Here is a 72,089-nt window from a genome sequence, read left to right on the forward strand (position 1 = left end):
AAAATTAAACCAAGGGAAAGAAAACAGGTGGCTGAAATCACCAATAGCCTATCAGGACCATAGCTGCACAGTACCAAATAAAGCAGTGGAAAGATGAAAAAGGAATGAAAACTATTCCCCCTCCAAAATAATTTAATACAGGATTCAGAGGGAAATGAAGAAAATGGGTGCCCAGTTCCAGATTCTATAACACAAAGATAAAAGACACCAAGGAACCCAAGATGCCCACAAGAGCAATCTCAAAGAAGAAATCCTGTAAGTAATCACTGAGAATTTCATGGAGATGTTACTAGACATGGTCAACCAAAACACACAAGAGGCATTCAAGAAATTCCAAGACACCAAAAATAAAGAATATGAGAAGACACAGAAACAAATAAATGAACTAATAGGATCCCTAAATAAACACCAAAATGAAAGAGAGAACACTATAAATAGAGAGATAAATGAATTAAAGACAAAAATTGACAATATTAAAGAGTAGGTGACCCATGATATGGAAAACCTTACAGAGCCAGGCAACAGTGGTTCACGGCTGTAATTCTAGCTACTCAGGAAGCAGAGATCAGGAGGATCATGGTTTGAAGCCAGCCTGGGCAAATAGTTCCATGAGACCCTATCTCAAAAAAACCCTCACAATAATGGGCTGGTAGTGGTTCAAGGTTTAGGACCTAATTTCAAGCCCCAGTACCACAAAAAAAAAAGGCTTACAGAAAAAGGACAAAGAAGCTCTTCAACCTCTTTTGAAAGAGAGGACACAGCAACATAGAAATATCTTGAAAACAGATTTTGCTAGACACAAAATTTGTTACTGACTGAGGTTGGACTTCTACTCTAAAGAACTATAAGTATTGAGATTCATCTGCATATAAGTTACACAGTTTAAGGTATTTTTGCTGGAAGAAATGGACTAAGAGAGTCACTAAAACATTTTTACATTGCCACCAGTAAAGTATGAGTGATTCACTTCCATAACATCTTCTGTAACATTTGTCTTTATAGTCTTTGATATTAACCATTCTAACATACATAGGAGTATCTTGTTATGATTGAATTTGCATTTTACTAATGGTATGGAGTTTTTGTGTACATACTTGCTAAATATGTATATCTTCTTGAGTGAAATTCCTGTACATGTCTTATGTCCAAAATTTGAGTGATTTATAAATACATATTTTATAATATTCCTTTGACACTAATGTGATTTGCAAACATGGTCTTCCACTTTGTAGCTTCTGTTTTCTTTTTCTTTTATTTTTTAATTAAATGAAAAGTGTTGCAGTGTTTACACATATAATAAATTTGGAATGATCGAGAGATTAGCATGTTGTCTTAGCAAGGATGGCATGGAAATTCCTAAGGCATTCCATATTTTTACACACAACAAAAACAGAGAACTAGGATGTCAGGTTACAGAACAATAGGTTAATATTCATAAGGATGTACTGGGCAGTGTGCTCATTTCAAAGGAAGTTCTCAGAGAAGGAGTACTTCAAGGTACTGGGGAAGAGGAGAAGTCAGAAGACATTTTAACACTGTGCAACTTCTATACTAGAAACGAATTTTGAGCATAAGATCCTACCAGATAGTTATCATCATCATTTTTATACAAATGTGAAAAGTGATACCTAAAATGTTAAGTAACTTATAAAAGTTCATACAACCAGAAAATGACCCACATTTATTGACTCATGGCTAAATCACTTCAATCTCTGCTCCCATCTTCACAACCCTCTCCTCTTGCATGCTTCTTTATTTCCTTATCTTCTCTGAGAGATATGACTTTACTGATTCCCTGTTCTAAGGACCCTGGTAATTACATTGGACCTACCTGTATAATGCAGGAAAAATCTCTTCATTTCAAGATTGTTCCTCATATCTTCCAAATCACTATTGCCAAGCAAGGTAATGTAATCACAGGCACTGGGATCCAAAGTGTGGACATCCTTGGGAGCCATTATTCAGTCTACCACAATTTGCATTTTCTATTTCTCAAAACTCTGTTTGTCATATTTGTATGGACTCTCTTTGAGTAGTCTATTATGTCTTTATCTTTTATTTGTCAGTACCACTTCTCGATTATGTGAGACCTGATATTAGATAGCCCCTTCCTACTTTTCCAAAATATCTTAACTATCCTTGTTCCTTTGAATTTCCAAATAAATTTTAGAATTGCCTTGTCTGTACATATTTGAAAGATCATGATGGATGTTTTGACTTGGTAAGAATTGCATTAAACCTTCATATCAAACATATACACAAAACAAACATGAACACATACAATGTTATATGTAGAATAAGTTCATAATGGTAGAATTACTATGGTATTCAGGGAAGGAGGCAATGGAAATGAGAATGAAAGAGCATCAACAATATCATACTTCATAACATATGTGAGGATAGAGAATACAACAATATGTACTGAAATCTGTTAAAAATGGGGGATTGGAAAGAAGGGTAAGAAAGAGTAATGGAAGAGATTGAATAACCAAAGCAGACTGTAAGATGAGTACAGTTCTTGGTGGGACGGATCCTTGTGAGTGGGGGGAAAGTAAACGAAAAAGATTGTGGTGAACGAATATAGTTTGTGGACTTCTTATGCTTGTACCAAATAGAACAATGAAAACTCTTGCAATTTTTTTAAATAAGGAGGTAAGTGGTTGAGGAGGACAAATGGTAAGGGTGATCTAACCAATATACAATATAAGCCTATTAGGAACTGTCACAATGAAAATTCCCTCCATACAGTAAATATATCCTAATAAAAAATTCCTGCATATCAATTAAAGATGATATTCCACATTTTTTGTTGAGTGTTCCAAGACATGAACACAGTACGTGCATCCTGAACATATATGCTCAGTTCACACCTGAGAATTTCAGGTTTTTGATCAGTGTTACAATATGTTCATAATTTTCCCAGTTTTATTGAAGTATAATTTTAAGTCTATGGATTTAATATCATCAAACTGTGAAATCAGCCTAGGTGCCCAACAACCATTGAATGGACAGAAAAACTGTGCTGTATATTCACCATGTAGTATTATTAAGCCATAAAGAAAGAGAAATTATCTCATCTGTAAGAAAATGGATGAAACTGGAGATAAACACGTTAAGTCAGGTAAGTCAAGCTCAGGAAAAAATATGGCATGTTTTCACTCATTCATGGAGGCTACACCTAAATTGCTGATGGTGATGATGTTAGTGGTGGTGGTGGTGGTGGTGATGATGATAATGTGTCATAAGTGTTAAAGGGGGAATGGTCTTGGGTGGAGATCAGTAGAGCAGAAAACAATTGTTTTATTAGATAAAAAGGGAAGGAGATGTATATGCTATGCTATCATTAACTGAAAGAAACGGGGAGTTCTGAGTAAGGGGGGAAGATACAGATTGGATACATCCGCAATTTACTGTGACTCCATGAATCTGAAACAAAGCATGAGGTCAGATATATTGCTGCAGTGAGAGCTGGCAGGCATGGAAAGGCAACAGAAGGCAACAGCAAACAGTAGCTAGTCATAGACTAGATGATATCTAGAAATATTGAACTATTTCATTTAAAAATGAAATATCATAACCTAACAGAAATTGCTAAGAAAAGTTGTACAAAAGGGGGAGAATCCCCTCCCAATTGAAGCTTCAAGCAAAAGAGAATAGGAAAGTATCAGGGAGCTTAATAGATGCTCAAGCTGGCAGTATGCAAAAATAAAGTTTAAAGCAGGAGATTTGTTTACCATGTAGGAAGCAGACACTGGAAAAGGAGCCCCCTGACCTTCTTAGTTTGCTCACTTATGCCTTGGGCGTTCATACATAGAAACCTCTTGACTGGGGAGGTCAGGAGAGCAAACGCTTTCTGTAACTCAAACCCCAAAAGCCTCCCCCTGTTACCAGCTAAGAGAACAACCACCCCAAGGATCAGTTCAGCCTCAAGGAAGCAGGCTGTGACTTACATTCTGATTCTGATTCACGGACACAGATCTATTTGGGTCAGAAGTGAAAGCCATGCCACAAAGGAAAGCAGAGGGTGAACACACCTACAGAGCTACAAACCAAATGTGGGACCCTGAACTCTGGTAATAGGAAAGCGAACATGCATGAGGTGCTAATACAGAGAACTTCAAAGCCATAGCACACAGAAGAAAGAGAACCTTGTGATTTGCCCTGCCAGCACAGATGACTTTGGGTTGACTGTTTTATATTATTTCAGAGATCCAGAGAGATTATTGAAAATCAGATGCTGCTTGGGAACTCCCCATGCCAAACCCCTCATAGGCAGAACACCTCTGATTTGAAGAGACAACACACTGGAAAGAGTCTCATAGAGATGAATCAATTCAGGTTGTAATATACTTGTGTGTGAAAGCAATGTTAGGAATCTCTCTGTATAGCTATCCTAATCTCAACTAGCAAAAATGCTACGTCTTTCTTATAATTGCTTATGTGTACTCTTCAACAAAATTGGAAGAAAGGGCAGAACAGGTCTGAGTGGAAGTAAGGGGGGGTGGGGGGAGAAGAAGGGGAGGGAGGGAGGGAGGGGGGAGAAATGTCCCAAACAATATATGCACATATGAATAAATGAATAAAAAAAAAACTGGAAGGAGGTCCTCAAGCTCAGCTGCTGTGAGCCATCTGAGGGTGGCTTCTGCATAGGAATTCAACTCAGTAGGAAACACAGGACAAGGCTAGGTCTGAAAACAGCCAAGACAATGCTGGGGGTGGGGAGTGGGGGAGAGAAGCTAATCTATCCTCTTTTCCTCAGCAAGGAAGAAATATAGACTGGTGCCTTTTTTCTTTGTTTCTTCTAAATTGTTTTCTCTTTAACTATACAGACTTTATTGTATTCTCCCCTACTATTATTTCTTATAACTGATCATAAAGAGATCTCATATATTTTTTCTCTCTTTCCTATCTTACTTTTTCTTTTTCCCTTGTCCCTATTTTCCTTCTTTTTACTATTTAATTAACCTTGTCTTTAGATTTAACAATTTTAAACTCCTACTTTATCCCATAAGTATCCAAGATTCTTTCTTTTCTAACCATAGTGTGTATGTGCTTGTTTCTAATTGTTTTTCACTACATATCAATATCACGTTTTCTTTATAATTGTTTTGTTACTTCTGCCTTCTTTGTCTCTTTTGAGTGCTAGTGGTGACCATAACCCAAAGAGAAGGCTGCCTCTAAGAATACATCCATAAGATCAAAACAAAACTGAAAGAGATATCTATCTCAACAATTATTTAAATTTTAATGTAGAAACATACATATATGAAAAACCACGGCAATATGACTTTCCCCAGAGCACATAGCTCCTCCATAAGTGAATCCAAAGATACTGACTTGCAAAGAATTCAAAAGTCTATTTTTATAAATAATGATCGATGCTCTCCAGGAGGATTCAAACAAACAGACAAATGAAATAAGAATGTCAATTCAAAAGCTGGATGAGAAAGTCAGCAACATGGATAAGAAACTTCATAAGGAAATCAAAATTTTTAAAAATGGAAATATTATAATTAAAAAACTCAACAAGGTGAACATGATGATGAAGAATAGAAGGAGGAAGAGGAGGAAAAATAGAGAGGAAGAAGTAGTGAAAGAGATTGAAGAACTCAAAATAACCAACACAGAAGATCAAGCAGAAGAATGATTATCAAGATTTGATGAAAATGCTGGGAAAATATTATATTCAGAGAGCAATATCAAAGATAATAGAATCAAGCAGTAAAACAACTTTCAAAAACTCTGGAACATGATGAAAAGACAAAACATAAAAATCCATGGTGTAGAAAAAGGAGTAGCCAAATAAACTAAAGACATACAAAAACTATTCAAAATTTATAACAGAAAAACTTTAAAATCTAAGGAAGATGTAGACATCTAAGTACAGTAGGCATTTACAATTGAAATAAACATCAACAGAAAAGAACCTCTCCATATCACATTACACATTATTTTTTAAATGCCAAGAATTCACAACAAAGAAAAAATATTGAATGCTGTCAGAGGAAATCAAACAAGTTGCTTAAAAAATGATTCCCATTAGAAATACATCAGACCTCTCAGCAGAAACACCAAAGCCAATAAAGCATGGAATGATTGTTTTTCATGCAGTAACTGTATGTGACTGCCAAAACAGGCAATTCAGAGGCTGCAATAGAATTTCCTGAGGAGGAAAGTACTCAGGTAACACAAAGGCTTTCTCTGCTCTGCTCACAGCAGTTACCAAAAACAAAACTGTCAAGGCTTAAAAGAGACAGAGGTCCTAACATAGTGCAAAGGTTGTATGACTGCTGATTTGGGGCCAAGCTATGTGGATTGTGTGTGACTTAAATAGCTAACAAGACTGAGTGAACCACAATCTCTTCTAACAAAACTGCACTTTGTATTTGAAGAAAGAGAGGCTATACTTTCACATGGGGCAGGCACGTCACTGTTCCCCTAGACATCACCCCCAAATCCCCAATTTCAAAACCCTGACCCATTTTCCTATGGAGGGTACCTGCCTCAGATGCCTTCTGAAAACAAACTCCAATGGAAAGTTTTCATCCTCTGAGCACTGTAAGTATGTGTCAACTAGAATAAGAAATGACACTTTAAAGAAGTCAGGAAGGAAAGAGATTCGCACATCCCTCTTCTGCAAACAGCAAGTAGCACAGCATGAAGTAGAGGCTATTCATTTAGGGACAGAAAAGGGAATTAGACCAGATACCAGACTTGAGCCCTACTTTCAGGCCCGACATAGTGAAACTAAGTGCCAGACATAGCCTCCATGATCCTTGCTCCAATAATCCCTGCAGGGAGAGCAGGTAGATCCTCCTTAACAGATTGTCCAAGTCACTGGCTCCACCACCCATGACAAGCTTAGAGAGCCGACTGAGGAGGAAGGGTCCAGCAGCTAGAGAACAGGGCAGGAAGGTAAGCACAGAACTTTTTGGGAACTCAGTGTTGGAATGGTAAAACCAAACACTGATTAATTTCTAATGGTATCTGTACTCAGATTGATGCTCACTGATAACAGACTGAGTAGCCTAAGGAAATTTCTCCAAAATAGATAATATTCTATGACATAAAGAATGTTAACAAACAGAGGAGACCGTAAGCATTTTTCCATATTTTATGAGACCACAATGGAGTAAAACTGAAATAAATAAGAAGAGAAACAGCAGAAAATATTTGAAGAGTGTTTAGAAACTAAAAATTTCAGTTTCGAATGATCAGTGAGTCACTGAAGAACCAAGAGGGGAAATAAAAAAATCCCCAGAAACAACTGAAAATGAAAACACAACTTACCAGAACTTGTGGGCCACAGGAAAGGCAGTACTAAGAGTAAACTTAATAGCTATCACCTATATTCAAAATTAGAGGTATCTCAAATAAATATATAACATAATAGGCCTATATGGATCTTAGGTGAAAGCCAAGAGCAATAGATGGAAAGAAGTAACAATGATCAGGGTAGACATCAATGACATAGAGAATAAAAGAACAATACAAAGAATCAATGAAACAAAAAGCTGGTTCTTTGAAGCAATAAAAAGATGGACAGATGATTATCTAAACTAACAAAAGAAAGCAGAAGACCCAAGCTATTAAAAATAGAGGTGAAAAAGTGGACATCACTACAAATACCAATAAAATTCAGATGCCTACTAGAGACTATTTTTAAAACATTCTAATACACTGGAAAGATCTAGTTGAAGTGGATAAATATCTAGATGTAGATGAGCTACCAGATTGACCCAAGGGGATGTAAATCATCTGAAAGCTATAAAATGAGCAATGAAACTGGATCAGAAATAAGAGTCTCCCAACAAATAAATGCCCACAACCATATGTATTCTTTTCTGAATCCTAACAGACCTACAAAGACTAACGCCAATGTTCCTTATACTATTCCATAAAATAGAAAAGGAGAGAATGGTATAAAACATGTTCTACAAAGCCAGTATTATCCTGATAGCACAACTCAAAAAGAAAAAAAAAAAGAGAAAATTATAGACCAATTTCCTGAAAGAACATTGCTGCAGATATTCTCAGAACATTTGCAAACTGAATTTGGCATCATATTAAAAACATCACATGCCATAATCAGTAAAAATGAATCTTAAAATTTATATGGAAATGTAAAATGCCCCGAATAGCCAAAGTAATCCTGAACAAAAAGAACAATGCTAGAGTTATCAGAATGAATAGCTTCAAATTATACTATGCAGCCATAGTAACAGAAACAGCATGGTACTCCACAAAAACAGACCTCTGGGCAAGTGAAAAAGAAAAGAATATCCGGAAATAATGCAACACAGTTACAGCCATCTGACTTTTTACAAAACTGTATTATACAGCCTTTTGAAAAAGGACAGTCTCTTCAACAAGTGATAATGGGAAACCTGGGATTCTACATGTGGAAGACTATCTCAGCCTGTACAAAACTTCATTTAGAGATCTAAATGAAGACCTCAAAGTTTGAAACTGCTTGAGGAAAACATAGGGAAGTCCCTTGAAAATATAGTTATAGATAACATCATTCAGACTAGGACTCTAAGTTCTCCGAAGAATTGGAAAATGGCATTGAATCAAATTAAAATGTTTCTACACAGGGAAGAAAAAAATTACCAGAATAAAAGAGGCACCCCACAGAGTAGGAGAAAGGCTTTGCGTGCTGTTCATCAGATCAAGGATTTCTATCCATGAGACATAGGCCCCAAAAATTAAACACCAAAAGATCAAAGAATTCAATCAACAAATGGTCAAGTTAGATGAACAGACAGATTTTAAAACCGTCATTTGCTTTTTGTTCTTTCTCTTTTCTCATTGCTCTGGCTAGCCATTTACTCATTAGGTTGATTAAGAGTGGAGAAAGTGAACACCCTTTTCTGAATTCCTTTCTTGTATATAGCCTTTATTATTTTGAGGCCCATATATTCTATTACTAGTTTCTTCAGGACTTTTATGATTGAGGGATACTGAATTTGGTCAAAGCCTTTTTCATGTTTATTGAGATGATCCTGTGATTTTTTTCTTTTATATTCTTTATGTGCAGTATTACATTTATGGATTTTTGTATGTTGAATCATTCTTACATGCCTAGAATGAAACCAACTTGATTATAGTATATGATTTTTGAATGTATTTTAACATTTTGTTTGAAAATATTTTAATCAGAATTTTTGCATCTGTTCATCAAGGAAATTGAACTATAATTTTATTGGCATCCTTATCCAGTTTGGCTATCAGGGTGAGACTGGCTTCATAGAATAATTGTGATAGCTTTCCTTCCCTTTCAATCTTATGTTATAGTTTGAGGAGCACTGCTGATAGTTCTTTAAAAATCTGGTGGAATTCACTCAGTGTTCTGCTTTTCTTTATTGCAAGATTATTACTGCCCCAATCTCAATACCACTTACAAATTTAATTGGTTTTTATTTTCTTGGATCAATTTAGGTAGGTTAAATGTGTCTGAAGTTAATCTAGTTCTTTCATGTTTTTGAATTTATTAGAATATAATTTTTGATTTATTTCCTAAGAATTATCCTAATTTCATTGGTATTTCTTGTGCTATTTCTGTTTTATACTCACATTTTTATTAATATGCCTATTCTTTTTCTTGTGGTTAGTTTGATGAGGGTTTGTCAATGTTGTTTATCCTTTCAAAGAACCAACTATTTGTTTAATTCTTTGATTGCATTGTTGAGATCATTTACAGTTATGGTTGTTTTTGAGGAATATTTGCTTATTCCTATACATTTCTTGGATTGTTTTCCTTGTTCATTTCAGAACTGTTTCTTCCTTTCTTTTTCCTTTATTTCTCCTAGGATTTTTCTGATAATTGAGACAAACAAGATTGATTATTTCCTAATTGTCATGGATTCATCTTTTTCTCCAATGAAATTCATTTCTTGCTATGCTTTAAGCTCTATGTTTGGCTGTCTTTCTTCCTGATCTCTGTGAAGGAGTTCTTTAACTATATTCTACGATGATGATTTAGTGTTCGTGAATTGCTTTAGTTTATCCTTAACTTGAATGGTCTTTCTTTCTCCATCAACATTAAAGGATAAGTTTTTGGATATAGCGATAATGATATACATTTCATTATTATTAGGGGTAGAATTATTTCATTTAAGGCTTTCTTGGCATATATGGTTTCTTCTGAAAGGTCTGAAGTAATTCTGATAATTTTGAATTTTGAAGTAAGTTTGAGTTCTCTTGCAGCTTTCAACATCCTTCTTTGTTATGCAGTCTGGGCATTTTGATATAATGTGGGGTGGAGGTGTACCTTTATGGTAATATCTATCTGGGGTTCTGTTACTTGCATGTTCACATTTTCTCTAGATTTGTACAGTTTTCTGATATAACGTCATTAAATAGGTTTTCTATGCCTTTATTGTTTGTTTCAATTCCTTCTTCTACCCTACAGATTCTCAGGTTTGTTCTCTTGATGATATCCCAGAGTTGTTAAAATTGTGATGTGACTATACTTAGTTGTATCTTCCTGTAGTACTGTCTGAGTGCAACATTTCTTCAAAATTGTCTTAAACCCTGATATTCTTTCTTCTGTTTCTTCTAGTCCATTGGTGATGCTTTTTACTGTGTTTTCTATTTGATATATTGAGAGTCATTTCCAAAATTTCTAGGTATTTTTTCAGATTCCAGTTTTCTTAATTAACTTCTCATGCACATTACTGACTCTCACATCCAGGTCTTGAATTGATTTCTTTATTTCATTCATCTGTTCATTTTAACACTTTTTGTGATCACAGATCATTTTTAAGGCTAGACTTTTGAATACTTTTTATGTTATTTTAGTCATTTCAGTATCTTTGCATTCAGTTACTGAAGAGTTATAGGCTATTGCAGGAATCATATACTGCCTGTATTTCCATATTTTTATTACAATTTATGCATCTGTTGTTATTGATAACTCCTTTACTACCACTCAGAAGAGAGATTTCAGGCATAAGTGACACAATCAGTAATTCTAAAATAATGACATACTTAAAAGTAGGAAAAGCAAGCAATTGGGTGCTTCAACTCTATCTCCAATAAGGTTAGAAGTAAAAACACACAGAATACTCAGAATAAATTAGGAATATATAAATCTTTAGTGGTGTAAGTATTATTCATTAAGTAATAAAAAGAAAGGCTTATGGGGAAAGGAGGAATGTTGGAATAAAGACTGTGATGAAATAAGAAATAATAGTGAGAAAGACAATAATAAAATGATTATAGAGAAATCAAAAGAGCAAGTAAAGGGCTGGCAGAGTGGCTCAAGCAGTAAGAACACCTTTCTGGCAAGCATGAGGCCCTAAGTTCAAATCCAATGACCACAAAAAAGCAAGTAAAATGAAAACACAACAATAAACAAAACACAAAAAGAATCTTTAAAATTATGACCTTATAGATAATTTGTACCACTTCCATTGAACAGTGTCTGATTCATTTCTTTGCCCATTTATTTATTAGATTACTTGCATTTTGTTGTTCAATTTTTTAGCTCTTTATGTACTTGGATATTAATCTCCTCTCAGATGAATATGTGGCACAGATTTTCTATTACTAATCTGTAGGTTATCTCATTAATATGTTGATTATGTCCTTCGCTATGCCAAAGCCTTTTAATTTGATGCAATCCAATTGCCTGATTCTTGTTCTTATTTCCCAAGTGGTAGGAGTACAACTCTGCTATTAATTACCTGTGATAATATAATGAAATGTTTCCCTTATGCTTCTTCTAGGTTTGATTAGTAGTTTCAAAGTTTTAGATGTTTCATTAAGGTCTTTCACACATTAAGGTCTTTGGTTTCATTTTAGTACAGCAAAAATCTTTCATATATACATCAGACTTTGATATATTGATAAACTCTTTGCGAGTATCACTTTTTAAAGAGGCTTCCTTTTTTCCAATGTGTGTTTTAGTGTATTTTTCAAGAATCAGATGAAAGTACCTGGTTGACTTAATTAAGGATCTTGTCTTCATTCCATTATTCTATGTATTTTATTTGTTCAAGCACCATGCTGTTTTGGTGCAATGGCTTGGTAGTATATATACCCAAGAGAATCAAAGTTAGCTTACTACAGAAATAACTATATACCTATGTTTGTCACATGACATTACACAGTAGTCAAATTATCAAATCAGCCTAGTCGTTCACCAAGAAAAATATGATAAATAATATTTGTATATATACACAAAAGAATTTTCATTGTCCATAAAGAATGATGTTATCTAAGTTGTTAAGAAATTAATGGAATCAGAGATCATCTCCTTAACTGAAATAAGCCAATCCCATGTATACAAATTTCACATGTTCTCTTTAATTAGTGAATGCTATGAGAGTAAATAAAAAACAAATTCATGAAAGTAAATTGTGGACTAAAGCTGCAGCATGACAAAAAACTAACATATGGCAGAACACAAAGTATAGATTATTATAAGCAAAAGGAACTCAAATATATATATATGAAGGAAGAAATAGAAAGTGTAAGTAATAGAAATAGTACATGTAAAGAATCAGTAATTGGTTTCTCCTTATATCTTCTGGGGAAATAAATATCCTGCACTGTACACCTAAATATGAAAAACCACATGAAAAGAAATTTCAGTCAAGCAATAAATGTGCAGGACATACAGGAAATTTTGTTTTGACATTTGACTTCATTCTGTTGGCTCAACTGATCTGCCTTAGAGAAATGTGAATAGGTGTAACAACTTAAATTTTCCACTTTTAGAAAATAAATAGTGCAATTGAATGCAAATAACATAAATTCTGTGCAATTAATAAATGTTGAAAATCATAATCAGGATACACAGGCAGCAAAAGTTAAGCAGCCCACATGAAGCTGAATTTAAAGAAAAATAGTCACATTGCAAAATATTACCATACAGAAAGGAACTACACAGTGAGGCTTGGTATCGTCTTTGTTACAACATTTAACAACTAATATCACAACAAATTTATATTGGTGGGAAGCCTGCCATTTTCCAGATGGAGTGAGGTACCCATGCAAGAACTCAGGTCATGATGGGCAGAAAGGAGCATCAGGACACATTAGTAGAAGCAAGCTCAGATGGCTGCATGCTGTGTTACTCAAGGACTGGTGAACAGAAGATATTCTCTTGTCTGAACCCTCCCTTTAGATATACCAAGAATGTTAGTGATCTGAAGAGAAGGAAGAGAAGCTTGGTTGTCAATCACATTCTATTAGAATATAATGAGGACCTTTCCATCATAAATCACTCTGCACAAAGAATGTGGCAGGAATTCTCACTGACAGATGCTCCACTGAGATTACCAAAAGCCTGAGGATCCATTTCTGGACTCAGGGTTTGTTGCGTTTTTGGTTATTCTTTACCACATTATCTGCAACCTGCTGTCTGCAATTCATAGCATTTACTTTCATCATTTAAGCAGTCTGCAAATGATCCATGAGCTTTCAGTATAAGGGTAGAATCTGCCTCTGAAAAGAATGTTTCTTTCTCCTTAGAGATAGTTGAATCACTTTTTTGTATTCTACCATTCTGCATAATTGCAGCTCATTGGGTTATTGTGTTCAAATTTCCCAGCTCAACGCATAAGAAATCATGTACCTTGAAATATAAGACATATGACATTCCACTTTCTATAATAATGTAGATCTGTCATTTCACTTCCTCCTTCCTCCAAATGTCATACTGACCATTTCATACAGAATCTGTTATGCTGAATTTCTCTACTTCTCTAGAGGTTTCTTCTTCTATTTTGCTTCACCCATATTGGGATAGAATTTATCCTTATTGCTGGTTTAGATGTTTAAAGATACATTCAATTCTTAAACTTCTTCTGTGACATACACATTACTTTTTTTTTTTTTACAGTTTTTACTCTTTTTATTTATAATTTTTACATTTACTTACATGTGTATATATGGTTTGTGCTCACCAACCCCCCAGCCCCTATATCCAGACAGAACCTGTTCTGCCTTCTTCTCTGTTTTGTTGAAGAGATAACATAAGAGACAATAAGAAAGACATACTGTTTTTGCTAGTTTGAGATAAAGGTTGCCTTACAGAGAGATTCCTAGCATTGCTTACATGAACTTCTGTATTGCAACCCACATTGGTACATTTCTACCCAACCTCTTCCATATTCCCTGGTCCCCTTTCCATACTGTCCTCCAGTTTAAGATTACTTAATTTGCTCCTCAACAGGGAGCACATTAGCCACATTCAAGTTTAGGTTTCTTTCCTTTCTTTATTTATCCCATGCATGTTCTCCCCTCGGTGTGTGACCCATGTGTAATAATATTTCTGCATTTGTTTTAGGTCTATAATCTGCATATAAGGGAGAATATGCAATTTTTCCCATTGGGAGCCAGGCTAACTTCGCTTATCATGAGGTTCTGTAGTTCCATCCATTCACAGCATCCTTTATCTGACTTGTGAATATTGTGTCCCAAATATTGATTTCCAGGTATTTATTATGTTCTCTAACCCCAGAAAACAGTCAGGATGTTGGTCCTGAATCAACGTCCTGAAGAGAAGTGGTAACACTAATACAAATGTCCTGGAGAGCACTGTGGAGACACTGAGCATTTGTCAGCTACCCAAATAGATTTAAGGAGGCCCTTTTGCTTTCCATGAATAGTTTTATTTTCTACAGGTTATATATTTCTTTCAGGAGTTGATAACTAAATTTTGTGAATGTTTTCCTCATTGTTTTGCTAAAATCTATACGGTGCTCAAGGGTAAACAAGTCAAGTTCAACAAACATTTGTGGTCTTCATCCTACCTCAGAGGAATAAACATAACAACAGTAGTTTTATAGAGCTATTGATGGATTGCTGTTGGCAGGTTCATTGTCTCACTGTAGAAAATAATCCCCTCATTCACTACCTGAAAAATTCTTCCTAGAATCAAGGGACTATGAACACCTGAATTACCACAGTGCCCTTCAAACATCTCCCACTGATCACCAGGCACAGTGAGATGTGTTCTCTAGCCCACAGTGGGTTCTGACATGAAGCTTTTCAGTATTTACTGCAATTGCCACAAATATAGACCTTCAACTGGATGAAGTTCCTCCATAGTAATCCAGTCTAAGAGAGCATTATGGACAGTTGTACAAGATGACATCATGACAGTTATAACTTTACCAGAGAGAGACCAATTCTGGACCAAGCAGCAAGGTTAGAGTATGTATTAGAGTGGTAGTAAATGAGCACAAATAATAAAATAAATGAAAGTTCATAGAAAACTGGTTAACAACTTCCACGTTATATCAGAATTGCCATGATTCAACTTCAACTCTCTCCTTTAAAATCTGTGTGAACTTGAACAAGCTCCATAACAAAACTTCACCTTAGTATTTGGTGGCAAAACAGGTATAACTGTAATGTCATATAGTTGAATAATGACTTCAACCCCCTCCCCCCAAGAAGTCCATGTACAATTCTTTGCAAGCTATGTGCAAAAAGGAGGTACCTTTACTTAATAAAAGGGTATAGTAAGTGTTATTATGCTAAAGATTGTGAAATAAGTACATTTTACCTTATTAAGCTATGTAGTCACAATGGTCCTTAAGGGAATGAAATACGAAGGGCATAAGAATCAATAGTACATGATGAGGTATTCTAAGTAGTACTGGGAGAGCCGTAAGAAGAAGGAATCATAAGCCAAGAAATACTGGCAGCCTCAAGATACAGAAAATATCAGGGAGATGAATTCTCTTCCAGAGTTAATGGAAGGACTACTGAAATCAACAACATTATCCTGGAGTCTTGAAATACAAAACTTTAAGATAATCATCTATATTGTTTTTTTGGCAGTAAATTTGTGGTAATTTTTATAGTCAAATGGGAATTAACACTAAAACCATCTCCTCTTAGGTATATGAGAAGATTGAGTAACATGATCCCTGCCAAATGCCAAAAACACTATAAAGCTAATTACAAGATGAGTGACTGGGTGGTTGTTGCATATGGGAGAAAACAAGTTTAAATCAGATTCCAAGGACAGGCATTACTGAGAAGGTGAATATTTTTCAATGCATAGGATTAAATGTTTGCACATGTATTTCAACTTTCCAGCAGGAAGATTTAAACGATTCATGCTATAGTTTTATATTATACTTTTTACTTTAAGCTCTTTTTTGCATAGTAAATAATTTCATTTCCTTTTCTGTTATATCCATTTAAATAATTTCTAAGTTTTCTATTATTATGAGGGGTTTCTTGTATATTCTTTAGGAGAGAAACATTAATTGTGAGAAAAAATAGAGCATAAGACAATTTTATAAATAACTACATTAAATTTATTCTAAAGTGTTCATGATATATGTCACATGTAAATGTATGAAGATGTACTCATACATAAGTCAAATAGACGTACCTAGCCAGTAGTATAGCTCTTGAATTGCATCACAAAGTGGTTCCTCTGAGAAATCAGAGGAATTACATAATCCTTTGGGGTTATGTAATTTCTCATTTCTAATACTCAATACAGAAGGAACAGAAAATGTGATTAGAAATTGAAATGTATTTGATATTCCTTGGTGTATGCTGTGGAAATTAAATATGGCTACTGACTTTACGGACATAGAATCAAATTTCTATCAGATTTGTGTTGAGTTTAAAACTTTTGTTGTGCAAAGTAGGAAAATAAAAGAAGCTGGTAAGTCTTTCAAGGGGCCTTTTTCATGTTTGGAGAGAATGACACTCAGAAATTATGAGGAGTGATATGAAAGCATAAACTTATACTTGGCTGAAAGTTGGAAAAATGAAGTAAAAAGTATATTTTACATATTTATTTTATATTCACAGTAACACCAAAGCAGAGATATGTGTTGTAACACTTGGTGTACATTATTGCCCATGACTGTACATTTCAATCCAGAGCAGACATTTCTTTATGTAGGTACTTTTGTCAAATCCATATCTCTTTCAATTTTGTATGATATTCATCCAAGAATCTTTCCTACTAACTTCTCCATTACCCTTTTATGAAAAGCAAATACTCTCCTGGGCCTCTATTTTCTTATTTATTTTCATTATGCTCAAAAGAAAGAATGTTTGAGAACTGACTCAAATTAATAATGCTAATTATTCAGGACATGATTTCAAGAATTCAAGGTAATTCTTGTGCCATTTTACAGTGATTACACATTAACAATTCAGTATCAGGGAAATACTAGCTCTTCAGATGGTCAGTATATGTGGTTCAGAATTAAGAATAGCAGATATACTTATGCAGTAAGTAACCCATGTAATTCTGCAGAAGGGAGGTAGGGCACTCTCTGGATCCTGAGGGAATGGAAAAATGTAAGGGATATCAGAGAAGGCAATCCTTAAGTGAGAAGGAGGTGAAAGATGCCCCAGAAGAAGGGATTGCAGAAGACAGCACAGAAGCAGCCAGTCTGCTCCTCTTCAGACAGGAATGAAGCACATCTGGTACTTGGGTGGCAATGAAATAAATCCTTTGGTAACTGGGGTGGTATCAAGATCCTTTGGGTCAACTGCAGATTTCAGGTTAAAGTGCTGTAAAATTGTGGTCAGGAATAAAAACAGTTCCATGCGGGCCAGTGCTTCTCCCACACAAATCCGTTTTCCTGAATATAAAACACAAAGAAGATTGTCACTGCTTGTATTTGACTGTGGCAAGCATTCTTTTTGCAACTGTCAAAAAGAAAATATGTAATAATATTTACAGATGATACAGTGCATGGATGGATAAATGAATGTGTTGATATGATTTGATGGACAAAAGTAAATGATGGACAGACTTGGTCTCCATATCTGATCTTAATGAATATTTTATTTAAAATATATATTACCACTTTCATGTCATAAGCTTCATTTATTCCTGAATTATAATTGCTTTTTTGACATTTCAAATTTCCCTCTATATTATTCCTGTGAACTACTACATTGCTCTTTTCTCTCCAAGTGTAATGTCCATGAACTTTGCTTCTACTATTCACAACCTGTGTTCTCAACTCTAGCACTACAATCTTTTGATCAAGCTCCCAAATACTATGAATTTTTGTTTATATTTGATCATGGTTTATATTATTCTATTTTTTAATCTCAGAAGCCCTTTGCATACACCATTGTTAAGTTGCAAATACAATTTCTTTGTTATCCCACAAGAAATACAAACTTCCCTCTATTTATTTTCTCAAAATTATTAATGCGGTTATATTGAAGAAGGAATCACTTGGAATCAAAATTTATAATTTTTTATTTATGTTCTATTGTGGTGAAATATGTGAGTTCTTGATGAAAGACCTATGACTTTGTCACTGCATTATTAACAGTAAAGTGTATAAAGTAGACATTATATTCACGGACATAAAGAACGAGATTCTATGGCCAGAGTCACCTCACACACTGAAGTTATGGAGAGCCAATATTACAGACCCTTGATCGTGACTGGAAGAATATCAGGGTGGTCAGTGACCATTTCCATGTATCTTGCCTCATACCAACATTTTTGTGACCCCCCTACCCAGTTATTTGTCAGAGAATCTAAAACCCATGAATTAGATGTATATCTTTTTCCTATGACTTAATACATACTTAAAAATAAACTGCATTTTATTTCTTCTGTTTTTTTCCACTTCTAACCATCAATTATGTTATGCCACATAACATTGATTACTCTGTATTATGGCTGATAGTAGGTTATGAGTGAGCACAAAACATGCGCTTTGTCCCCCAATACTCTCCCTTCCACCCGCAATCCAAGATTCCCTCTCTCACAGTGCCAGTCCTATCCTGTGACAATTAAGTGTTCTCTTGTGGCTATGAGGGCATTGTGTATCCAGTTAATGCCTGTGGAAATATGTATCATCATAGCTGAGCTTGGGGGTTTAGCCACACCACCTAAAAGAAACTTGATCATGTTTTGGAGTTGGATGCCTTTCTCATGGTGGGTGTGGCAAGCCTAAATTAATTTTAACTTCCAGGAGAGGTTCTCTAGTATTTCACTGATGTGTCTAAATGAAGAATTCAGTCAACCTAAGCTCTAGCCTTTTCAATTTGGAGGAACTGGGTCAATCCTAAAGCTACACTAATCAGACCACAAAATGAGGATGAATCATGGGCAGGGAACGTGTTGGAAATGTGTTTGTTAGCACTTTTGATCACGTACAAACTGGTATCCTATCAGCCTCACAGTGATACCTTATAAGATACAATTTTTCCCCATAAACATATTCTGTCCCCTGAAAAACTCATAGAACTGCATTCCTATTACCTGATGAGAAAGGCATGAAGTAGTCACTTTTCTTAAAGTTTCCACTCTCATCTAGAAAGTGTCCAGGGTCAAACTTCTCTGGGTTGGGGAATTCTTTGTTGTCTTTTAGCACAGATGAGAGTGATGGTAATATTGTTGTTCCCTGAAAACAAAAAGCAGAGATAAATCAAGTTTTCAAGGATTCATGCTGTTGGAGGTTACAATGGTAATCCCTTAATTTAATCTTCTTTGGTATATAAGCGAAAACAAGCCCAGAGAACAGTGTAATATCCAGGTAGATCATGTAACAAAAGGTGATTTTGAGGGCAGTACTAGTGTACTAGTTAACGTACACTCCAATAGCATTTTAAGTGCTGGTCATGAGGTGTTTTGGTGTCAAAACTTTGAAAATTTTCTCCTTACTATCATCTTGGAAATTGATGTCTGTTTCCATCCACCTATCTAATCCATCACTTGGTCCAGAAGCAACAGAACTAAATGACCAAGGAGTGACACTCCTGAAATTGTGGGCTAAAATATATCCTCCCTCCCTTAAAATGATTTTTTCAAATATTTTGTCAAAGGGATGAAAGTGATGAACACAGCCAGAAAAAAATGTCAACAAATTTATAATTCACTGAACTAAAACCAAAACTTTATTGACAAAAGAAAAGAAAGTCTAAGTAATGTGAGTCAAATATCAATTCTTTCCAAACTTATATAGAGATTTATTGTCACTCTGATAAACATCCCAGAATCATCTTTTGAGAAACTGACAATCTGAACATTTAATATTTATTACTAACTGTATTAAGGAGTAGCCAGAAAAATATTAAAAAGGAAGAATAAGCAAAATTTAAAGAGTTGAACTACCAGATTCCAGACTTGTTATAAATATTCATGACCCATACTAAAAAAAGCACAAAGCCATCAAATAGCCATATCTACATTTGTTGGTAGGAAATTGGAACCATTTATGGATTGGAGGAATAGGACACCAACTAAGGTATATCACAGAAGAAAGGTTACCTTGGGAATGTGATAATTTCTGAATTTAATGTCACAGGTTGCAGAACGGGGCATACCAGCAGGGACAAGGTCAATATATCTCTGGGTTTCATGTAACACAGCATCCATGTAGGGCATGTTGCTTCTGTCCTGCATGCAGGGGATTCGCTGTCTGCCAATCACATGGTCAATTTCTTCCTGCAGTTTAGCTGGAGAGACACAAGCATGAAATGATGGAGTAGAAAAACACTATGCATTTGTCACAGCAATTCAGTGCCACCTGTAACATGAAGACATATACAGCTTTATGCATTCATAAATCATATGGCTAGAAATATATGTGAACATCTAAAGAGAATCACTAAAATATACATACCAGTTACTCCCTTACAAACCAGGAATTATGATACATCACCACATAATTATAACCTGGCATACATGATGCCTATATATAGAAGGAATTAAGTATTTCAAACAATAAATTAAACATAATTAAGTCAATAAAACAGAATGCAAGATACAAATTGTAATCAAATCTCAAATCCATATCAAAATAATTGATGTAATTAAATAATTAATGTAATTTAAAATTATATATAATTATATAAAATAATTAATGAAATTAAAATTTAAATGTTATATATATGCATCTGTATTGTGTGCATCTTATGTGTGAGTGATGTGCAATGATAGGCCCATCATATTGACATTCCAAACATATCCACTGAATAGTTTACTTGCATACTCTGAAATTTATATTTACGATTCTAAATAACAGCTATTTCCTAATTATCTGCATTTGTGCAAATTGTAATGATATCTTCATAGAGGGAAAAGAGAATTTTCATCTCTGTTCCAATGTACAATAGATGAACACATATATGTTTATAGAGGAAAACATGAAACAGAGATGCTCACATATATTTCTCCTCACTACATTTATAGAATATAATATAGTATAATTTTTGTTGATATCAGTATCCATTGCTTACTTCAATCTGAATACTTAAATATGATGAGGTGTCACTATTGTTATATTTTGGACGTTATACTGTTTCTGATTATTTGCTTGAGTTGGAATTATTTCCAAAATCTCAGGTAGATTTTTGAAACTCCTAGGAATAAATTTCCCATCTATTGGTAAATATCAGACCCTTGATTGCTTCTATTGTGTTCCTGGCTCTGACCTCACACCTGCATCATCTACCTGGTCCATTGTGTTTGCAATGATTGGTACCGAGCTGCCTATCTGCCACTCTCTTCCTCCTCCATGAGTTCTTCTGACTCCTGGAGCCCATGATTTCTGACGACTGGATTTAGACACTTGGATGCAGTGCATTCTACAGTAGCTTTCTGATATGGGAGAAAAGGGCATAACATTTTTGGAAAATGTTCAGTACCGTAAATGCCCCTTCATAGTAATAACAAAACATTGGTTTCTTGAGATTTTTGGTGCACTTCCAAATCATAATTCTTCTTATATCACATGGCATATTTCTCTAAAACGTTTTATGATATTCTCTTCAACAAGGTGATCTGAAATTCCCTGACCCTCTGCTTTTGGTGGTTGTTTTTACTACATTCACTCTTCCAGAGACTTGGACATAATTGTCTATCAGCATGGTAGAAGATGGAGGCCTTTCTTCTGCAGTTCTTCACTCTATAAAGAATATATCTAGCTCCTGAATTTCATGCAGTCTGATGGAGTACAAGTTCAGAATCTTTGCATTAAAGGAATTGACACTTTACCAAGCTTTCCCTTTAAGCCCTAAACTCCTCTCTCTTTTTTTATGTTTCTTTGTTTTCTGTCAGTGCTCAGGTCCCTGAGCACTGGGCTTCTTTAGCTAGTTCTCTGAAGAATGAGCTTCTCATTACTGTGTGTAAAATCAGTAACATGGTGGATGGTGATGTCAAGGGAATCCATGCACAAAATATCTCCCTTTTCAAGTCCATTTGATACTACATTTGACACGTATTATTTCCAAACTCATGTTGAGAAAACTTCTTTTTCTTCTTTCTTAAAATTCTGTCCTCTTATATTGATGTTACAATATCATCCTTGCTGCTCAACTAATTTTCACCCTCCAGACTACTCTGTTTTTCAGAAATCTTCTGGAACAGTTTTTAGGTGTTTACTTTTCTCCTCTCCCCCTACACTGAAAAATTGTCATTTGTCATTCAATCCTCATTTCAGTGGAATCCTGACACAAAGAAAATATGTTTTATGTGCGTTCCTCAAACGGAACTCTTTCAAAGTAAATTTCTATTGTGACATTTGAAAAAGATAAAAGTATTGGTGCCCCAAACAAAAATGTCTTAATTGTTCAATGGTTGTTTTATGGATGGAAACTTCAGAAATAAGTAAACTTCTTTATAAACTTATTCTCCCTATAATGAAAATGTTTTCTATTGAATCTATGTTTTTAGAATATTTGCCATAGTGGAAACTATATCTGACAGCCTCACTTAATACTAGGTTTCATACTAATGTTACAGTAAGGAGAGTTTCCTTTTTACTATGAAATGTAATTATTTAATAAAGAAGTGTATCTGCAGAAATTTAAGTACTATATAAAGTATGGTTTTTGTAATAAAATCAATTTGCAGTCTCTTGCCAAGTTATGTTGATTGTGCCTGCCAAATCACTATACCCTATGAAATCAAGACTTTACTCCAGAGAGTTACTGCTCTTCAGTGCCATGCTGCCTTCCCTTCTCAAAGTCACATTTGTGATTTTATTTTGTGGACAGAAAGTTAAATAGTGAGAACCTTTAAGAACAGCATGATGATGCTATTAAAAATGTATTACCAATATCTTACTGAAGTTCACTTTGCTCACTGTTTCTGCTCTTACCTAAGACATCTGGATGTGTCATCATGAGCAGGAAAGCATATCTCAGTGTTGTGCTTGTGGTCTCTGTTCCAGCCGCAAACAAATCAGAAACGGTGACTACCAAACTTTCCTCAGTAAACAGTGACTCTTGATTGTGTTTTTCCTAGGAATAATTTGATCATATTGTCTGTCAAATTATTTGCCAGCATATTTATTTACAGTGAATCCAAAATTGCAATAAAAATTACTTACAGCTAGTTGAGATGTGCTCAAGTTTACTTTTCCAAAAGATATAAGCAAGGACATTCTGCCCTTTTTTTTTCTATTTTCTCCCCCCTATGAGGAGGTAAGGTAGACAGAATCTTTGTATATGAAGATTTAATCGTGAAAATGAAGGTTTTAATTATAAATGTGATGAAGATAAGAAGATACCTGACACTCAGCTGTGTCGAGAATCTCATGTCAGCCCTATGTCAGTTCAGCTTAATACTCTTCACATTTGAGATACATAAATGCACTCTTTGTTTAAATATTATATAACTAAATAATCTCTTTTATGTCAATAAAAATATTTTTAATAAGAAATAAATAGAAAAATAAGGGCCATATGCTTGATTTTAAAAGCCATACTCAGGAATTTGCAATGTTTTTCTGCCAAAAATTTACATGGAACTAACATTACATGCAGACTCAGTGAATGTTGAAAAGGCTAAAAAAGGTTATGACACTAACCTGGAAGGAATGACAGGTAAAGAGAGTGGGTTTGTCAAGAAAACTGCCTGAAATATTGTGTCTCATGCAGAAGTCTACAGAATAGTCACCTATGAATGTATGGATATCTGCTCAGATATGCACAAAGTGAGAAAAGACTAAAAGTCTCATTGCATCAATTAGTTACATGGGACAAAGAAGAGTATGAATTTTGCAGATACCTAGGCTATGTTTTAGGACTGGGAAGATCACATACCACAGAATTAGAAACAAGGTAAGAGTTTAAATATTGTAGTGCAAGGGATCATTAATATAGAAAAGACACAATTTTCTATAAGTCCGTGTGCTAGAAATCAATTAATGGTTATGTTATAATTTCCACTTTGCCATTTCTATGTGTAATATATGTAATCACACCATCAAACTACATGCTTTTAATATGTTTACTTGCAAGATAAAATAAATCCTTTCAATAAGTAATATCAGTTCCAGGTGATTTCCCATGCTCATCAAGTTAAAGTTTTTCTTAAGTCAAGTTAAGTTACTATAAAGTAAATAATATTCCTAAAGCAATGTTAATATTTCCAAATTTTGATATAAATTTTTAGAATTAGTCAATATAGGCACTTGGTCTATTTTCCTTAAACTATGCTACTTAAAACAATGTAGAAAGCAATTAAACATATGAATGGAAATGCACTTCATGCCTCAAATTAAAACACTAATTGTGGTGGTCCTACTAGAGGAATATGACAAAAATGGTAGATCTGAACATGCAGACATGGATTTCTCCACTAAATTAACTATTTACTTGCAAAATTATCTGAGGAAATAATTTTAGAATCTACACAAACTCTTGTAGGATTCTAGGTAGTATATGATGAAGAAAGTTTCAGCAAAAATTTAGCATCTCATTTAAAAACTAGCAGTCTCCATAACCACGTTCTGGCACAGGTTGTTTTGGGTTAGTGAAAAGAGTTGCGGTGTATCTTGCTGGTCATACACTGGAAAACATAGACCTCTGCTTTCAGAATTAAGAGTTGTGACTCTTGATTACTAATGAGCTAGCACAGAGAGTGGTCATTGTCTCAGTCCTCATGGAATCTAATGATTTTGCTAGCAGCATTAAGTGAGGATCTTAAAGAAACAGAATGACATCAGTTTTGTCATTACTTATTGATAGGATTAAGGGACATATGGAAAGTTTCATCAGTCTCACCAACCTGCATTTGATATAAAAGTGGAGAGATTCAAGTGATTCCAAATGATAAGAAGTTTTATATTTGCACAAATTATTTGAAAAAGTCACTAAATGAATGAAATAATGCAACCTTCAAGTAACAGTAGTAATTTCCAGAAAATCAACAAAAATCTGATTTCAGAGTTAACATTACAGCATGTTAAAAGCCAAATTCTCCACAAAATATTACACAGTGTAAAAAGAAAAAAGTATACTCTGCATTAATAGCTAAAAGACACAGTTGACAGCAACACCCATAAACAAACCCACATGTTGAGTTAGTTAAATGATACTTTTATTAATTTTTTCACATACACTTAAAGAGTAGAAAGAAATCATATACAGACAACCGAAATCAAGAGAACAGTATATGCAAAATCTACAATGTCAATTAAAAAAACAAAATTTAAAAGGGAAAAATATAGAAATCCTGCAGGTAAAAGTAGAATAGGTAAAAGAAGGTAATTCACCAGAGGTGGCAGTGGTGAACTTCAGCAAGCTGAAGGAATAGACAGCAGACATGAAGAACAGCCAAAAGAAAAGGAACAAAGACAAATGAATAGCACATTAGAGACCTATGAAATTCAACAAAATGCAGAAAACTGCACATTATGTTATTCCAGAACAAGAAAGGAAAATAAGATGTTTAAAATATTTAAAGTAATACTGACAGAAAACTTTCAATGTTTAGGAAAGTTATTAATCTACACATGCAGGAAGCTCAACACAGTGAAAAAGGAAAAAATAGACATGACTCATATGAAACCAAGTTTTAATGAAATTATTATAACTAAAAACTAAGAAAGATTGCTTAAAGCAGCAAGAAGGATGTGACTCTTCACATACAGTGGATCCTCAGCTTAAGAGATAGTTTTTCTTCAGACTCTTGGATTACAGAAATCATATAAAGATATAAAGTACTGACAAATTACATAGTCAACTCTATATCTCCTATGTACTCCCAAATCTTTCCAAAATAAATAATAAATTAATGCATTCAAAGACAACTCATTTAAAAAATACCTAGGTAGGGACGCTGTGATTGTTCTTTCCTGCAACAAATGCTAAAGAACTCAGCTCCCAGGCTGAAACAAGGATACTAAGCAATAAATGAAAGTCATAAGATCATAGTCATCAATAACTGTATCAGCAAATATGAAAGCTAATATTTCTGTACTTTTTCTATATAATGTCTTTTTATTTCCATACGATTTTTCAATTCTTCAAAATAGGTACAAGTCTAGATATTTAAAACATGGCATGCTATGACATTGCTTGGGAGAAATGGAATGATAAATGCCTGCAATGTGATGCTAATTCAGTATCAATTCAAAGAAGGTGGCTATAATATTGGATTTTGACAGTAACCACTATGGAGACAACAAAGAAAATAACTTAAAACACATAGAGGAAAAAAGGAGTTAAGTAAAAGTAGAAAAAAACAATCAAACAAAAAAATGCTCACCATCTCTGGCCATAAAGGAAATGCAAATCAAAATCACACTAAGATTCTACCTCACTCATTTTAGAATAGCTATTATCAAGAACACAACCAACAACAAATGTTGAAAAGGATGTGGGGAAAGGTGATACAACTACTTTAGAAAACAATATGGAGGCTTCTTCAAAAACTAAGCATAGATCTGCCATATGATCCACTAATACCACTCCTAAGAATATACACAAAATAATGCAATTCAGGTTATTACAAAGGCACCTGTAAACCCGTGTTTATTGCAGCACTATTCACAATAGTCAAGCTATGGAAACAGCCAAGATGCCCCACTACCAATGAATGGATTAAGAAAATGTGATACTTATACACAATGGAATTTTATTCAGCGACAAAGAAGAATGAAATTTCATCATTCTCAATTAAATGAGTGGAACTTGGGAACATCATCTTAAGCGACATTAGTCAGGCTCAGAAGGCCAAATACTGCATGTTCTCCCTTGAATGTGGATTATAGACCTATAATAAATGCACTAATATTATTGGACATGGTCACACACTAAGGGGAGAATGTACACTGAAGTAATAGGGAAAGGGAAAGAAATCTAAAATTTGAATGTGTTTGATGTACTTGCCGTAGAGGAGTGAATATAATAATGTTAAGCAAGCAGAGGCCTCTATGGGAAGGGAACTAGAAAGTAGTGAAGAGGTCTCGTAGAGATGAACCAGTGTGGGTTGTAATACACATGTGCATGGAAACATTGCTAGGAAACTCTCTGTATAGCTATCTTTACCTCAAAACAGCAAAAATCTTATTATCTCTTATGTTTTCTCCCCAACAAAATTGACAAAAAAGAGGTTGAAACATGATCCTGCCCAGAAGTGGGAGGGGTTGTGCCCCAAACAATGTACACACATGTGAGTAAATGTAAAAATGAAAAAAAAGGCACTATTAGGAGAAAGGAAGACAACAAATGATATATGGTTTGTAGAAGAAATAGCATTAGATATAGCTAAGTTATTCATTATGGCTAATCACTTGAAATAAAAAGTTTAAAATTATACTTTAAAATACAAATACAGAAGGAACTACAGCTTCAAGGAAAAAAAATATTATGTTGCCTCTTAGAGACTCACTTTAAATCCAAAACACCAATGTGTCAAATGTGAAAAAGTATCAAATGAAGTCCTACAAGTAGTACCATAAGAGAGCTAGGATGCCTACAGTATTAGAGAAATCAATACTTAATAAAATTTGTTTAAAAAAGGAAATTAAGATGTTCCATGTTGTATAAAAGGTTGAGATCATCAGAGGAAAAAACTGTATTCATGTATATGCCTTAAGTAGAGATCCCTAAAATATATGATGCAAAAAATGACACTGCAGGCACAAATACTCAGTTCTATAATAACAGAGGGAGAGATCAATATGTAAGTTTAAGTGATTCATAGAAAATACAGTCAAAAGGTAAATCAGAATATAAAGACTTTAACAACTAGATACCTAACAGACCCATACAGAAATCCTCACCCATGAAAAGGATATACCTTTTCTCAAGTGCGTACTGGACATTCCCCATGAAATAGCATACATCTAAACATATAAAATCCTCGGCACAAGATAAGGGGAGAGCACATACGGGAGGTATGGGGATAGGTAAGAAACCCAAAGCATGAAATTATTTGATGTCTTCACTGCAGAGGAACTAATACAGAAAACTTGAAGCAACAGAGGTCAATATAAGAAGGGATTCAGGAACTAGTGAAAATGTCAGTTACAGATGATTCAACTAGGGATGTAACACATTAGTACATGGAAGCAATGCTAGGAATCTCTCTGAATAGCTACCCTTAACTAGCAAAGACACTTTGTCATTCTTATTATTGCTTATGTTTTCTCTTCAACAAAATTAGAGAAAAGGGCAGAACAGGTTCTGCCTGGAAGCAAGGGGAGGGGGCGGTCAGGGGGAAATTCAGGAGGCTGGCGGTAAGGGGTAGAAATGACCCAAACAATGTACTCACATGTAAATAAATGAATAAAAAAATCCTTGGCAAAATTTAAAATATCAGATAATAAAATATATCTTCTCTGACCACAATGGAATGTAACTAGAAATCACTAAGTAACATTGGACTTCAAGCAAAATACACTTGAACATCCAATGGATTGAAGACAAACTCACTAGGATATTTTGGAATTATTAAGGGAATGAAAATCAAAACAGAATGTAGCAAAACAATGATCTATAGCAAAACACGGAATTCAGAGACAAAGTTCAAGCTGTGAACATCTATTCCACAATTGAAAACATTATTTACATTGATGGTACAACTTTGCATTACAGAAATTCATAAAAAAACATCAAACAAAAGCAAAGATAACAGAAAAAAAGACAAATAGGAAAAAGGGAATAGGAAAACAACAAAATAATCACTGAACCCAAGTACATGTTGAGGAAACAGTTGACTAAATTGAAAAATCATTAGATGGAGGAACCAAAAACAAAACGAAGATACACATGACTAGATTAAAAACTGAAGCAAAGACATAGCTATTGAATTTACATAAAGAAAGCCATAAGAAAATAATATAAAGAATTTTATACCTACAAATTAAATTATAAAAAATTATATAAAATATTTTTTATATTTTTTTGCAAAATATAATATATTTTGCAAATATTCTATTTCAATCAGTAGACATGTAGTAGTATTCCAAGCATAAAGCCATTCTTTTCCCTTCTCCTGTACATTTGGTGCCATGATAATGTCCATCTTCATATCGGGCCTATTTTCTTTTTTTCACACTGGTTTGGAAATTCACTTCACAATAACTACTTTGTACATTCTGTTTCTTCTCAGCTACATGACCAGTATAATGATGATGACGACGATGATGATGATTATGTTTTGTTACTTGTCTGTTTAACTTTTGAGACAAGATTTCATTATGTAACCAGATTGACCTAAAACTGACAGTCCTCTTTCCTCAGTCTCAAAAATGCTAGAAGTGAAAGTGTTTGTCACCATTACTGGCTTAGATATTTTTTACTGAAGGAAAGGGTCAAAAGCTTCTAATTATTGCACAATTTAATTTCTTCCATGATGCTTAGTAGAGATTCATGTACACAAAATTCATCTGGTGTGTTTGTCAAACAAAACTGTCCTGACCATTTAAACAACCCTAGCATGTACAGAACTATTTGGTAAACCATGAGGTGTTGAAACATTCAAATAACTAAGCGATGTTAACATCTTACCTCCTCCATTTTTATCAGGAAACAATCAATAAAGTCCCGAGGATTGTTAATGTCCAGTGATGCTTGGTGCTCTTTTATTTTCTCCAAGACATAAGTTCTCATTTCAGAAATATTTTTAAGCAGTCTATTATGACTTCCTGGGAAGTAATTAATGAAACCAGGAAAAAATCTGCATATCTACAAATGAAAAGAGTAACTTACTCAAAAAATTAATGAAGAAATTAATTTCTATACTTTCCTTCAAAGTTTAGAGGTAAGAAGATGTGAACTATAACTGGTAGATGACAACAGAGGTTAAGGACCTGGAATAACCTTATCTAGAGTATAAAGCTATCCCTAATTTTTGTTTGAATGTATGTATGTATGGTTTTTTGTTTGTTTGAGGCATGGTCTTGTTATGAAGCCCAAGCTTTCCTGAGATTATGCTGGCCTGGAACTTATAATGCTTCTGCCTCTACATCCACAATTCTAAGATGTGTGCTATTGTGTCCAGCTGTAGTCCTTGCTATTTTTATTTCCATGAGTCAGTTTCAGATATAACACAGAATGAGTGTGATGGAAATAGGAGGTGCTCAAAGATGTCTTAAAGCACATTTGTGTCCCAGAATAGTTCAATGAATTCTTTCTTATCACACAAGTATTATTTAGGAAGTGTTGAGAATATGCCAATTCAGAACAAGGAAAGTTATGCCTTTTTATGATTCATACACTATAAATATTTCCTAACTGGGCAATATTCTCTGCTAAAATGCTAACTGAAGATCAAAAGTCCCACCCTACTCAGTGATTCCTAGCAACATTCATTTTTTCCTAGAAGATATTGTCTTCACAAATTAAAATATCTCTGAAAAGTCATGTGATGAAGAAGTCTGTAAGTGTTGATTGAGAGACAAGCTTTGTGAAAAATGTTCCTGAATACTCTTTGTGTGAAATAAACACCTTTAGACAGGTACCAAAAGCACATAGGAATTAAAGGGGAAACCATGAACAGATAGCTAAGAGATTGAAAGCCAGTTAAATATCTGGGCCCTTCTTTTCCTGTGATGTCTAAACATTCACTTCTTCACTTTGTCGATACAGAATTTTGTATATAAAATTTTGTACCAAAAAGACCTTAGATTTGTTAGGAGGGAAGGGTTTTGGCCATACCTGCATCCATGAGGAGCCCAATATCCTGATGTTTTCATTTAATCTTTTCATAATGACAAGAAAATTCTGATCATCATAGTGAAAGCGATTATGGAAGATAATGGAACAGATCACATTGCAGGGAGCACAGCCCAGGATAAAGGTGGGATCACAGGGTGAACCTGTAGAATTGGAAAATAAAACAATTTACATACTACTAAAATGCACATAAAGCATGCTTTCATTATTAACAGTAGAATTCTTTAAGAAATTTAGGCACTACATTTCTTACACATTCCCCTAACAGCAAAATACTCAGCTTGTATTCAATCAACACATCATGTTTACCTTAAATCTGAGTTGGCCATCAAAATATAGCTAAATAGTAGAGTTTAATATACTCAGTTCACATCCACTGCATTTACTTCCAAACTTTCAATCCCAGCTCTCTGCTATTGTGGAAGAAAAGAAAAAACATTTTCACCTAATAAAAAGTCTTGGAGCAGACTCATACTTGTCTAGATGTTGGGAGAGGGTTGTTCTGAATTGAAAGGTGGAGCCAGAAACTTGTTTTTTATGAAAGGAATAGGTGAATGAATAGTGTGTTTTCTAATAGAGGAAAGGAATTGAGACACTGTTGGTAAGTTCACATTTCTAGAGAAAAAAATGCAAAATGTGTACTTGAGTTATATATCAAACAGTAAGTACAATATATTTATCACTAAAATAAATTGAGAATTTAAAATTTCAAATATTATCACATATAAGGCAAACATATAGTAAACTAATAAGTGTGGTCTGATTATTTCCGATTTTTATCTATAAAAAAAGAAAAATGGAATTTCCTTTCTTTGGAAGTGAATGTCCACAATGTCAAAGAAGTGAATGTCCATTGACTCCACTTAAACTTCATATTAACCCATATAGACTAAGTTATTTTGTGAATACTGTGATATTGTCATATTAAGCCTGAAATACTAGAGGCATAGCTCAAGTGGTAGAGCACCTGCCTAGCGAGTGTGAAGCCTTGAGTTTAAACAATAGTACTAAAAAAGAACCATACTTAGCCATGAACAGAATGGTATGTCTTAATAATTTAAATTTTTTGTTCATCTCTTATGGAAAATCTATTACTTTACAGGTGACAAAACTGAAGAATTTTTTTTCATTTTTGTTGGTAATTTATATGACAAAATTGCTATAATAAAATGGTCCATGAACTTTTCAACCAAATAAGTCTGAAATAAACATCTGACTAACCTAAAGTTACCTTGAATTGAAAGTATTCTGGATAAATATGAAGGACTTTTGAAGAATGAAAAATCTGTTGTGTATCAGTTTCTTTTAACCATTATGGAATCTAAAGTTTTAGAATTAGTGGAGGGGGAGAAAAAGGAGACCTGGAGAGGAGGTGAATTCAAGTATGATGTATTTAATACATTGTAAGAAACTGTGTAAATGTCACAGTGTATCCCCACCAAGCACAACAATGAAGAAGGGAAAAATAGAAAAAGTTTTATTTTCATCATGGAATTGGAAGCTTTGGTGATTGTGTATGCTTGTGTGTATGTGTGTGTGTGGGTGTGTGTATGAGTCAAAGGAAATAAAGGATTTGAATCTTTTCAATTGATTTGCAAAGAAGAATTTAAAAATAGGTCATTTAGAATTCAAGCTGTAAAGACTGGGGGCATGCCTAGGGTGTTAGAGCCTTTGCCTCCCATGTGTAACACCCTGTGTTCAAATTCCAGATACCAACAATAGTAACAAATAAAAAAATTATAATTGTCTAAGCTGATAACTAGGTTCATTTTTTCAAACACTTCTGTAAATTGAATTGCCAGTAGGAGAAAAATAATTTTCATAAATTTCTAATCCAATTGAAATATACAGGTCAGATAGGCAACTCTGAATCTAAAGTCAGGTCACATTTAGGAAAGACCAGATTAGAGTTACCATTAATAGTTGAAATCTAGGTAAATGAATCAATTTATAAATTACAGTTTCTCTATTTTGTAGATTTATACTATAGTATATATTAATCTAAGACATATAGATCAACCTCTGAACTATTGGGAAATAAGAAATAATTAATGCTAAATGTGATGAGTTTAGAGAACGATAATTGAAGAGAAATGTAAGATACAGCTAAAAAGAGCTGGCCCATTGCTTCAAGTGGTAAGACCCTGAGCTAACCAAGAGCTGCCCAAAAAAAAAGAAAAACAAAAACAAAAGAGAGAGAGAGAGAGAGAAAGATACAGCTAAACAAACAAACAAATAAAAAACAGTACAGAATACCATTTCTATTATATTTATGAACCTGGAAGAAAATATGAAAGGTGTCTGTGAAAACAGTCATGCAGCCATTGTTCATTCAGTGAGAGCATATATCTCTTAGAAACTGCCATGTAAGTGTGTGTTGGAGTCACTGCCTCTATAACCACCTATTCTCTGGTGAAATGATTATTAATAGGTGAACCACATTTATGATAAGGAAAACACAACTCACTACCCTTCAGAAAGTAAACTTAAAACTTATATTCAAGCTTTTATTTGAACAAAAAGAAAGAAATTTAGCAACAGTGTGAAATTAAAAGAATGTTATACCCCCACTGGAGGCACAGTCATGTCTGCACAAATACAGCATGGATATTAAACAGTGTGTAGTATCTCTACTTCAAATCTTCCCTCCTCCCCATGAGCTCATAGTCAGGATGCAAATTGAAAGCTCAAGTCACCTCTGCAATAAACCCAAGGACCACATTAGAGAAAAAAGCAGTCTATTCAGATCATGACATGAAAGGACACCCACCATTTGTTTTTCTCAACTCCTCCACAAGGCAGCGGGCTTCTTCTTGAACTCGGTCCTCAATGCTCCTCTTCCCCATTCCAAAATTTCTCAAAGTCATGAGGGAGAAGCGTCTCGTCTCTTTCCAGTACTTTCCATTGCTGAAAATAAGTCCTAAAATGAGGAGATCATAAAGTAAGAGGGAGATGCCAGGCAAGGAATAAGGTGTTTTGGCTTTCTACCACAGAGATGACCAAGCTCTGCCTGACACCTTTTCAAGTCTTTGCTTTCCATCCTCCTCATCTCCATGACCATTGCACACTTGCAAACTTACCAAGGCCTTTGGTAATTTTTTCAGGCATTGGTGATTTGCCTCTTCCAGAAAACTCCTCCCCATAATCAACCAAAGCTTCCTTTACAGCCTCATATCCATGCAGCACCACAGTGGGTTTCTTTCCCAAATACACAGTGAACACAGGGCCATAGACTTTTGAGAGCTAGAAGTAGGTGAGAATTGAAAATTTACTAAAAGAATTCACATTTGGTGCATATATTGTGCCTTATTCAAACAGATGTTACAGTTCTATTTTTTACATTTATCAGCACACCTTCAAACATTTGTGAACTTTATGTGATAGCCATCACTTTTGTATGCCCTATCATATGCTATACAGTGGCCCATGAAATTGATACACAGATTGCAAATAAACCTAACACCAAAACAGTCATAATGTGTTTTGGGACTATTTTTCAAAGAAAAAAATGAGGTCAGAGAATTTTAAAATTATTTACAGTGTGCCATGACTAATGAATAAAACACTTTAATGTGAACCTTTCTATATAAACTACTGGATAGGTGCAGAAGGAATTATCTCATCACAAAACTACCTTTAAATCAATATACATATAGGTGTTTCAGTGTAACCTTTAAATAACTTCCAATGTAGGTCCTGACTCAATGGCACAGAGATGAAGAAAAGAAAGCTGTATTCTTATGTTGGGTTTAGGGTCTACTGGTATTACAGACTCAGAGATTTGGCACTGAAGAGACAGCTCCTCATCAGTGGAATAGATTCTTCTACCCTGTAGCATTCTGGGCCCCAGATACATGATATTTTCACAATCAAAATGGATTAAGATCACAATCAGGTGTTAACTTACTGTTTTCTTTTCTATTGCTTATGCTGTTCCAGATCATAACTGTTTAATTGAGAACATACTGAATTTCTTTAGAGAAATTCAGCTTTCATGGAAATTCTGAACAAAAATGCATGGCTAAAATGTTGCATGACTTAGTGAATGTATATAAGACAAAGAGGAGAAGAAGCATTCACAATTTGTGTCATCTTATAGTTCTGATTTTCCTGCACAAGTTGCTAAATATTTCTCTAATCAGAAAATGTGCTATTTCATTCCATAATTTCATCTGTGACAAACTGGTAAAAGTAACAAGTACACCAAACTTACAGGGAGTATTTAGTTTCACCATCATCTATATGTACCTTAGACAATACATTTTATTTAAAATAAGGAATCAATTTACTCTGAATTGCAAGCCTCTGGAGGATAAAAAGGCATACTTACATTGGTTAAGGATTTTCTCATGTCCTTAAGATTTATCTGCAGGATATTTCCAATAATTGGGAGAGGAGTGGGTCCAGGAGGGAGTTTGTCTCTTCCAGATCTCTGTCTCCATAGTGAAAGGAGAAAGAGACAGAACACACTGAACACTAAGACTAACCCTGGATCCATTGAGGCCTCCTCTTGTTGCTAAAATGCATGCAAGCTCAAAACCCAAATGTTCATATACCCTTTGCCAGTTCACCTGTGAGTTGTTAATACCTAACTGAGCATTCAACTAGATGCACTTTAGTCTCTGTCAAAGTCTCTTTGTAGTGAACTTTGACCCAATGACAGAGATAAAAATACCATGTTCTCTTCCCTTTTTCTTATATTGGGACTGAAAACTGGAACTTAGAGATTCATTACTTGGCTAAGAACAATGCATATACTGTGTACATAAGTATATAATGGAAAAATGATATATGTTGAAACTACTCAAGGAATGGGGCAAAAGGAAATGAAGGAGAATAGTGTAGGGAGTGCATTCAAGCATAATATATGTGATATGTTATAAGAACTTTTCTAAATGAAATAATGAACCACCATCCAACACAGCAATAAAAAATGAAAAATATGTAAATAAATAAAAATTTAAAAATTAAATAAAATATGAAAGGATGCCAGTTGGTAATTTAGCAATAATTTTGTATATGGGTATTTATTTATGTGCCTGGATAAAATATATATTTAGTAGAATAGCAAACAAACAGAAATGATGCTAATATACAGTGAGGCTTAAATGTGACACAAAAATCAATTTTTGCCAGCATTGATGCCATCTTCATAATTAAATCCTTACATAGTCAAAATTATATTTCAAGTTTTTAATAATTTCAAAGGCACTGACAATGTCGTATTCAACCATTACATTAAACAACAACAAAAAGATGTATGAATAAACAAGCAATTTTAGAAACTAAAAAACAAACATCACAAAGACCACAGTTGTTAGACCTGAGGCTGTAACTCACATTCCCTGCAAGGAAGATTTTCAGTTTTAATGGGTTCACTAACATTTTCTGGTTGTGTACTATGGTTCAGTACTGGTTGATTGTTCTTAATCAGTTACTTTCAAAATAAGCATGAATTTGGTTAATAATTGCATCACCACTTAATTTAAATAAAGGTTAGAAAAGTTTGTTTTTACAACCTTTAGAACTAGAGTGATCCCAAGTCTTTATGAGTCCATTATCCTGAACAAAACTGCAGTAATTTATACTGACCCATATAGCTCTAAGCTCCAAAAGTACCACAGTACCACATTGGCTTGTTTTTGAAAGTGCAATTTCAGTACCTTTCTCCACTGAGTACCGTCTTTTTAATTCCTTGTGCTATATGTTGTCTTGTTCTGCTTTTCCTTCCTTATACTGAAATGAGTCTCTTGCTTGGATCTTTCCTTTCATACACTGACAAATAAGAGATATTTTAAATGTAAAAGGGATATTTTAGATCAAGAAGTCTAAACCTTTTTTTTTTTAAGGAATGGCACTTGGTTGCACACTGAAATAAACTGTCACCAGTGCATCAGTATGAAGCCTTCTCTCAAAATCCTGGTTCTCCAACCTGCAGTTTGCTTTCCTCTCACTTATCACTACACCAAACTCTAATCTCAGTCCAAATACTTTGGAGGATTTCAACATTAATCCTTTGATATTTGCAGCGTAATGCAAACCTCATCTTGTATATAGTTGGGAATTTGAACTCATTTCTTAATAAATAATAGAAATTATATTTTCAAGAATGTTGAAGTTCACAGACAAACCTTATGTGAACTACACAGTTCCAATATGAATGTTCCCACACCCACACAGTCTCTCCTATAATCAGCAGCCCTCACCAGAGTGGTTCATTAGATACAGTTGATGCATGAGTACTGACATATTAACATTCAACATTCATATCACATGGCATTCAGCTAATAAGGACAGCACCAAAACAATACAACAATATACTTGATGTTTGTAGATGATAAAATTCCCAGTGAAATATGTTCAAATAGATTTCAACAATTCATTAAAAATATCATATGACAAGGTCAAGTTGCTTTCATCCCAGAGATTACAGAAAAGTTCAAAATATGCAAAACAATAAATTTAATGCAATAAGTAAATAGAATTGAGAGCAAAAATCACATTATCAACTTGATAAACACAGAAAAATCTTTCATCTTTCAACATCCGGTCATGATAAAACCCTTAAAAACTAAGTTCAGGAGGATAATAAATCAACATAAAAGGCTATATTCAACCAAGCTAAAGCTAGTATCATACCATGGAGAGAAAAATAAATGCATTTCCTCTAAAATTGGGGATAAAACATAGGTGACCTCTCTTTTTCAAAATAATACTTGAAATTTTAGCCAGAACAATGAAGCCCACAAGAACACCCTGAAATAAGAAATTCTGCAAGTAATCAATGAGAATCTCATAAAGATGTTACTAGACAAGGTCAACCCAAATGTACAAGAGGCACTCCAGAAATTCCAAGACAACAACAACAAAAAGAATATGAGAAAACACAAAAACAAATAAATGAAATCATAGGAGCCCTAAATAAACACCAAAGTGAAACAAAAAATACCACAAATAAATAAATGAATTAATGAAGAAAATTGACAATGTCAGAGAAGAAGTGACCCATGATATGGAAAACTTTAGAAAAAAGAATGAAACAGAAATACAAAACAAAATAGAAGGCCACTCCAGCAGACTAGAACAAGCAGAAGACAGAATCTCAGAACTTGAAGATAAAATGGAAACTAAAGTAATAACTGAAGAACTACTAGTCAGACAACTCAAGACCTGTGAGAGGAATATGCAAAAATTCAACAACTCCATCAAAAGACAAACCTGAGAATTATGGGCATTGAAGAAGGAGAAGAGGTGCAAACAAAAGGAATTTGTAATATAACAAAATAATAACAGAAATTTTCCCAAATCTGGAGAAAACTATGCCCAATCAGATTCAGAAAGCCTCCAAGACACCAAACAGACATGACCAAAATAGAACTACCCCATGATATGTTATCACTAAAACAACAAGCACAGAGAATAGAGAAAGAATGTTGAAGGCTGTAAGAAAGAGGAAAAACAAATAACATACACAGATAAACCCATCAAAATTACAGCAGATTTCTCAAAGGAAAAGTTAAAAGCAAGAAAAGCATGGAGTGAGGTATTCCATACACTGAATGAAAATAACTTCAACCCTAGGATACTCTACCCAGCAAAATTATCATTCAAAATAGATGGAAAAATAAATGTATTCCATGATAAGCAGAAACTAAAACAATGTATGACCATCAAGCCACCACTACAAAAGATTCATCAAGAAACTCTGCACACAGAGAGTGAAAGCAACAAAAACCATGAAAGGGCAGGCATTACCAAACCACAGGAGAAGAAAAGGCAAGAAAGTAGAGAGTAACATTGATTCAGCTGCACCAAATCAAACCCTTAAAGAACAAAGACAACTAAATGACAGGAATCACCACATACCTATCATTACTAACACTGAATGTTAACGGATTTGATTCCACCATCAAAACACACCTTGACACAATGGATTAAAAACAACAGTAAAAAACATGCAAACAACTGGAATCTGAACAACTTATTGCTCAATGATCAATAGGTCATTTATGATGTAAAAGAAGAAATTAAGTTTCCTGGCAGTTAATGAACATGAAAACATGACTTACTGGAATATATGGGACCCAGCAAGGCACTCCTAAGAGGAAAGTTTATAAGCATGGTGCATATATTAAAAGTACTGAAAGATCTCAAATCAATTACCTAAGGTTACCTCTTAAACTCCTAGAAAAACAAGAACAAGAAAACCCCAAAACAAGTAGAAGGAGAGAAATAATAAAAATAGTGGCCAAAATTAATGAAATAGAAACAAAAAGAACCATAAAAAGAATCAATGAAGCAAAAACCTAGTTCTTTGAAAAAATAAGCAAGCTTGACAGACCCCTGGCAAACCTGACTAAAATGAGGAGAGAAAAAACCCAAGTCAGTAAAATCAGAAATGCAAACCAGAAGATAACAGCAAACATCACAGAAATCATCAGAGACTACTTTGAGAATCTATGTTCTAATAAATTTGAAAATCTTGAAGAAATGGACAAATTTCTAGATATGACCATCCAAAACTGAACCAAGGGGATATTAATCACCTGAATAGATCTACAACCCAAAAAGAAACTGAAGCAGCAATCAGGAGTATCCTAAAAGAGAAAAGTACAGGACCTGATGGATTCACTGCTGATTTTGATCAGATGTTTAAGGAAGAACTAATACCAACCCTCCTTAATATGTTCCATGAAATAGAAAGGGTAGGAACACTACCTAACTCATTTTATGAAGCCAACATTACTCTCATCTGAAAATCAGACAAAGACACCTCCAAAAAGGAAAACTATAGGCCAATTTCCTTAATGAACATTGATGCAAAAATCCTCAATAAAATAATGGCAAACTGAATCCAACACATCAGAAAGATCATCTACCACGACCAAGTCAGCTTCATCCAGGGATGCAAGGTTGGTTCGACATATGCAAATCTACAAATGTAATACAGCAAATTAATAGAAACAAACACAAAACCACTTGATCATCTCAATAGATACAGAAAAAGCCTTCAACAAGATCCAACACCACTTCATGATAAAAGCTCTAAGAAAACTAGGAATAGAAGGAATGTACCTCAACATTGTAAAGGCTATAAATGACAAACCTACAGCCAACATCATACTTAATGGTGAAAAACTGAAACCATTTCCCCTAAAATCAGGAATGAGACAAGGGTGTCCACTTTCCCCACTCCTATTCAACATAGTACTGGAATTCCTAGCCAGAGAAATTAGGAAAGAAGTAGAAATAAAAGGAATACAAAATATCCCTATTTGCAGATAATATGATCCTATACCTTAAAGACCAAAAAAACTCTACCCAAAAACTCCTAGACACCATATACAGCTATAGCGAGGTGGCAGGATACAAAATCAACTTACAAAAATCGTTAGCTTTGCTGTACACCAATGAACAAATTGAGAAAGAATATATGGAAACAATTCCATTCACAATAGCCTCAAAAAACATCAAATAAAAAGGATGTGAATGACCTCTACAGGAGAACTACAAACCCCTGAAGAAAGAGATCGAAGAAGACTACAGAAGATGGAAAGATCTCCTGTGCTCATGGATTGGTAGAATCAACATAGTGAAAATAGCTATACTACTGAAAGCAATCTACATGTTTAATGCAATTTCCATCAAAAATCCCAATGTCTTTCATCACAGAGATTGTAAAATCTACCCTAAAGTTCATTTGGAAACACAATAGACTGCGAATAGCTAAGGCAATACTCAGCAAAAAGAGCAATGCTGGAGGTATCACAATACCTCTCTGCAAACTATATTACAAACCTGTAGCAGTAAAAACAGCATGGTACTGACACAAAAACAGGCATGATGACCAGTGGAATAGAATAGAGGGCCCAGATATGAATCTACACAACTACACTCACCTTATTTTTGACAATGTTTCCAAAAATATACGATGGAGAAAAGACAGCCTCTTCAACATATGTTGCTGGGAAAAGTGGTTTTCTGTCTGCAAGAAACTGAAACTAGATCAATGTTTATCACCCTGTATTAGTTTCAACTTAAAATGGATGAAGGACCTTAATATCAGACCCATCTAAGCAGCATTCTAACAGCATAAATGACATCTGAGCTGCCTCAGAAGTAGAGAAAATGGAAAGAAGAAAGGCAGGTCATTTTTAAGAAGCTATTGGACCCTGGTACTTGCCCAAACACCATCAAGTCACTAAAACATTGTGGTATGGCAGGATACACTACCATGATAACAGAAAATCTTTCTCTTCACCCACTCACGATCTCTGGGCATGAATATTAGATATATAAAACTGCATGTGTGTGCTGAGACACTGACTATGGAAACTCCTTTGTTGATTCTGTCTTCTTTGTACCTGGCACCATAGATAACATGAGGACAAAGACAGAGTTTTCTTAAAGAATTTATATTTCAATAGAAAAGAAATAAATAGCTAAAATCATGGATCCAGGTGATGTGAAATCATGCATGTGACATTGAGGTAACCCATACAGAGGAAGATTTTATTGCCTGTGGTGCTTACAAACAGGGTAATAAATAAATGAAATTGAACAATATTTTGAATTTCAGAAAAGTGTTTTTTGACCAAGAAAATTACATAAGGTAAATATGAACATCAATGGTGCTTTGTAGATTCATGTAAAGTATGTATGGGTGGAGGTGACAACAGGGAGTACAAAGAATGTAACAGAAGAACAGGAAATAACAGAATAGCAATAGGAGCCATAGAACTGTGATGTTTTTAGAAATATATGCTTAGAAACTTCAACTGTCAAACAATCAATTATAATATGGGAATACTTAATAATGTACTTGGCTGAGTAATAATACTGTTAGAATGAAATATTTTTTAAGAACAAAGGAGTACAAAGCCCCTAAAAGCCTTGCTCAGTTCTTTTATTATTCTACTTTTCACAAAATTCTTTTCCATATAATATAATGACATGTAAATTTGGTGCTGCTGCCCTGATGTCATTAGCCTCATTTTATCTCACAAAATAGACAATGATAATCTAATATGCATCTTATTTTAGTCTTTCTTTTCCTTTTAATTTCTCTTGAAATAAAGGAAATGAGAACTGACATCCCTCATTAGCCTTTGTAAGTCTATCTTCCAGAATAATCCACTTTATCATATACTCACTTCAAGGTAGTATATTTGTGTGTATAAGCACATATGTAACTTTACATGTAGCATAGATACACACTCATATATAATATGTATCACATACATTTGTAAGAAATTTAGTAGGTATCTTTATAAAATTGGGATAATACTATGAATTTTTACTATAATTGAGGATTTTTCTACTAAATATGCCAGAACATCCTCAAGATCATATAAATGTAACAAATTTGATTGAATGCTACATAGTTGAGATTCTGAAGTTGTAGACTGCAGGTGTCTCCTTTTCTTAATAAGATGCATTTAAAGTACCTCCACATCCTTTTTGTGGTTTGATTGCTCCATTGTGCCAATAAATATTGCCATTTGCAAATCATTCAATTGGCAGTACCTGATTAAATTTTCATAATAAAAGGACACTGCTGTTCTCAAAATGAGAGAAATGATTGTCAGTATTCTAGAGATGGAGACTAACACAACAACTTTTATAATGTGTATATTATGCAATAGTGTATTATTAGATTGACCAAAATCCACATCATCATCACAATAGATGCAGAAAAGGAATTTAACAAAATTTAACACATTTCACAGGAAAATCAGAAAACTATGAGCAGAAGGAAACTACCCTATAAGAAAATACACTTAGGAAAATTATGAAATTAAATCATATTATACTGTGAAAGAACAAAATCTTCTCTTAAAATCAGCAGGAAAAAAAGATGCCTAGTTTTTCTAATGCTATACAACATAGCACAAGAATACTTAACCATAAAAGTTAGACAAGAAAAAAGGAAAAGTCATTCAAATGTGAGAGGAAATCATAAGAGTATGTGCTTTTGAAGATAACATGATTCTTATACAGAAAATCCTGTAATACACACACACACACACACACACACACACACACACACACACACACAACATCAAAGCCAATAAAGACTTCCATACAATTTCAAGGTCCAAGATCAATGCAAAATACAGTTATTTCCATGTACAACAACTAGGAATAAGTTTAAAATAAAATCAAGGAATTACTTACATTTACAATAGAAATGAAAAGTATAAAATATCTTAAGAGGTAAAAGACTCATACACTGCAAGTTTTTAAGTATTAAAAACAAAGAACAGCTAAATAAATGGAAAACTCTTCCATGTCCAAGTTTGGAAGAATTAATATTGCTAAGATGGCAATATTCCCAAAGTATTCTGAAGAGTCACTGCTACATCTATAAAATTCCATTGGTTCTTTTGCAGAAATGGAAAACCTATACCTCAATTCCATATGCAACTGCAGAGAAAGGTCTTAAGTTTTCAGAATAAAACCTATAAAACTATCACAATGAAAAGACCATCATACTGTCCACCCCTTCTCAAGAAACAAGCCAGATGTGGTGGTTCACAACTGTAATCATAGCTACATGAGATGTATTGGTAGGAGGATTAGAGTCCAAGGCCAGTCCTAGGCAAGTGTGTGAGGCTCTATGTAAAAAGTAATGTAAAACAAAAAGGAATGGAGGTGTGGCTTATGTGACAGAGTTCTGACTTCAAACCTCAGTATGTCCAAAGAAAATGTAAAATACAAGTTTGGGATATGTTCTTGAAATTTAGAAACCCTCCTACTTTGCTTGTATATTATCTAAAATGGCTAATATATTGCAGAGAAATTTAGCTGTTTCTGAAAATGGTGACCATAAAGTTACCATATGCCTCAGAAATTCCATTCCTGGGACTACACACAAGAAACGGAAACATACTCCAAAAGAAACTTAGAGACAAACATTCATAGCTGTTTAATTTATGAGAGTCACAAGGAAGAAATACCACACTTGATCATCCATGAATGGATTAATTTATCTATGAATGTGTTAGTGCATATGTGTTGGAAAAGCAATCAGCCATAAAATGATTAAAGTACTGATGAATGCCACAACATAGATGACTCCCGCAAGCCATCTATTAAGTAGTAGAAGTCAGAGAGTAAAGATTACATCCACTGTGAGCCAGTATATAGAAACTATCCATAAAACAAAAGCCCACCTGGACACAAAGCAAATGAAAGTTTTCTAATGATGGGGTAGAGTAATGGGCAGTGATCATTTAATGGATGTGTTATATTGCTATTGAACATTGAAAATGTTTTGAAACAAATGTGAGCAGGTGATTGTACAATATTATAAACACAATTAATACCACTAAGATATGCACAAAACATGGTTAATTGCATGGCATGTGAGTTTCACCTCAATATTAAATGTTATGACTCAATGAACTGATCTACCTTTTGAGTGCCATCCTTGTCAAAATCTCCACTGGCTTCATGAAAGACATTGACGAACTCATCCTAAGTACAATAATCTGGGATACACACACTGCAATAATTGGAGCTGAGGCTGAAACTCACATCCCCTGCATCTTGCCCTCTTCAAGTCAGGCAATCAGTTCATCCTGGTTCACTAACATTCCTAACTGTGCATTATGGTTTAACATTTGATGACTGCTCTGAATCAGAGGTATTGAAAATAAACACAAAAAGTTAATGATTATACCATCACTTGATTAAAATAGATAGAGGTCAGCATAGTTTGTTTTTACAATCTTTAGAACTTTAGTGACCCCAGGTTTTAACGTAGCTATTGTTTGGAACAAAATAGGCAGTACTTTGCTGCCTGGTTAATATAGCTCTAAACTCTAAAGGGACCACAACAATGTATTTCTGATGATGCAACCTCAAAAGCTGTCTCTATTTGTGTCTATCCTTCCTTTGAGATAAAGTGTCCCTGCTTTGCTTATTCTTCCTTGTGCTACCTGAACATTGCTTTTACACAATGAAATATGAGAAGTAATTTGAAGGCAAAAGGGATCGCTGAGATAAAGTGGTCTAAATGTTGCTTTGGTTTAAAGAATGAGTAATTGAAATATAGTATTGTTACTATGAAATATAGTAACAATACTGTTGCATCAGTAAATGATTTGTCTCAGAATTGTGGTTTTTCTGCCTGCAGTTCATTGACTTCTTATTTCCTGTTCCACAGAATTCTGTTTCAAGTTCAAATATTCAGGAGAGTATCAGGTTTAAACCCTGAGATTCACAGAATAATATGTCTCAGCTGACTAAAATATGGATTAGAGCTTGTTTTTATTAATTAATAAAACTAACATTTTATTAGAATAGTTCTATATTCATGGCAAAACTGAAGTACACAATTCTAGTATGGTCCATACTGATATCCACACAACCTTACCCACATTCAACAACTATCACCACTGATCCAACTGATTCACTCACGCAAACACAACATCCTTCAAAGTTTTGAGCACATAGGACTCACTGTTTGCTGCCAGATCACAGAGTTCTTGACCCGAAAGGGCTCAGGAAAGGAGTAAACAGACAAGACACTTATACAGAGGACCAGAAGGCTGATAACCAACTGGCAATTTTTTTTTGTTTTTGCATCAGGCTTATAAAGAGTACAAAGTAGGAAGTTATACAATGCAAGAAGAGTTTCCATGCTTGCGAAACAGTGCCCTCCACCTGAAAAACAGTGTTCTTGCTCCAATTTCCCAGGTTTCATAAACGAAACCTGGACCCTCCAAGTTTCACTAACAAAACCCAGACCTCCCTGTTTACACCTAGTTTTGCCTGGTTTCACAAACACAAAACCCAAGCCTGGTAGCCAAGGGTATGCACCCTGTTCCTGACCTTTCATAAACAAATACCTTCAGGTTAATGTTTCTCTTCTCCAGACAAAGGGAGCCTCTCCATGTTTCCTCAAAAACTCAGTAAGAGACGTGGTGCACCTGCTGTCTATGACTTTGTCAGTATCCTGCTAAGCCTCAACGACCTTGTCAGATGCAGCTCATGGCTCCCAACACTTTGCAGTACATATTCTATGGATTTTTAGTAATGCAGAATTTCATTTATATGCCATTGCAAATCATTTCATTCTTTTAAAAATTATCTGTGCTCTACCTAATCAAAATTCTCCAAACCCATGTCTAAAAATGATAGTTTTACTGCCTAACACATTTTATGAAGCCAGTATTGCACTTATTCCAAAACCAGGCAAAGACACCTCCAAAAAGGAGAACTATACACCAATCTCTTTAATGAACATTCATGCAAAAATCCTCAACAAAATAATGGCAAACCAAATTCAACAACACATCAAAAAGATCACTCATCACGACCAAGTAGGCTTCATCCCAGGAATGAAGAGGTGGTTCATCATAGGAAAATCAATAAATGTAATAAACCACATTAACAAAACAAACAAAAACCACTTGCTCATCTCAAAAGATGCAGAAAAATCCTTTGATTAAATCCAAGACCATTTCATGATAAAAGCTCTAAGAAAACTAGGAATAGAAGGAAAGTACCTCAATATTGTAAAAGCTATATATGACAAACCTACAGCCAGCATTATACTTAATGGTGAAAAAATGAAACCATTCCCTCTAAAATCAGGAACCAGACAAGGATGCCCACTATCTCCACTCCTATTCAACATAGTACTGGAATTCCTAGCCAGAGCAATTAGGCAAGAAGCAGGAATTAAAAGGAATACAAATAGGTAAAGAAACTGTCAAAATATCCCTATATGCAGATGATATGATCCTATACCTTAAAGACCCAAAAAATCTCTACGCAAAAGCTCCTAGACACCATCAATAGCTATAGCATGGTAGGAGGATATAAAATCAACATAGAAAAATCATTAGCATTTCTATACAATAACAATGAGCAAACTGAGAAGGAATATACGAAAACAATTCCATTTACAATAGCCTCAAAAAAAAAAAAACAAATACCTAGGTGAAAACTTAACAAAGGATATGAACAACCTCTACAAGGAAAACTATAAACTTCTGAAGAAAGAGACTGAGGAAGACTATAGAAAGTGGAGAGATCTCCCATGCTCATGGATTGGTAGAATCAACATAGTAAAAATGTCTATACTCCCAAAAGTAATCTACATGTTTAATGCAATTCCCATCAAAATTCCAATGACATTCATTGAAGAGATTGAAAAATCTACCATTAAATTTATATGGAAACACAAGAGGCCACGAATAGCCAAGGCAATACTCAGTCAAAAGAACAATGCTGAAGGTATCATGATACCTGACTTCAAACTATATTACAAAGCAATAACAATAAAAACAGCATGGTACTGGCACAAAAACAGACATGAAGACCAGTGGAACAGAATAGAGGACCCAGATATGAAGCCACACAACTATAACAAACTTGTCTTTGACAAAGGAGCTAAAAATATATGATGGAGAAAAGACAGCCCCTTCAACAAAAACTGCAGGGAAAATGGGTTAGCAGTGTGCAAAAAAACTGAAACTAGATCCACGTATATCACCGTATATGAATATTAACACAAAATGGATCAAGGATCTTAATATCAGACCACAAATTCTAAAGTTGGTACAGGAAAGAGTAAGAAATACTCTGGAGTTAATAGGTATAGGCAAGAACTTTCTCAGTGGAACCCCAGCAGCACAGCAACTAAGAGATAGCATAGATAAATGGGACTTCATAAAACTAAAAAGCTTCTGCTCAACAAAAGAAATGGTCTCTAAACTGAAGAGAATACACACAGAGTGGGAGAAAATATTTGCCAGCTACACATCAGACAAAGGACTGGTAGCTAGAATATACAAGGAACTTAAAAAACTAAATTCTCCCAAAACTAATGAACCAATAAAGAAATGGGCAAGTGAACTAAACAGAACTTTCTCAAAAGAAGAAATTCAAATGGCCAAAAAACACATGAAAAAATGCTCACCATCTCTAGCAATAAAAGAAATGCAAATTAAAACCACACTAAGATTCCACCTCACCCCTGTTAGAATAGCCATCATTAGCAACACCACTAACAACAGGTATTGGTGAGGATGTGGGTAAAAAGGAACCCTCCTACACTGCTGGTGGGAATGTAAACTGGTACAACTACTATGGAAAAAAATTTGGAGGCTTCTTAAAAAGCTAAACATTGATCTACCATATGATCCAGCAATACCACTCTTGGGGATATACCCAAAAGACTGTGACACAGGTTACTCCAGAGGCACCTGTACACCCATGTTTATTGCAGCACTATTCACAATACCCAAGTTGTGGAAACAGCCAGGATGCCCCACTACTGACAAATGGATTAAGAAAATGTGGTATTCATACACAATGGAATTTTATGCAGCCATGAAGAAGAACAAAATGTTATCATTCGCTGGTAAATGGATGGAATTGGAGAACATCATTCTGAGTGAGGTTAGCCTGGCTCAAAAGACCAAAAATCATATGTTCTCCCTCATATGTGGACATTAGATCAAGGGCAAACACAACAAGGGGATTGGACTTTGATCACATGATAAAGTGAGAGCTCACAAGGGAGGTATGAGGATAGGTAAGACACCTAAAAAACTAGATAGCATTTGTTGCCCTCAACACAGAGAAAATAAAGCAGACACTTTAAAGCAACTGAGGCCAATAGGAGAAGAGGACCAGGAACTAGAGAAAAGGTTAGTTCAAGAAGAATTAACTTAGAAGATAACACACATGCACAGGAAATCCATGTGAGTCAACTCCCTGTACAGCTACCCTTATCTAAACCAGCAAAAAAACCTTGGTCCTTCCTATTATTGCTTATACTCTCTCTTCAACAAAATTAGAGATAAGGGCAAAATAGCTTCTGCAGGGTAGCGAGGCTTAAGTGGGGGCAAGGGATGGGGATGGAGAGGGGGCAGGAAGAAGGGGGGAGAAATAACCCAAACATTATATGCTCATATGAATAAAATTAAAATTAAATTAATAAATAAATGAAAACGATATTTTTAGTGTCTCCAAAGTGTTGCATTTTCCAGAAGGGTATATAGTTGAATATTATCATATGTATTTTCTTCAGTTTGGTTTCTTGTACAACTCATGTCTTTAACACAAAATAACATTGCACTGTGGATGTATCTAAGTTTGTTTATACATAAACCTACTAAAGGATTTTTGCTTGCTTCTAACTTCTGGCTATGATGAACACAGGTGTTATAAATGTCTATGTGCAGAAATTTTGTAGACATAAGTGTTTCACTTATTCAGATTAATACAAATGAGCAGAACTGCTTATCAAATAGGAAGTGTATTCTCATATTTTAAAAAACTGGTGCAATGCCTTCCAGTTTATTAGTATCATTCTCTCTCCCCAAGAGCAATGACTTCCTGTCCCCATTGTATCATAGTCTTGCCTGCATTTGGTTTCATCAGTATTTTGACTTTAGTCATATAACTTTAACAATTTCAATGGAGTTGACAAATTTCTTATTGTTTAAAGTAGGCATCATTTTAAAATTTAGGGTTACAGTCCTTTATCAAATATGTCATTTTCAAATATTTCTTCTAGTAATTACTTTTCCTGCTCATCCCCTAAATTCTGTCTTTTGCTGACTAGAAGTTACTTTTATTAGTTTAATGAAGCCTAGTTAATCAGTTTCACATTCATGAATAGTTCTTTTATGCTGTATTTGAGAATGCATTGCAAGTCCAAGATGTCTGGATTTTCTCTTATGCTGTCTTCTCATAATTTAAAGTTTTGTCCTTTACATTTATATTTCCGAGCTATTTTGAGTTGTCCTTTGTGAAAGGTGTAAGATCTATGAACAGAGTCGTCTTTTTGCATGTGAATGTCCAGTTTTTTCCTGATAAATTTTTTTAAAGACTATCCTACCTTCATTCAATTGCTTTGGTCCTTTCATCAAGACTCAATTGACTATATATTTGTAAATATATTTTTGTGCATTATTTGCTCAATATCACATATTCTTGACAACTATTATTGATAATGAATAGACCTCAGATAAGGTAGATTCAGTCCTCTTACTTAGTTTACCTTTTCAGGCTATTTTTTAAATCACCAGGTTTTGTTTTCTATTATTTTGTCAGTAAAGGTCTAAGTCAAACTACAACTACCTAAAATCAAATTTCCTTGAATTTTTATTGATGTTGCATTGAATCTATACCTCAAAGAAGACTGACAGCAATAATGAGTCTGTATCCATCAACCAGGAATATCTCTCCACTCAGTTAGAGCTTCTTTATTTTCTTTATTAGAGTATTGAAATTTTTTCTCAATGACCTCTTTATGTCCTGTCAAGCTAATAACCAAGAATTTCATATTTAGAGGGTTTATTATAATTCATATTGAGATTTTAATTCCAAAGTCCAATTTTGTATAACTAGAATCTAGCAAAGACTGATGGATCTATTTTAACATTGTATCCTACAAACTCACCATAGCTGATCATTAGTTCAAGATTCAAGAAGTATGTTGTTATTGTTCTGTTGTGTTATTTGGGTTTGGGGTATGTTTTCTTGATTCTTTGGCATTTTCTACTTATATTATCTTGTGATCTAATAACAATAACAGTTTTATTTCTTCTTTTCAAATAAGTGTAAGCTTTGTTTCCTTTTTTGTTACTGCATTAGTTTAAAGTTCAGTACAATGTTAAATGGAAGTCAAAAGAGAAGGCATCTTGCCATTTTTTTTTGTATTTTGCAAGGGAAGCTAGGCCTTCTAAGTGACTGGGATTATAGGTATGCACCACCATGCCTGGCCTCTGATCTTCTTCATATAAGGAAACTTCAGATCTGATTGATAATCACAACTTGTCATTAATGTCCTTATTTTTTATGTCTTTATAAATCAGTTTTGCTTGGAACGTACGTCTAGAAATTCATCCATTTCTCCTAGCTTTTTCAATTTTTTGGCATTTAGTTGCTCACACTAATCTCTAATGTTCCTTTGTATTTCAATTATAATATTTTCTTTTGTAGCTATAATTTTATTTATTCATATCTTCTCTCATTTAGTTTTTTTATTGACTTTTGTCAATTATATTTATCTGTTCAAAAACTCTTTGTTTTATTAATCTTTTATGTTTTGTTTAGTCCCTGTTTTGTTTATTTCTCCTCTGGTCTTTTTTCTTTCTTTTTGCTATTTTTGGTTTCTATGGTACATGAAATGCATTTTTAGGATTTTTATTTGAAATTTTTCTATTTCATTGATGTGGTTGTGTCTTTTTAGAAACATTATCTTTCATTTTACTTTGTTGTGTTCCCTTCCTTTGGAATGTTGTGCTTCCATTTCCATTGGTTTCAAGAAAGCTTCTTGTTTTCCTATTTACTTCTTTGATGATTTATTCTTTGTTCATTTGCATGATGTTAGGTCTCCATGAATATATATAGTCACTAAAGAATGTTTTGTTCTCAATTTTTCATTTTGTTCTACCATGATAGGAGAAATTGCAGGGTATAATTTGATTATTTTTAATTTGTTTTGTCACCTAACACATGGTCTGTTCAAGAGAATATTCCATGTGTTGAAAAAAATGTACATTCTATTGCTTTTGGATGGAATGTTATGAAATACTTGTTAAGTGCATTTGGTTTTTAATAGATTTTAATTCTGTCATGTCTTTTTCAATTTTGTATGTGGATGATCTGTCCACTGATAAAGGAATGTTAATGTCCCCACTATTATTGTATTTCATCCTACCTCTCTCATTGAATATAATAATTATTGCTTCATAAAAGTTTGTAGCTTTTGCATTTGGTGCATATATATTTACAATCATTATGTCTTGTTTTTGAGTTGATCACCCTATCGTATACAATGATGTTTTTATCTTCTTTTACAGTATTTTAAGTCTATTTTGTCAGGTGTAACAAGAGCTACCGTGGTTCTCTTCTGCTTTCCATTCTTATGGAATACCTTTTCCATCATTACATTAGCATTCTGACCTTAACTTTCTTTGGGAAGGGAGATTTTTGAGAGCCAGATATTGTTGGGTCTTGTAATTGTATACATTTCATCTACTTACAAATTTTAAGGGGAAAGTTTGGGTTTTCATATTCTATGTTATTACAGCTATGTAAGGACTTATTTCTATCACTTTCCTAAACTTGTCCTATTAGTTTTGAAAACCATGTATTCTATTCTATTTGTTGTTCTCCTTTGTGCTTTCATGTTTGCTCTTATGATGATGCTTGATTGGTTCTTTTTTCTCTATTGAGTATTAACTTTATCCCTGTCATTTTATAGTTTCATCTGTTTTGATGATGATAGCTATCTTTTTATTTTTCTTCTGAATGTACCACATCCCAACATATTTTTTGTAAAGCCATTTTAGTGTGTATGGGTGTTTCTTAGCTTTGGATTGTTTTATAGATCTTATTTTACATTCTCTTCTCATGGATAAGTTTGGTGGATATAGTATTCTTGGTTGACTTTTGTTTTCTCATAGAACTTGGAATACATCATTCTGTTTCCTTCCGACCTCTAAGGTTTCAACTGAGAAATCAGTTGCTGGCCTAAAGTGTGTTCCCTTAACAGTAATGTTAAGGTACTATTATATTTATATTTGGGAACTTTTCTCCTGTTTTGTTGAGTAAATTACATATCCCTTTGGCATGGACCTCTTCTCCTTCTTTAATGCCCATGATCCTCAAGTTTGGTCTTTTGATGGAGTTGTTGAGTTCTTGCATATTCTATTCACCACTCTTGAGTCTTCTGTCCAAGAGTTCTGCTTTTCCTTAACATTGTTTTGTCTTAAGCCCTGAGATTCTGTTTTCCACTTGGTCTAGTCTACAAAGTGACTTTCTCCTCTACTTATTATTTGATTTAAGGAAATTTTTACTTTCAGGATTTCTTTTTTATTCTTTTTTGGAAGTTTTCCACATCTTTGTTAAACTCCTTTTGCTTATCTTGTGTTGTCTTCTTTATTTTCTATATCTCTTCTTTAATAGTCCCCGTTTTTTCACTTTGGAGTTTGTTGATGTCCTCTCTGAGTTCATTTAGTTGTATCTGTGTCTTTTCAAGATTTTTATTTGTGGAGTGTTGATATTGTTTGAGTTCCTCCTGTACATTCTGTTTAACCAACTCTTGTAGCTTTTCCAATGGTATCTCAGTGAGTTCACTTATGATTTCCTGTTTGAGACATTTTTTATGGAAGCCATTTAGCTCACTGGTCATATTTTTCAATGTTCTGTTGGGGTCAGAAACTGGGTATTCATTTTTTTTTTATTTCCCACTAAATTCTCTATTGAATTAATGGTCTTTTGAAGGGTGGGATTTCTTTGTCTTCTTCTCCCCATGTTTTTATGATGTGCTATGCTTCTATGTTTTACAGTGTTTTGGGGGGGATTTTAATCACCTATTATCTTCCCCTTGACTCAATTACTGTGCTATGACTGGCTTAGTTGTTAGCTACATTGATGTGCTATTTCTTTTCCATACTTGGTGGGATGAGTTAGCAACAACAAATTTACTGATTCAATGCCAGACCAGTTATTTACAAAATATGTAAGAAACACCTTGGTAATATTATTTATAAGCCAAAGAGATTGAGGAGATAATGGTTGTTTGGATTGCAGTAGACATTTAGGAATTCAAGGAACTGGTGTCAGAGGAAGGGACAAAATGGGGGGATGCTATGATGGGGAAAGGGATGTGAGGCATGGAGGTTCTAGGATACTAAGTCCCTAGTGTTTGTTAAGTGTAGTTCAGTCATTGTGTTAGAGGGCACAATTGTCAGAGATTCCCAAAGGATAAGAAGGATGGGAGAAGATGTAAAGTTGATATAACAGACTATTCAGTGGGTGGTGCATATTGCAGAGGTCATGGTAGTAGTGGGAATGGGAGGGGAAGGAGAGCAAAGTGAGGAGGGGAAAGGAAGAGAGAGAAGATATTAAGAGAAAAGAAAGAAAATACTAGGGGAGAGAGGAAAGTGGGGCAATAGAGGGCTGAGTGAGTTAGTATTAGGACAGAATGGAGTAGAGAATTAGGTGACAGTAAGATGGAAGAAAAAAAGAAGAAAATTAAAGTTAAAAAGTGTAAAAATTAAAAAGTTTTATATATTTACATATATATATATGTATGTATATACACATATATATATATTTAGAGAGAGAGAGAGATTGTCCCTTCTTAATGTTTGTATGTTGGTTTGCTTGAAAATAAATGTTGCCATTCTCTATGTAACAGCTTTGGGGGGCCTGACTCCAATTTATCCTGGGCTTCTTTAATGGAGTAGACTTCCTGGAGCATGTGAGTTCTCAGAAGTGGTTCTGTGAGGGGTTGGTGAATGAGCAGTTGCCATCCCCTTCTACTACATGGCAAGCCTGTGAGTTAGGGATGAGCTTTTCTCTTGGTGAGACTGACAGTTTCAGGTTGGTCCTGGTTTCTCTCCAAGGCAGGCCAATCCATTGCTTTCCTCATAATACTGCTGAGTTGCCTCACCCCCACACATGTTTTTTCAGTCCTGTGTTCTGCCCCTCGCCAACAAGCAGTGGGGAAATGCCCCTCTGTGTATTTTGCCACCAATTTTGTACAGGGGGCTGCAATCAACTGCCCAGTTGTGCCAGAATATGTAGTTCCATCCAAAACATATAGTGTGGCATGCTTACCTGGAGAGTGTGCAAATTTGCTCAGTTGAAAATGGGTCTGCTACAGGGCAGTGCAAGCAGGCAGCAGACAGAGGTTATGTGATTGCTCTGTTTTGGCAGGTCTCAGTCTTCCCAGATGCTTGCACCTCTCTTTTTTTGGTGCTCTGCCATGCATCATTGTTAGTAACATTGCAGACACACTAAGACAGAGAGAGAGATCTATGCAAGTGGGGAGCAGTGGGAGGTTCTGTGTCTATGCGTATTTTGGTGGGTATAGGTTTTCCTAGATTCTTGCAAATCTCTTTCTGTGGATCTCTGCAATTTGTTTTAACTTTATTGACACAGGTAGGAGAGAACTGAGAGAGAGAGACAGAGAGAAAGAGGGGGAGAGAGAGAGAGAGAGAGAAAGAGAGAAAGATAGAGTGAGAGAGAGGGAGAGAGAGAGAGAGAGAGAGAGAGAGAGAGAGAGAGAAAAGCAGAAGATTGGCTGGGAGAGAGAGAGAGAAAAACAGAAGATTGACTGGGCTGCCTGTGCTTAGCCGTTCCCAGCTAGGAGGAGGGCCTGCAGCAGTTGCTTGACCAGGTGGGAGGCTGTCATAAACTATAAACAGTTAGTTTTAGGGTGAGTCAGTTTGTCTTAGATTCTCCCAATGTGTTGGTGGTACATTGGTTGGCAGAAAAGGCAGGGCAACCTATCCTTCCCACCTAAAAATCTGGAATATTTGTGTGAAATTGTGCAGTTCAATATTGCAGGATCCATCAGCTGTTCACCATTGGGGTCCATTCTCTCTTGTTTGAACTTTTGGCAGTTTGACAGTGACAATCATTTCTAACCATGTCTGTTGGAGGTCCCCTGAATCTGGTGTCTATATCTTTCCCAAAATTAGGCAAGGTTTGTGCTATTACTTTATTAAATAAACTATTTTGCTCTTCCTTCTTTTCTTATTGATACAGAAAATTCTGTAATTTGTTCATTTATTTCTGTCACAAAACCCTTAAGGAATATTCTCACTGTTTGTTGATTTTGAAACCTGCTTTTTGCTATGTGTCCCAGGCTGGCTTTGAATTCATATCCTCTGTCTCAGCATCTCTATTACTAGAATTATTGGGAGGTACCTCCACACCCACATTATTTTTTTCTTTGTTTTATTTACTTATTTATTTTTGTTTATTCTTCCTCTGATGTGATATTTCAAAAGACATGTGTTTAGGTTCAAATCTCTCGTCTGTTCTTAAGGCTTTGAACTCTGTTTTAGTGGAATTATTGAGTTCCTCATTTGCATGAGTTGGTCTCTTTTGATGATCTCTTTTACCTAAAAATTTCATTCTTATCCTGTACTTTTTCCAAATACCATTTTATTTCAGATCCTTTGCTACATACTGTGCTCTTCTGGAGGCCTCATATTACCATGTTTTTCTCCTTACTTCTTGTTATCCTCCACTGAAATATTTCTATCCTATGGGTCAGTTTCCTCTATCACTTTCATTGGATGACCTTCATGGTAAATGGCTTTCTTCTACAGATATGTATTGGACTTATGGTTTGGTATGAAACGTTGGCTTTGGCTCTAGCTGGTAACCATAGTGTAGTCAATCAACAGCTTCTTTGACTACAAGTACTGATTATAGGTGAGTATTGGTACAGTAGAGTTGAAAAGACCCACTATATCAAAGTTAAATGCAGAAATGCATACACTCTTCTAACTCAGGCATGTGTGGGGAACATTGCCATTGAAGAAGGGTGCCCACTAGAGACCTCTTCTGATTGTCTCAATTACTGTGACCTATGATGAAATTAGTCCCACTTCAGAGTGAATCAAATGATCATCAGATTTCAGTGCCTTTGCAAAGGTCACAGAGATTGGATGATAGGGCCGAGGCTGCCATGCATGTGTCCTGCACCTTGCCTGATAAGGAGCATATTTGCTTCCCTGAGATGACCAGTGTTTCTTGACTGGGCATGAATATCCAGGATTTTGCAATTTACCCTAAATAATTATTTAAAAAGAGACACTGTGGAGAGTTCCAAATGGCAGATTAATTTCAAGTATCACCTTTTCATGTCTCCACAGCCTCATCAAGATATGGCTACAAGGTCAGGTGGGAAATTAGGTAAGCTAAAGGAGGGCACTATTGTAAGAACAGCTAGTAACAAGAAATATTAAACCTCTGAAATCAATCTCAAATCTGTCATTGGCACTGATCAGGAAACTGATTCAGCCCAAGCCCCTAGCTTGAAATAGGCAAAAAAACTATATGAAAATTGACTCTTCAAAAAGGTAAACAAATTGATATACTCTTATACAATATCCCTGGAAAGAGAAGGTAAAAATGCAAATTAATAAAATTAGACATGAATAAAGGGTATCACAGCCAATACTAATAACATCCAGAGTATCATAAGCGAATATTTTAAAAATCAATATTCAAACAATTTGAAAACCTAGAAGAAATGGACAACTATCTAGATGCATTTTTCTTCCCAAAATTGAACCAAGATGCTATAAACCACCTAAATAGATCAGTAACAATAAGTCAATTTGGAAGAGAGATAGTCTCCCAATAATGGATTCAATGATTCAATGGATTCAATGGCGAATTCTACCTGACCTTTAAAGAAGAGCTACTACCAATACTTCTTAAAAGTTTCCATGATCTAGAAAAGAGAACACTACCAAGCTCACTCTTTGATGCCTGCATTACAGTCATTCCAATACCAGACAAGTACACAACATAAGAAGAGTATTATAGGCATATCTCTTTAATGAACATGGATGTGAAAATTATCAATAAAATACTTGAAAAACAAAACACTTTGAAGTTAGTGCAGGAAAGAGTGGGGGATACACTGAAATTAATAGACACAGGTAATGACTTCCTCAATAGAACTCAAAGGGTTCAGCAATTAAGAGAAAGCATTGACAAATGAGAATAATGAATTTAAAATAACCATAGAAATGATCACCAGAATGAAGATGCAGTCCACAGAATGGGAGAAAATCTTTGCCAGCTATAAATCTTTCAAAGTATTAATAACCAAGCATTAAAAACCAGAATGTAGAGGGGACTCAAAATCTAACTTTCAAAAATTCAATGGCCAATGAAGAAATGGGCAAATGAATTGAACAGAATTTTTTCAAAGGAAAAAGTTCTAATGGCCAAAAACTCATGAAGAAATGCTCAACATTCCTGGCAACAAAGGAAATACAAATTAAAACCTCATTAAGAGTCCACCTTACTCCTGTTAGAATGGCTACCATCAAGAACACAAACTGAGACAAATGTTGGCGAGAATGTGGGGAAAAAGGAATACTCATACACTACTGGTGGGAATGTAAATTAGTACAACCAATGGCAAACAGTATAGGGGCTCTCAAAAAACTAAAAGTAAAACTGCCACATGATCCAGCAACACCACCCCTAGGGATATACCTGAAAGAATGTACATCAGTTTACAACAAAGGCACATGCACATCTTATTTATTGCAGCATTATTTGCAATATCTAAGCTATGGAAACAACCAATATTTGCCACTAATGATGAATGGGTTAAGAAAATTTGGCATTTATATACAATGGAATTTTATTTAGCCACAAGAAGAATGAAATATTGTCATTTTCAGGTAAATGCATGAACTGAAAAATGTTAATTTAAGTGGAGCTAGCCAGGTTCAAAAGGCCCAAAGACACACATTTTCTCTCATATGTGGAATATGGACCTACTACAAATACAGCAATACTATGACAAGCAGGTCACACTAAGCACAGGTCACATACAACAAGGGGAGTTTAAAAGAAGGAAGTTAAGAAAGTGGATATGTTTGATGTACTCTATATACAATAATGAATATAGATTTTTTAAAACCCATTGAAGATGGGCACTGGTTCCTCACACCTGTAATCCCATCTACTCCAGTGGCAGAGATCATAAGGATCATGGTTCAAAGCTAGCTGGGGCAAATAGTTCACAACACCCTTTCTCTAAAATAAGCATTACAGAAAAGGGCTGGCACAGTGCCTCAAGGTGAAGGCACAGTGCCTCAAGTTGAAGGCACTGAGTTCAACCCTCAGTACCTCAACAAAATGTGTACTGGTGTAAAAAGAAGAAAAATAGTGAAGATCAACAATTCGGGTTAAAAAATATATATGGAAATATCACAAGGAAACTTCCCATGTAGCTATCTTAAACAAACAAAAATGTCATTTTTTTAATTTACAAAATCATAGCATATGAGGATACAACAAGTCCTACTCAGGGGATTGGAAAGGGATGAGGTGCACATGAATGTAAATGGAACAATGATTCCTCTATTCCAGGAATGGTGGGAGGTTAAGAAAAAAGGATAATGTTGGAGGGGGTGAATTCAAATATGGTATATTTGGTATATTGGAAGATCATTTAAAAATGCCACAATGTACCACACCCAGGACAACAAGAACAAAAAGGAATAAAAAAAGAACACAAGTGACAACAAATGTTGCAAGGACATGGGGGAAGATTAACCCCCATACATTTTGGTGGGAACATAACATAGTCCATTCACTATCAAAAACAGTATGTAGGCTCCACAAAAACTAAAAATAGAACTGCCATGTGATCACCAAATACCACTCCTATGGTTATGCCCAAAGGAATGTAAGTCAAGTTATAAGAAAAGCACCTACTCTTTCATGTTTATTGCAGCATTATTCACAATAGTTAAGCTATGCAAATATCCAAGGTACCCCACTACTGATGAGTGAATTTTAAAAAAGTGGTATTTATATAAAATGGAATGTTATTCAGCCACATAGAAGAATGAAATACAGGTAAATGGATGGATCTGGAGAATATCATTTTAAGTGAAGTTAGCCTAGGTTCAGAAAGCCAAAGAGCACATGTTTTCCCTCATGTGTAGAATATCGACCTAATGCAAATACAAGCAATGTTATGAAAAACAGGATACACTAAGGGGAGATATAAGAGGAGGAGAGTAAAAGAAAGAACTTAAGAAGGTGAATATAGTTGATATACTTCCTATACTAGAATGAATATAGAATTTTTAACCCCGTTGTAATCACCATAAGAAGGAGACTATGATAGAATGGAGAAAAATAAAGGAGATGAACCAATTTGTATTATAATACATGCAAATAGATTAAATAGTTAGATATTCATAGATAGATGGATGATAGGTAGATAGACAAACAGACAAATAGAGATATATGAACAGGTCATTAAGAAACTCCCTGTATAGCTGTTTCAACCAAGCAAAAATGTCATGTTTTTAAAAAAAGAACAAACAGAGAATGGGAGACAGTACATGTCCAGTGTGGTGGCTTGGTGCCAATGGGAGGGGAGAGGGTGTTTGGAGAGAGTGTAGTAGGATGAATATGGTGCACATATTGTGTACACACATGTATGTAAATGGAAAATGAGACCTGTTGTAACTATTACAGGAGTGGGAGTATGGAGTATATAGGAGAAGAATGGAGGTGGTGAATTCAACTATGATATATTATAAAAACTTGAGTAAATGTCATAACGCACCTCTAGCACAAAATAATAAAAAGCATAAAATTTAAAAAAATAAGCACAGAGGACAAAGAATATTGAAAATATTAAGGGAGAATTGTCAAATCACCTATAAAAGTAAACACCTCAGCATAATGTCAGATTTCTCAAGACAATTTTTAAAAGTGAGAACATGGATATTCAATATTTCAAGCATTGAAAAGAAACTAATTTCAAACCCAGTTTACTCTCTTCAGCAAAACTATCATTCATAATTGAAGGATAAATGAAAACCCTCAATGATTAACAGCAACTAAGGCAATTGATGACCACTAAATGAGGGCTCCTGAAGATACACGAAGGAATCTTGCGTATAGAATATGAAGATAAACATAGCAAAGTAATTATAGGAACAAATATATCTCATGAGATACACACATATTCAATTGTGGAGTAGAAAAGAACCACACTCACATGCACACACACAAACACAGAAGCAACATAAATGGCATGGATTTCCACATACCTCTTAATAATAACACTGAATGTTAATGGTCTCAACTCCCCCATCAGAAACCATAGATTGACAAATTGGATTAAAAAGCCAGACCCAACCAGTTTGCCTATAAGAAATGCATCTCAGGAGGGCAGATTGGCTCAAGGAGTAAAGTGCATGCCTAGCAAGCATGAGTCCCTAAGTTCAAACCCAAGTACTGCCAAATAGAAAAAAAAAACAACAAGAAATGCTTTTCACTCATAAAAACAAATATTGGGTAAGGATGAAAAGGATGGAAAAATTATTTACAAACAAATGTATAGAAAGAACATGCAGGAATAGCTAGCTATTCTTGTATCTGATAAGGTAGATTTCAAACACTGAATTAGTCAGAAGAGATAAAGAATATCACTCCATAGGAATAAAAGGAACATCAAAAAGAAATATCAGTTATTAACTATGTGCATATAATGCCATCACACCCAATACTGCTCAAGATTTTCCACAATACAGAAAGGAAAGGAACATTACCAAACTCATTATATGAAGTCACTATTGCACTGATCCCAAAACCATCAAGGATATAACAAAAAAAGAATTCTATGTCAATCTCCTTAATTAACAGAGATGCAATTAGTCTCAACAAAACATTAGCAGACTAAGTTCAACAGTGTATCAAAAAGATCATACACTGTGACCCAGTCAGTTTCATTCCAGGGTTGCTAGAATGGTTCAACATATGCATATTAATACATGTGAAATGGCACATAAATATAACCAAGTACAAAAATCACATGATCATCTTAATAGATGCAGAAAAAGTCTTTGACAAAGTTCAACACACTTACTTTCTTTTCCAACACCCTTTCTTGATAACACTAGGAATAGAAGAAACATACTTCAACATAGTAAAGGCTACATATGACAAATCTATTGCCAACATCATACTAGATGGGGAAAAATGAAACCATTTCCTAGAAAGTCAGGAATGATACAAAGGTGTCCACTCTTCTCACTCTTCAAAATAGTTTAGGAATTCCTAGCCAGAACAATAAAGCAGGTGGGAAAAAAGGAATTCAAACAGGGAAGAAAAAAGGAAAATTATCCTTATATGCAGATGATGTGATCTTATACCTAACAGGCCCTAAAAGCTCTGCCAATGAATGTCATTGTGATTTTGATGGAAATTGTGTTGAACATGTAGATTGCTTTTGGAAATATAGCCATTTTTACTATTTTGATTCTACCAATCAATGAGCAAGGAGAATCTTTCAATGTTCTGTACTCTTCTTCAATTTCTTTCTTTATTGCTTTGTAGTTTTCCTTGGAGAAGTCATTCACATCCTTTGTTAACTTTATTTCTAGCTATTAAATTTTTTTGAGGCTATTGAAAACAGAATTGTTTTCCTATATTTTTCTCAATCTGCTTACTGTTGGAGTATAGAAAGGCAACTAATTATTGTAAATTGATTTTGTATCTTTCTACTCTGTTGAAGCTGTTTATAGTATCTAGGAGTTTTGGGGTGGAGTTTTTTGGGGATTTTAGATATAAGATCATGTCATGTTTATGTAGGGAGAGTTCATGTCTTCCTTACTTATTTGTATTTCTTTGCTTTCTTCTTCATTTCTTATTGCTCTGGCTAGGTTTTTTAAGACTATGTTGAATACAAGTGCAGAGAGTGGACACATTGTCTCATTCCTAACTTTAGAGGAAATGCTTTCAGTTTTTCCCTATTTCAAATTTATATTGCCTATAGGTCTGTCATATCTAGCCTTTATTATGTTGAGGTACATTTCTTCCATTCTTAGTTTCATCAGAGCTTTTGTCATGAATGGGTGTTGAATTTTATCAATGGCTTTTTTTTGCATCTATTGAAATGATCATGTGTTTTTTTCTTTGCTTCTGTCAATATACTATATTATATATAATGATTTGAGTGTGTTGAACCATCCCTTCATTCCTGGGATGAAGCCAACTTCATCATAGCACATGATCTTTTTTATATGCTTCTGAATTAAATTTGCCATTATTTTATTGAGGATTTTCGCATTTATTTAGATAAAGAATTTGGCCTACTATTTTAGGTGATTAACATTCTCTTGGTTCAATTTTAGATGTCCATATGTATCTAGAAATTTGTCCGTTCCTTCTAGGTTTTCTAATTTATTTTAGTATAGGTTTTCAAAGTAGTCCCTGGTGATACTTGGGATTTTGTTGATGTTTATTGTTATCTCTCCCTTTTGCTTTCTGATTTTATTAATTTAGATCTTTTCCCTCCTCATTTATTCAGATTTGCCAAGGGTTTGTCAATCTTGTTTATCTTTTCAAATAGCCAGCTTTCTATTTTATTGATTTTTGTAGTGTTATTTTGGTCTCTATTTTGTTCATTTCAGACCTTAGTTTTTAGTACTTGTCCCCTTTTGCTTGTTTTGGGTTTAGCTTTTTCTTGGTTCTTAAGAGTTTCAATTGCAGCATTAGGTCATTTATTGGAGCTCTCTCTTTGTTTCTAATATATGCACTCAAGGCTATAAACTTTCCTCCTAGGATGGAATTTGTTGTTTCCCATAAGTTCTGATAGATTGTTTTCTCATTTTCATTATGTCACAGGAACTTTATGCTTTCCTCCCTTATTTCTTCTATGAGCCACTGTTCATTGAGCAATGTGTTGTTTAGCATCCAATAATTTGAGTATTAAATGCAGGTTTTTTTGTTCTGTTCTAGTTTCATTGTGTTGTTATCAGACAGTATGCAGGGTTTTTTTTCAATTGTCTTATATTTGTGAAGGATTGTTTTTTACCTAACATGGTGTTTTAGAGAAAGTTCTAGAATTTGCTAAGAAGAAGATATTTTGGGCTGCTGCAGGATGCAATACACTGTAGATGTCTGTCAGGTTCATTTGATCTATGGTGTCTTTCAATCCTACAGTTTCTTTGTTGATTTTTTGTCTGGATGGTCTATCTATTGGTGATAGAGAAGTATTGAAGTGTCCCCCCATCACTGTGTTGTGAGTATACATGTGTTTTAAGTTCAGTAGTGTCTGTTTAATACAGTTGGGAGCACTGATGCCACACTCATATGAGTTAATGATTATTATATCCTTTTGTTGGATTGTTCCTTTTATTAGTATGCATGACCTTATTTGTCTCTTCTGACTAATTTAAGTTTGAAGTCTACTTTAGATGATGTAAGTATTGCTATTCCTGCCTGTTTTAGGGTTCTTCCTTTTTAAACCAGTTTGCAAAAAAGTCTGTTTAGATGGGAGAGTTGAGTCCACCAATATTCAGTGTTAATATTGAGAGATATGTGGTGATTCCTGCCATTTAGTCATTTTTGTTGTTTAAGAACTTTTGTGAGTGCAGCTAATTCTATGCTACTCTGTGATTACCTGTCAGAACTCACTTTGATGTTTAATATTTCAGGTCCCCTTTCGGTGCCTGTTTGACGACCTCATTATGCTCATTGAATGAACACACTTGTCTGCATCCACTGGGGTCAGCATCTGGGATCTCATCCCATCATTTTCCACTAAATCCTGTATTGAATTATTGTTAGTCTTTTGAGGGGTGTATGTAGGCTGTGTCCAGGTGATATGGGTCCAGTGTGTCACAGAACCTAGTCCAGTTAGTTCCACAGTCCTCTCTTTCCAAGTCTAGCTACCAACATTCTGAATTGTTTTCTGAAACCACAGATCTCTGGGTTTCTGCTTGCCTCAAATATCTGCCATCTTCCCTATTAGGTTTCTTACAAGAAGCCACAGAAAATTCCTTAATATCATATCAAACCCTAATACCAAGATAAAATTTCTCTGTTGGTTTTTACCTTTTGTGAAAACACAGTGGATTAAAGTCCTAAACCACATATCAAAGCTGTCCTCACCAGCGCAAGCAGCATTGTCTCTTGCTAAAGTCAATCATTCTAGATTTTCCCTGAGTTGACATGTGTACAACATAACTGACCCATTATTATTTCCTATGAATATGGATTTTTGTTAAATAATTTTTAATTTGATAATGACATTCCCTGGCTTCAAGTTAAATAGAATTTCATATATTGTAGATACTGGTATTTGACTAAATATGGAAACTAGATATTAGAAAGCATTGTAAATCATATGACAGTTCAATTTTTAATTTTTGGAGGAGTCTTTATACTTTTTTCCATAGGAGTTTTACTAATTACATTCCCTAGGGATATGTCTGAAGGAATGTAAGTCAGGTTATAATAAAGGCACTTGAACACCCATGTGTAATGCAGCATTATTCAAAACAGGTAAGCTATGGAAACAGCCAAGATGCTGTCTCATCAGAAACTATTGATGAATAGATTAAGGAAATGTGTTATTTATATACAATGGAAATCTATTCAGCTACAAAGAATGAAATTTTGCCATTTGTTGGGAAATGGATGGAACTGGAGAACATCATCTTATATGAAGATAGCCAAGCTCAGAAGGCCAAAAGCCTCATGTTTTCTTCCATATTTGTAAATAGACCTAATGCAAACATAGCAGGATGATAAAAAACAGGTCATGCTAAGAAGAGGTCACTTACAAGAGGGGGAGTGGAAAAGAAAGAAGTTAAGAAGTTGAATATGGTTGATGTACTCTATACAAGAATGAATATAAAATTTTTAAACTTGTTCAAGCCACCATAAAAATGAAACTAAGGTAAAAATAATAATGGAGATGAAGCAACTCAGGTGATATTATATTTATACATGGAAATGTCACAAGGAACCTCCATGTGTAGCTATTTTAAACAAACAAAAATTTTCCTTTTTTTCACTTACAAAATCAGAGAACAAGAGGGTAGAAAAAGTCCTGCCTGGGGAGCATTGGTATTTGTGATAACATGAGGTGAAGAAAGGGCATTTGGGAGTGAAGTAAATACATATATAAATGGAAAAGAGATACCTGCTGAAACTTTTTAAGCAATGGTTATAGTGGGAGATAAAGGAGAATGATGGAGTGGGCAAATACATGTATGATATATTTAATACATTGTAAGAACATTTGTTCATATCACAATGTACCCCTACACATCAGAACAATGATAAAAAATAGAAAGCATTGTAAAACGGCTAAGACAAAAGTTTGTCTCAAGATGATGAGATTAGACAACAGCAGAAAGTTGACTTGGGCCCAGAGTCAATTGTCAACTATAATCCTATGTCCATTTCTGAGCTGTGGCTGGTATAGCAATCTAAGTCACTATAGGATAAAAATAGGCCATTTCTGGAAGAAGATAATTACCATCTGTAATTTTGAATTTTTGATATATAGTATTTGGTACTTTACTAAATGTTATTTGGCATCTCAAAGTTACATCTAGGTGGTCACAAAAAAGAAGATGAGAGAGTGTGAGAAGACAATACAAACAGACCCTCATCAGACAATACTTCATAGAAAATTTGATGTGGTAAGAATTGTCTTCATATCTAAAATATAGCATGACAATTATGAAGGAGAAAAATGTATTGAACAAAATCTCTTATGAATAGAAGAAGACATGAACAATATGTAGGTCAAATCCAACTTAAATATCTTTCTCAACAGTGTGATATTAAATTTTCACTCCTTCCTACACCTCAGAAATGAAACAAGGATTCCACTATCACCAATTCTGTTCAATACTACTGCTAAAAATCCTAGGGAGTGCAATTATACAAGAATGAGAAATTAAGAGCATAAGAACTACAAATTGAGAAATAAAAGATTAATCAGAAAAGATAGCACACCTTTCAATTATAAGTGGATCCACAGATGATTCACTATCAATGATTTTTAATTCAGTAAAGTCATGAGGTAGAAGTTCATCAGAATGATAAATTATTTTTTTCAAATTTCAGATATAAAAAAATGGAAAAGTCATTATAAAACTATAATAATAATATCCATTATCTAGTTTTGTAGTTTGAATATGAACTCTCCCCAGAAGGCTTATGTATTGAAGGTTTGGTCTCCAATGCAATGTTCAGAGGTGGGGCATTGTTGAGCACAATTGGATCATGAGGGTTCTGACTTAATCAGTGTCTAATCTGTTGACTGAATCATAATTTAATGGAATTATGAAAAGTGGTGACAACTAGGATGTGGGGCTTAGTGGGATGAAGCAGATCACTGGGGCATGTTTTAAAGGGTATGTGTTCTGTAAGACATATCCTATGCCTCCCTCCAGTTCTTGCCCACCATGAGGTGAGATACCTTGCTCCATCACATTCTCCCTGCCATGACATTCTGCCTCAACACAACCAAGTGACCAAGGACTGGAAACTCTGAAATTGAGCTAAAAGAAACCCTTCCACCATGTATTAGATTATCTCAGGCATTTTGTCACAGTGATGAAAGTGACTAATACAACTAGAAAAAAACTTCAAATAATACAAGCCATTGCACTGAAAAGAGAACATTACTAAGAAAATAAAAAGCAGTCCAAATAATATGGACAATAAAAACACATCCATTGAGGATTGTTGAGTCTATGATCATTAAGAACATTGATTGGCTTATAACTTTATTTCTTTGATGAGTCTTTCCTTGGATTTGGTATCAGTGTAATACTGGCTTTGTAGAATGTGTTTGGTAGTATTCCTTCAGTAGCAAATCCATGAAGGCCTGGGCTTTTCTTTTTTGGAAGAATATTTATAACTGTCTTAATCTCATTAATTGTTATAGATCTGTTCAAGTTTTTAATCATCTTTTTGTTCAATTTTGGTGAGTCATATGGTATGACACCTCAGACAAAGCATTCAAACACATGATTATAAGAATGATCAATGAAATTAAAAAGGTCATGAACAAATATCTGACTGATTTCGAAGAAAACTCAAATGAAGATCGAATTTAAATAAAACTTTTCAAAACATGACAGAGGCATTCAATAAAGACATAGAAATTATGGGAAAACATCCAAATTGATATTCTAGAAATGAAAAGATTAATAAGCCATATTTAAAACAACATTAAAAATCTATCCTGTAAAGAATGGAAAAACTTGATAACAAAACATCAGGGCAGATGACAAGGTAGATGTGTGAGAGCATGGAAATAAAGGTAGAGAAAAAAATACAGTATGAATGAAACAGGCAACACCTGTGTGATAACATTAATAAACTACACCTATGAAAATGGGAATAGAAGAAGATGTGCAAGCTAAAAACATTGAAAAATATATTCAATAAAATAATAGGAGAAAAGTGCCTAAATCTTGAGAAAGAATTAGTTATACAGGTACATGAAACTATTCAGACTCTAAACGGAAAAGTCTAAAAAGAATCTAGACACACACAAAAAAGAAAAAACACCCTGAAATTTGCAAGAAGAGAATGACAAGCCACCTATGATGAAAAATCCAACAGAGTGACAGATTCTCAACAGAAACATTAGAAGCAATGAAGGCGTTGAATGATGGCAGAAAACAGCTGCCAACCTATATTACTCTTCCAGGGAAAGCTCCTTCATATGTGAACTTTGCTCAAGGTGATGTTTTCTACTTCCATCCATTTACTTGCAAATGACAAAAATTTCATTCTTCTTTGTGGTTGATTTCCTGATTCATAAATTTCATTCTTCTTTGTGGTTGATTTCCTGATTCATAAATCAGTTATGGGGCATCTTAGCTGCTTTCACAGCTTGCCTATTATAAAAAGTGCTGGAATTAACATGGGTGTGCTGGTGCTTTTGTATACATTGAGTCGCATTCCTTTAAGTATTTCCCTAGGAGTGGGATTGCTGGATCATATGGCAGATCTATGTTTAGTGTTTTAAGGAGTCTCCATGTTGTTTTCCAAGTGCTCATACCAGCTTACATTCCTACCAGCAATGTATGAGGGTTCTGTTTTCCCCACAGCCTCACCAACATTTGTTGGTGGTGGTGTTTTAATAATGGCCATTCTAAAAAGAATAAGGTGTAATATTATTGTGGTTTTGATTCACCTTGCTTTTACAACCAGGGATGGTAAGCATTTTTTCATGTGTTTTTTGGCCATTTGGATTTCTTCCTTTGAAAAAGTTCTGTTTAGTTCAGTTGCCCACTTCTTTATTGGTTCTATGATTTTTGGGAGGTTAGTTTTTATGAGCTCCCTGTGTATTCTGGTTATCAGTCCTTTGTCTGATGTAAAGGTAGCAAATATTTTCTCCCACTTTATGGGTGGTCTCTTCAATTTAGAAACCATTTCTTTTGTTGTGCAAAAGTATTTTATTTTCATTTAGTCCCATTTCTCCATACTTCTTAGTTGCTGGGCTGCTGGAGTTCTACTAGGGAAGTCCTTGCCTATACCTATTGTTTCCAGGATATTTCCTGCTCTTCTGTGTACTAATTGCAATGTTTCAGGTCTGACATTAAGTTCATTGATCCATGTTGAATTGATACTATCAAGTCACACACAGATAATAGGAATACTCCTGCCTGTTTTTATGGGCCACTGGCTTGATAAATCTACCAGTATTTCATCCAAAGCCAGTATTTACTTCTGTCAATAAGAAAGAAAATAAGATTTTTATTGCTCTGTCAATTTTGAATGATAGTTTTGCTGGGTAGAGTACTCTAGGGCTGAAGTTATTTTCATTCAATGCCAGAAATACCACACTCCATGCCCTTCTTGCTTTTAAGGTTTCTGTTGAAAAATCTGCTGTTATTTGGATGGGTTTACCTTTATATATTATTGATTTTTTTCTCTCTTACAGCCTTCACTATTCTTTCTCTGTTCTCTAAACTTGTTGTTTTAATGATAATATGCCGTGAGGTAGTTCTATTTTGGTCAAGTCTGTTTGGAGTGGTGTACTGACAGGTTGGGGGAGGGCAGAAAGAGGAGGTGATGACAGGGGAAAGAGAGGATGAGAATTGCTGAAAGAGTAGTTGGGAGGGAGAACAATGGATTGTAGAACAGAAGAAGGGGAAGAAAAGAGAGTGAGAATAAGGATAAGAGAATAGTGACTATGGAGTTAATAATATAAGAATAAAAAAGAAAAAAGAAATACAATTTTTTTTTACTGTAGGTTTATTTTTATTCAAAAAGTTACTGTCTCAAGACATAAATACAAATCAGAAAACAGTACAATTAGGACAATAGAATGTGGAGGACAACAGGTTAGAGTAATATATAAAACATTTTTAGCTGGTTGAAAACAAAGCTGTAAGAACTGCTTTCACAAAGAAGTACTCCTTTCAAGAGTGAGAAAAAAATCAACTTAGGTTTAAAATCATATATACAGTCCTCTCAGCAGTTCTAGTAAATGCAGTGGTGTGTAAAACAACATATGCAATACTTTTGCACATAACAATATTTGTTGATGGAAAATCTGTTAGACAAGCCTGGTTTCATTTGTTATTAACCACGACTTAATAAAATAATTGAATTTGTATTTTATCATGACCTTTAAGCTAATCTATGGTTTTTGGCTACCACAGCCCAATAAGAAATACAATTTAAAAAACACCAGATTTAGGAACCACAAAAAGTCTGTTCATAAAAGTTATTCCTTAGGTGTACAATCTTAGTATTGATTTTCAAGTGGAAGCTCTGATGTAGTCTTATCAGGTCTTGTGAGTAGTATTTGGACCTTCTTTCCACAAGATTAGTTGGAATTGTAAGATGAGGTAAGACTGCCAGCTCATGCAGGGTGGTCAGAGTTGTTTTCAGCAGGCAGCAGTTATGTTGCCCTTCAACTACAACTCTGTTTGGTCAGCTGTTCCCCCAGCAGAGTGGAGCTATTCAATTTTGAGTGCTGCCTTAGTCCCAAAGATCAGTTCTGGGATCCACCTCCTTCTCTCCTTTGTCCTTCCACCCCCACTATCAGCCTTTGTGCTTTTCCTGATCTCTGCTGTGTGCTGGCAGCATCTCTGGGAGGTTAGTTTCTCACTCTACTCCCTCTCTCAGCCTTTCTGCTTCTCCCAATCTCTTCTGGGTGTTGGTGGCTCCTCTTGGAAGTTGGCTTGTTGATCCTCTTCCACGCTCAGCCTTTACTGCTTTATGTGCGTGTCACTGAGAATTAAGCACTGAGAGTTCAGCTCCTTGTCCCACCCCTGAGAGTTCAGAACTCAGAGTTCATCTCTTTGCCCCACCCCTATTCAATGAGGCAGGTTCAGCATTCCACCACCACTTTCGATTTTGGTGTTAGATTACAGTTCTTGTACATGTTTTCCAGTGTTGCTGGGGGGGGGGGGTTCAATCTGCCCAGGGGCTGTGCTGGATTATTTTCCTGGGGGTGAGGTAGCAGAGCCTCCTGTGGTGCATGATGCTTTCCTGTTCTTTCTGCAGTTTCACACAGGCAGCTTTGGAGCCAGAAGGCAGGGAAAAATGGTGCCACGCTTTTCAGTTTGGCATGACATAGAGAGGCTTTCCATGGGTTAGGGGACCAAGATGTTGCAGAGTTTGATTCTTATTGATGCTCTGTCTTCTGCTTGTTGGGAGAAGAAAGAAGAAATAAAAGGAGAAGTAGTCAGGGGCTTTTTCCACAGAGCTGGAGGCTGGAAATGCCTTCCTGGTTTTGAAGCTGTTAGGTGCAATTAAAGGCTGATTTAAGGGTCAGCCTTTGAATTTTATCTGCAACTAATGCAATGACAGTTATTTTGGCTAGGAGCAATCAGAATTACCCATGTGTGGCTCCAACCACTCAAGGAGGTTTCTGGTGTTACTAGAAAAGCAATCACTGTTCTTAAAGTTTCATTTAGAAATAAGTGAGGATTGAACATCTCTGGTTTAGGCTATTCCTTGTCATCACAGATGACAGCGATGTTATTATGATTATAAGTCAAGTTATAAAGAAAATGTAATGGAAATCACTTAGAACATTGCTCTGATTTATAGAAGGCATACCAAGTCCAAAGAATGCAATGATGGCTCCAGCCACTCAGATCACTTAACTAACAAAAATGAGTTTGAAGTCAATGACAGTGATCTTGCTAAAGTGCTGTGGAAAAACATGTGAAGTGCTGAGTACTTGGTGCCAATATTTCTAATTATAATTTCTCTCTATTATTAAGCTTGGACAGTGGTGTCTGACCTCACTTCTGCTCTAGTTAAACAATTCATTTCTTAAACACTTCACAAGTGGTTTACAGCTTCATATAAAAGTCTTTATTTGAACATGAAATACATAGAGCATTTGCTTGGGGAATTGTAAACAAATATTTTATCTAGTCATTGGAACAAAACTAGATTTGGCATAAGTTTTCAGAATCTAAATAATATCTCTGGGTATGTTCAAGGTACTTATTTTATGATTTTGGGAAACTGCATGTCCTCCTGAATCTTGATCCTTTGTATGAAGCTATCTTATCCCATGAATTCCACAAATACCTGTCTCTATCTCTAACATTTATTCAGCATTTCACTAGATAAAGCCTCATTTATCCTTCAGAGCCCTTACAATCTGAAAACCAAATTACATTACTTAAAAGCAAACTCTTTGAATTTTTAAGAATGAATTCTACCTATTTGTTTCCTTTGATCCCCCTAACTGGTATTTTTATTATTCACATGTTGGAAAATCTGGACTGATATTTAAAATGTTTAATTGTTCTGTTCTTCATATTTTAAATCTGTTTACACATGTATAAGTCATTCATTTTTGTTAAAATGATGTTGTATCCTTAGGTTGAGTGTTCTGTTTTGCATATTTGAAGTAGTATTTTATTTCATGC

At 34.7% G+C, this 72,089-nt stretch overlaps 1 protein-coding gene and 1 non-coding gene across 4 annotated transcripts; one reads left to right on the forward strand and one right to left on the reverse strand.

The window, feature by feature from the left end:
• The first annotated feature begins 1,273 nt into the window (after window positions 1-1,273).
• On the forward strand, window positions 1,274-1,376 carry LOC141425261 (U6 spliceosomal RNA). Its single transcript, XR_012450336.1, has one exon. It is a non-coding gene; the product is annotated as a U6 spliceosomal RNA (small nuclear RNA).
• Window positions 1,377-16,763: 15,387 nt separating this feature from the next.
• LOC109678430 (cytochrome P450 2C9-like) lies at window positions 16,764-45,541 on the reverse strand. Of its 3 annotated transcripts, none has more exons than XM_074078704.1 (10): window positions 45,347-45,541; window positions 40,779-40,874; window positions 33,960-34,122; window positions 33,650-33,799; window positions 30,862-31,022; window positions 29,713-29,889; window positions 23,070-23,211; window positions 20,237-20,424; window positions 19,229-19,370; window positions 16,764-17,579 (listed from the first exon to the last, which is right to left on the reverse strand). In XM_074078704.1, the coding sequence occupies exons 1-10, from the start codon at window positions 45,524-45,526 to the stop codon at window positions 17,398-17,400; spliced, it is 1,581 nt and encodes a 526-aa protein (XP_073934805.1). In that variant the 5' UTR covers window positions 45,527-45,541; the 3' UTR covers window positions 16,764-17,397. The 3 variants fall into 3 exon arrangements, with proteins under 3 accessions (XP_073934805.1, XP_073934803.1, XP_020009570.1); XM_074078702.1 differs by having other exon boundaries at window positions 40,779-40,880; XM_020153981.2 differs by lacking the exons at window positions 40,779-40,874; window positions 45,347-45,541 and adding an exon at window positions 35,210-35,423.
• Window positions 45,542-72,089: the final 26,548 nt, after the last annotated feature.

This window comes from Castor canadensis, chromosome 7 (genome assembly GCF_047511655.1).
Source record: "Castor canadensis chromosome 7, mCasCan1.hap1v2, whole genome shotgun sequence".
NCBI lineage: Eukaryota > Metazoa > Chordata > Mammalia > Rodentia > Castoridae > Castor > Castor canadensis.

What these genes read in the sequence shown, in the direction of transcription:
- LOC109678430 (XM_074078702.1), bottom strand. Translation starts at nt 45,526, where the DNA reads ATGGAAACTCTTCTTGCATTGTATAACTTCCTACTTTGTACTCTTTAT. An exon ending in GGAGTTGAGAAAAACAAATG is followed by an intron (nt 31,023 to 33,649) that starts GTGGGTGTCCTT and finishes CCAATTCTACAG; the next exon opens with GTTCACCCTGTGATCCCACC. An exon ending in TCCTGATAAAAATGGAGGAG is followed by an intron (nt 23,212 to 29,712) that starts GTAAGATGTTAA and finishes AATTATTCCTAG; the next exon opens with GAAAAACACAATCAAGAGTC.